Source organism: Triturus cristatus, chromosome 1_2, assembly GCF_964204655.1.
Source record: "Triturus cristatus chromosome 1_2, aTriCri1.1, whole genome shotgun sequence".
Lineage (NCBI taxonomy): Eukaryota > Metazoa > Chordata > Amphibia > Caudata > Salamandridae > Triturus > Triturus cristatus.
In genome coordinates, this window is record NC_140580.1 from 1,125,625,143 (window position 1) to 1,125,697,231 (window position 72,089).

Here is a 72,089-nt window from a genome sequence, read left to right on the forward strand (position 1 = left end):
GGGGCTTGTTCACTGATAAATAGTGCACCCACTTTAAAAATGGGATTATAGCTCAGATGACATATGTTAGAACTAGTTTCACTTATTAGTAGTACAGAAATAAAACTAATGTAACTTATTCCGTAGCTGAGTATATATCTTTAAGTTTCATAAAAACTTTTAAGAAACACTTACACTCACGGGCCAGTAGGTACTCTTTTATTACTTCTACATGTTGCTTGACCCCTCCAACCTCCCCCCCGCCTGTTCTGTTTTTTACATGTTGCACAGTAGTGCGGGCTGCTCTGCAACATGGTTGAAAGACAAAATAAGCGATATGATGTGATAATTGCTGGCTGTGTCATAGTGCTTTTTTTCTTTAGGTCATGTTGTGCAGCAGCTTGTGCTGCTGTGCAACATTTAAAAAAACATTGACAAAGTCAATATTTTTTACATAGGGGAAAACTATTGGCTCTGCCAATGTTTATTCCCTGAATGCTGCCAGAATTGGCTGTTCTCTCATGTCACAGAGTGTTCCAGAGGTGACCTCCCAGCAGTCGGGTCAATGTGTCTCTAAGGATCTTGCAGGTAAACCTGGACTGTGTTGTCAGGTTAACTTGTTTGAGCTCAGAATTCTGCACAGATTGTATTATTTGGTACATGGCCCACCATTGCTATGAAGACAGTTGTAGGAAACTGGACTCTGTTGCAGAACCCCCCTCACTTTTTACCTGATATCTGGTGCAACATTGACTGGAAGAGTACTGGGCTCTTGCTAACTAGGCCCCCTGTGCCAGTGTTCTTTTCCTAAACTGTATGATTGCTCCACTATTGGCACCCCTTTAGGATCCCTGTACGTCCCTAGTAAGTGGTACCCCTGGTACCTAGGATCTCAGAACTAAAGATGGTCCCTAAGGGCTGCAACACGAATTGTGCCACCGTAAGGGACCCCTCACCAAGCTCATGCAAACTGCCATTGTAGCCTGCGTGACTTGATGCAGAGAAAACTGAACCATCGACATGGCACCCATCCCTCTGTGCCATGCCTGACAGCACTAGATGTGGTGTAGGTAAGTCACCCCTACGAGGCAGAGTGCACTATACCCATATGTGGGCATATCTGCAGGAATGGATATGTCCTGGTGATATCTAAGTTCACCTTTAGATATTACAAATTCACAGGAAGGCCATAACGAGTGCATGGGCTGGACACTTGTCATTACGAGTTCCCCAGCTATATGATGGATTCACTGTACCCCAAGGTGTTTGGTACCAAACACCTTGTCTTAATACACCCAAACTGATGCCAGTGTTGGATTTATTAATAAATGCACCCAGAGGGCACCTTAGAGGTGCCCCCTGCAAACCTACTGACAACTGGTGTGTTGACTGACTGGTCTCAACCAGTCAGTCACCATAGACAGGTTTCTGACCTCTTGAGGTCAGGAACAAAGCCTGCTCTGGCCGAAGGTGTTCACACCTCCTCCAAGCAGGATGGGAATTCCAGGGTGGGAAGCTTCAAAGACTCTGATGCCTTTGTCATTTACCCCAAAGGCCTCGCCAAATAGTGGAGGTGCCCACCTCTCTGTCCTGATCCCACTTTTTGATGGCAAGACAGGCGGGAAAATTAGTAAGATTAGAAGGTGTGTCCAGGGTGGACCAGCTGATGTGGACCCCACTTTTCGGATTCCTCCATGATGTTTTAGATGGAATTAGCATTCTAGGGTCAGGGTTATAACCACTTCCCACATGAAGTGGTCATATAGAGGGTGTAGACACCCTAAGAGTATGTAGCCCATTGGCTACTGGTTGTATTTGAAAGCAGGCTCATACGAAGTTAAGTTGAGGAACATAAATGTATTCCTTAAGAAAAGATCCTATCCACCAGCAAGCCAGATCAACTCCAACCGCTATTCACCAGAACCTTGTTATGCACCAACCTTCCAATCCACCAAGATTCTCAAGAACCCAAGTATGTCATACATAGCAACCACAGTATAAAGAACACAAGAATGTCATACCTAACAACCACAGTAGAAATAGAAGATACCACACATCTCCCTTTCCTACAAAATAAAATAAAATGAACACAAAAAAAACAAAAAAAATGAATAATAGAAAATATGTACATTATTAAACATATTCCTTTAAATAACTAGGACGTGAAGAAACTCTCGACGAACGTCGGACCTTCACAACAGGAGTAGATGGCTTCCTCCTCAAAGTATCCTCCTCTATTTTTTTTTGATCTTCATTGTCATTCATCTTGCTGTTTTTCAAAAGTACCACTCTGTTCTAATTCCATACACGGTGATCTTGAGTCTTGACAGCATTCCTAAAAACCTTAATAACAGTCATAGGTTCAAAATACTTAAGATTTGCATTTCCTACTTGACCAGGTTTTTTGATAGACACTAAATCACCAACTTTCACTTTTAATAACTTGACACATTTCCTACTGTCAAAATTAATTTTCCTTTTACTAGCTTTACAATCTTCTCTTTCCTTAAGATCATTTTCATTGCACATATTCTCTTTACCCTTGCTCACACTGTACTCATTAACCCAACTTGGCTCCAAAAGAGTGTTAGGAATTCTCCTACGGAACAAAAAAAATGGGGTTCTCCCTGTATTGGAATGAGGAGTTCTCCTATATTCCTCGATTTTTTTGAGAACTTCACATCTCCAATCCAGAGAAAGAGATTTCGCAAGAGTAATTGTCTCTTTTAAGACCCTATTAAATCTCTCTACCATCCCGTTTGCCTCGGGATGATAGAGAGAGCATTTTCTGTGCACAATCCCACAAGAACTCAAAAATTCTTTAGAAACAAATTGTACACCATTGTCAGATAGAACTAAACAACTTTTTAAGACATTTGATGATATTCATTGAATCAATATTGGACAAAAAAAATACCTCGGGCCAGTGAGAGTACATTTCAATTATAACCAAGAGATAAATCTGAGAACCTGTAATGTTAATTGGTCCTAGAATATCCAACGAAGTATCATCCCATGGAGACTTAAGTCGAGACCTCACAACCATGGGTTTCACCCTTGGTAATTTGGATTTACCACTCAAATTGTACATAACACAGTCTCGAATTTCCCTCTCAATAAATTTGTCCATACCTGGCCACCAGTAAGATGAACGCAACCTCTCTTTTGTCTTGGTAATCCCAGGGTGATTTACATGGCCCAAATTCACTAATACTTTCCTAATTCTGTCTGGAGGAATGAGTTTCGAACCCCTGAATAAAATGCCTCCATCAACCGCAAGTTCATCCCTCACATACCAAAAAGGTTTAGTCATATCAGACCCACATTTCGCACTTACCCATTTACTCTGGATCAGATTCATAACTTCTTTAAGAGTACCATCTTGTGCTACTTCATTGGACCATTTCTCTTCAGAAATATGATAAGGTTCCACAGTACAGACCCATTCACCACATTCATCAACATCATCACATTCACTACAAACCTCAGGAACTAACCTTGAAAATACATCTGCAAACATATTATCTGCACCAGAAATATACTTAATAGAAAATGAGTTCTCCTGAAGGCCAATTATCCATTTGGTAATTCTGCTTGATATCATGTCCAAACCTTTATTCTCAAATATCTCCACCAACGGCTTGTGGTCCGTCCTAACTTCCAAATCAACGCCCCACAGAAACTTCTTTACAGCCCAAAAAATCGCTAGAGACTCACGCTCAACGACCGAATACCTCGTTTCAGGTTCTCTCAAGGCACGTGAAAGAAACATAACAGTTTTTACTCCTTTAGGACCCATCTGTTGCAACACAGCACCAAGTCCCTTTACGCTAGCATCAGTAAAAATAGATTTTAATTTGGTATCAAAACACTGTAAGAATGGCGCTCTGGCTAATTTCTCCTTAATAGTTACGAATTCCTTCTGACATCCACTCGACCAAACAAAACTAGCACCTTTCTTAAGAAGCGATCTCATATTAGATGTGAGTTCTGAAAACCCTTTAAAAATGTTTGCATAATATTCAATCATGCCGAGAAAACTCATGATCTCATCTCTAGAACTAGTTGGAGACAACTTATGAATAGAACTCACCAAGTCTTCCTTTGGTCTAACACCCTTTCCGGAGATATTATGTCCAAGATAGTTCAACGAATCTGATCTGAATTTGCATTTTTCAATCTTTACTGACAGCTTACCATTACTTAACCTAGTCAGTACAGCTTTGAGACGAGAGTCATGTTGCTCTGTATCATCACCAAAAACAAGTAGATCGTCTTGATAAATACATACACCATCAATACCCTTAAGCAAACTTTCCATCACCCTTTGAAAAACTGAAGATGCAGAAACAAGTCCAAAAGGCATCCTAATGAAGCGGAAAGAACCAAACGGAGTAATGAATGCCGTAAGATCTCTGCAAGATGGTTCAAGTTCAATCTGGTGATATGCCGACGTAAGGTCGATTGTACTAAAAACCTTAGCACCACCCAATAGGACCAATAATTCATTAATATTAGGCAGAGGATATCTGTCAACAACCACATTCTTATTCAATTGGCACAAGTCTATACATAGATGCAAGTCCCCATTGGCTTTCCTCGCAGCGACCACCGGAGAAAGCCACTCGGTTCCTTCCACCTCCTCAATTATCCCATTTTTTTTAACTTATTCCACTCTTTCTCCATCTCATCCTTAATAGATAAAGGTACCCCCCTGACTTTGCAAGATGAAGGAATAGAACTATTTGTCAGTTTAATCCTATGCTGATGCCCTTTTAGACAACCAAGTCCATCATTAACCACATTGGGAAACTCCATCTTCAACTTCTTTGTGAACTCACAATCATAATCTTTCTCAACAACACACACAGGGTCTTTTAATAATATCTGTAGATCAGAATTGGGATCCAAGTAAACCCCAAGGTCACCCTGATGTAACCAACTTATTAGACTATCTCCCTTTTTCGACACGTAAATCTTTCCTGAAGTCATCCTGCCTCGATACTCAATCATACCCAAAAAATAGCCATGTAATTTTATAGGTTCTCCCCCGTAAGCAAGTGGAGTTATGCAAGGTTTAAACAATTTTACCTTGTGCCTTAACTTGCTCATGCATAATTCATTGGACACAATAGTTATTTTAACACCAGAATTGAACAAAATACAGGTTGAAATTCCATCAACTATAATCTCATCAAATGGGCATTATTTCCTATTAGTAACACAACCAATCTCAGAGACAATCTGTCCACACTCATATTCGTCAGAGCTTGTATTGACACCATCGCCCTCACATACATCTACTCTCTTAACCCTCGGAGGAGGTTTAGTTCTACAGACTGAGGGATAATGCCTCTTTTTTTACATTTACTGCAAATGTTACCCAGAGCGGGGCATTTTTTATCATTTGCGAGATGACCAGTCTTATCGCACCTATAACATCTGAAAGAGGTGCTATTCATCTTCCCTTTCTAAGTAACAAACTTCTCCCTGTCTTGTGTTCTGGGAACAATTTTCTTTTCATTCACACTTTGCACCACATACCCTCGCATACCTTTCAAAAACTCTTTTCCACTTCTTTCATTTAATTGGGGGCTCACCCGGAGAAGCTAAAAAAAATGGAGCAGCAGTAACGTTTTGCATTGCTCCAAACATCTAATGACCCACCTAACGTGAGACTTATTATTTTTTGTTATATACTATAACTAAATTTACAATCTCCCTTTTACCACTAATATAGCTCAATTAACTAACATTTAAAAATAATGTGAATGACGACTCACAACATCATTTTCATGCAAGAATGTATAACTATGCAACAAATTTCAGCTCCAAGAACAACAAAATGCTTTCTCCTCTCTTTTAAAAAAAAAAAAAACACAAACAGAAGGAATAATAAAGATGATCACAAGTACGAGCATTAAATGCATGCGCATAGCAGTGAAATAAGCGTCTCAAATCATTGCACTATCTATGAGCGTGCGTATCGCTGAAGCAACACGCTGATGACAATATATATCATTATGAAATTAAATGCATGCGCATCGCAGTAAAGAGCATGCGTATCGCGTATCTGAAGCGTGCGTGTCGCTGTGAAATACAATGAGGCAACACGCCAATAATAGAAGGCTTAAGTTTGTAGCTTGCGTGTCGCTGTAAATAAAATCCACCAATAACAGAAAGTTTAAGATTGTAGTATGCGTCTCTATGTGACACAGAGCGATGAATAGAAAATTATAACTCGTTTTGATTGATACTTCTGGTATTCAAGGATTTAAACTGGGTGAAAACATCAACCAAGTGCGTAGCTAGGCAACCATGCAAAAGCTAGAAAACATTAGCACTGCTCATCACGCATTGTTACGTTGGAAAAGATTACATGCTACACGTTTCCATGAATCCTCTCCGTGACGATGGCAACTCTGGACAATGATGATGGAACGCCGCGTGAAGCGTAAGTAGAACTTTTGCCGTTGTTTGTTTGCCTTTAAAAAAAATTACAACTCACTGCGCATTAACTTAGGTCAAAGCGTTGAAAAGATCAGCCATTAGAGAAATGGGTACGAATCACAATACCTCAACTTAAAAATGAACAACGGTAAACAGCACACGCCGATCGCTCCCAGCCCAAATGTAATAACAAATTAATGAAGCGAGCACTGTGTGTCGATGAGCTGTCACACTAAAAAAAAACGCGGACTATCATTCTGTATTCTGTCACTCCTCAAGAAAAACGCTGACCATCATTCTGTGTTCCGTCAATCAACTACGCAAGAGCACAAGCAGCACACACCGATCGCTCCCAACTCAAAGTCAAAACTTCCCAAGAGTTTACGAGTGAGCGTTGTGTGTCGATAACTGCGTATTTGCAATTATTTAAAAACTGGTATTTAAGGCGCAAATGAGATTTAGCCATAAACGTAAATCCAAGCAACGTACAAGGTAAAGTCTCACCATCAACTTGAAAATTGAAGCGTGTTAGGATCTTCTTGTTGAGAGAACTGCCGACTACGCCAGTGTTGTATTTGAAAGCAGGCTCATACAAAGTTAAGTTGAGGAACATAAATGTATTCCTTAAGAAAAGATCCTATCCACCAGCAAGCCAGATCAACTCCAACCGCTATTCCCCAGAACCTTGTAATGCACCAACCTTCCAATCCACCAAGATTCTCAAGAACCCAAGTATGTCATACATAGCAACCACAGTATAAAGAACACAAGAATGTCATACCTAACAACCACAGTAGAAATAGAAGATACCACACTACTACCAGTCACTCCCCATAAATGCCCCTAAATTAAGTATTGTGGTGGTACTCTTGAACCCAAGAACTCAGATTCGATGGATCAACAGAAGAAGGGTGAAAAGTCACTGTCTGGTGAGAAGTGCAGCAGAACTTTGGACTTTTGGCGCAAAACCCTGCCATCCTCAGCTGAAGCTCGACAATCGCGACAGAGTGACTCATCCTGAGAGCTGGAGAACTACCAAAGCCTTGGGTGGCATGCCAGCACTTTGAAAATCAGTGAGAAAAGGAAGTACTCCCTTGCAGCACCCTAGCCCGACTAACTCCGCAGATGACAAGGAGAAGGTACTTGTGCTCTGGAAGCTCAGATCTGTCTTTCCACTCAGCGTGAAGACATCAGGATGAACCGTAGCAGTGCAGCACCAACCCCCGGGGTACCGGATGCCCCGCACCCACAACATTGAGAGTCCAGTCCAGATTCTCACTGCGCCAGGACCAAGCAGCCACTGAGGGACATCAGCATCACTGAAACTCACTTAGAGAGTGGCCCAGCTACTTTGAATTTGCCCCTGCCAGCTGTTTGTTCCTGACCGCAAGGTGCATATTTGCACACCAGGCCTAGCCAACCTAACCACTCTGCACTCAAGCCACCCGGCCTAGGTCCCAACAAACCGTCTGTGCCCCCTTGCTCCTAGAACCCTTGTGACCTAATTCCCCATTTGGGAGGCCTCGGACTTGTCTGCAAGTCCCACTATGCAGCCTGTTTTTGGGTGGCCCCCCTTCACCGTTGCGCCAGATACCAGCCTCACCAGCACCCTCCTCCGAGTAGAACCCGGGTGGTTCGCGAAGAATTGCTGGGAGTACTTTGGACCTTGACCCACTACAACTCCGAACTCTGAAGGTGAACCCCTGAAAACCGACTGTACCTACCTTTATACATCTTTGACTTTTCTCTGATGAGATTGCATTGTGCGTAAAAGCGCACTGGTTTGAACATTTTACTTACCTGTGAATGTTACTATTGAAAACCGTGTTTACCATTAAACGAAGTTTTGGGTTTTAAAACATATATAAAAAGAACTGTTAATTTTCTAATTTGGTCTCGGATTTTGTCTCATTTATTCGCTCTGCTAGTACAACAAATGCTTAGTACCCTCTGATAAGCCTATCTGCTCGCCCACACTACCACAAAAGAGTACATTAGTATTATCTACTTTTGCCTCAGTAAAACAATTGGGGACCCACTGGACTCTCTGTACAGTATACTTTGTTTTAGTACACTAAATAGAGAGCGAGCTTCCGGCAACGGTGCAAAGAAGTTTGTACTTTAAAATTTGTGCAGGTATTAGTGTCATCATTTCTGCATTAGATACAGAAGAATGGTGGGATGGGGATGGGTAGATATCCAGTGACACGTTTTGAGCACATTTTCCACAAATTATTGCAAATTGAAATACACAGAATAGTGAATTGTGCCAGACAAGTAATGCCTTCAGGAGAATAGTGTTGCCAATGCAAACACTGTCCTGTGGTGCTGCTTTGCAATAGAATAATGCCCCTTACTTCTGCCCCATGCAGCATGCTTATCTGAATGTCAGACGAGACCAAACATAAACAAGTATTGGCAAAACCAATAGGTCTCACCCATGGGTGCGCTATTGACTTTGGCAATCGGGTCTTGGTGGCTTACTGGGGGGACTGGTGGGGGTGGATAACGTGATAATTTTAATACGTGCTATAAAGCAGCCAGCGCCTGCTTCTTTATAGTGCTTTTTAGGTTAAGATTGCAGAGACTGGGCCTGGTAGGTGGGAAAGGAAGGGGGAAGAAAGTGAAATGGATGCAGCAAAGGAAGAAAACTCAAAACATAACACATGATTATGCAGGATGATTTACCTCACAAATGGAGTATGTGTGACCATAAACAAGAAATTCCTCCGATCAGTAACTCTACAGCCACGATTGTATGATCCACATCGGGAATTAGATGAGAAGCAATTGTGTGAAACTGAACTCCTCAAAGACTGAGGTTATGCTATTTGGTAATAATCCGTCTTTCTGGTCCAACAACTGGTGGCACCAGGAAATTAGCTCCCTGCCTACCACCTGTAACAGAGCAAAAAACTTTGAGATAATCTTTGAAACCAACTTATTCTTTGAAGGGCAGATGAACCAAATCACCTCACCATGCTTTTTCATCTTAAAAACCTTATGGAAAGTCTTGCCATATATTCCCAAACATCTTCAAAAGAGAGTTGTTACAACTCTTATTTCCTCTAAAGTCGACTACGGCAACGCTCTCTTTGTCAACATTCAAAAGCGTTTCCTTCAAAAGCTCCAGACACTGCAGAATGCCGCGGCACGACTTTTAATGGGCATTCCAAAACATAAATCAAATTCTCAAGCACTGATTCACTTGCACCGGCTCCCCATTGACAAGCGTCTTCAATTTAAGGCACTTTGTATTGCCTTTAGAGCTCAAAAGGCTGTTGGCCCAGACTACCTGATTCAGCGCTTCCAACGTTGCATTCCCTGCCGTCCACTACGTTCTTCCACAAGCGGCAATCTCATCATCCCCAGATTTTAAAAGGCCAACTGGGGTGGGAGAGGCTTCATCGTCTGTACTTCCAGGCTATGGAACTTTCTTCAGACAGAACTTAAAACCAAGACAAATCTACTGGACTTTAGGAAACATCTCAAAACTCGTGGCCTGGGAATACTCCACAAATATGCTTTCACCTCCCTGACCTGAGGGGAAAAATGTTACAGTGTTACTAAGTTTGTAGAGTGTCTCGGGTTAATACACCAGCTACAAAGATATCTGAGCGCCTCTGAATGGAATAATATTTTAATGGAAGAAAAGCATTGGAGTGTGGTATCCAAACAAAGCAATTCCCCCAAAACAACCTAGTATGACAGCAGGCGCATGCAAACACACAGAGACACGGGTGGGTGGGGGGGAAGAAACAGTGATAGGAGGAAAGGTGGGAGGGGTGAAGAAACAGGGAAGGGGTGGGAATAGGTTAAGAAAAAGAGACAGGTGGGTGGGAAACATGGGAGTAGAAACAGGAACGGGAGGGAGGGTGGGAGGGGAGAAGAAACTGGGTGTGGATAAGTTAAATATGTTTTTTTAAAAGAGCTATGTGGAAGCCAGCATTGACTACGACATAGCGCAGAAATAGTACCTGTATTCCAGTGCAAGCAGCAGATGGCCAGTGGAGGGGCACTAATCAAAGCTAATAGATTTTACTTGGTCCATGCGCCACTGCAAGAAAAGTAAGTGATGCATGCCAATCGCCCAATGAGAAGGCAGCAAAGAAGAGCGGCAATGATGCCGGCTCGACATGGTGTCAGAGTCCAGAAAAGCAGAGTTTTCTGCTATGTACTATTTTCTGCTCCCTAACTAGGGTTCCAATCTCTCCAGGGTCTTAGGATCGCGGTTCTTTTCTTTTACAAATTAATGTAGCAATTGAGTTAAATGAAAAAAAAGAAAGAACACAAGTCAGAGAGGTAAAGTACACACCATCACCAGGTTATTAAAATTAGAATTAGTCGACTGAAGACCTTTCCTGAAGTTTGACCGTTTGTCTTTGAATACAGAAAATGCTAACAAAAACTATCAAATAGTTTTACTATTTATACTCATTCCCCACCTAACTCCTTCAAGGCTTTCCTGTAAGGGTTACAGAGCCTTCCGCGCCACTACTTACAGCGACACTACTACACAGTAAGACCTGGAAGATATGAGGAAGAGTGGTGTAGGAGAGAGCTCCAGTTTAATCAGTGTACATAGAAATGATAGCATCACTGTTTTCTTGAACATGCCCATGCATAGTGCTATATTAAAGTCTCTACAAGCGGTTCTTTCATAGTGTCACAACAGATGCTCACAGGGGGGGTTGAATTTCAACAACTGGCTTCAAAGAAAGGATCTGTTGCTGGGCTCCAAAAACCTTTACACCAGAGCTGAGTGGGACCATGACAAGTAGAGTATGAATGTCAGGGGAGAGTGTTCCAGTCAGACGCAGCTCATGTCAAAGGTTGAGTGGGGACATGACAAGTAGAGCCTGAAGGTCAGGGGAGAGTCTTCCAGCTAGAAACAGTTCATACCACAGGTTGAATGGGGACATGACAAGTAGAGCGTGAAGGTCCAAGGAGAGTCTTCCAAACCGACACAGCTCGTACCACAGGTTGAATGGGGACATGACAACAAAGGCGTAAAGCTCAGGGGAGAGTCTTCCAGTCAGACGCAGCTCATACCACAGGTTGAATGCGGACATGACAAGTAGAGCGTGAAGGTCAGGGTAGAGTCTTTCCACCAGGCACAGCTCATACCACAGGTTGTAAAGGGACATGACAAGTAGAGCGTGAAGGTCCAAGGAGAGTCTTCCAAACCAATGCAGCTCATACCACAGGTTGAATGGGGACATGACAAGTAGAGCGTGAAGGTCCGGGAAGAGTCTTTCCGCCAGGCGCAGATCATACCACAGGTTGAATGGTGACGAAACTAGAGCGTGAAGGACAGGGGAGAGTCTTCCAACTGGAAACAGCTCGTACCACAGGTCGAATGGGGACATGATAAGTAGAGCGTGAAGGTCCAAGGAGAGTCTTCCAAACCGATCCAGCTCATACCACAGGTTGAATGGGGACGTGACAACTAGAGCATGAAAGTCAGGTGGGAGTCTTCTAGCTAGACACAGCTCATACCATCGGTTGAATGGAACCATGACAACTAGAGCATGAAGCTGAGGAGAGTCTATCAGCCAGGCGCGGCTCACACCGCAGGTTGAATGGAACCCTACAGAGTGAAGGTCAGGTAGAATCTTCCAGGTAGACCCAGCTCATATCCCAAAAAGAATAGGACCATAACAACATTAGTGTGAAGGTCGGGCAGGAGCCTTACATTGGGATTCGTGGACAAGCCTTTTAATGGATCTGGTGCTTCCTTACTCATCAGACACAGACTATTAATCTTGCTCTTTCCAATCGTGAACTATGGAACTTATCAAACGAGTGCCTCAGGGATCTTCCCTCAGCCCCACTTTGTTCAATTTTTATGTGGCTCCACTGGCAAAGGTACTCAGAAAGCTTGGCTTTACTCCGATTTCATATGCTGATGACACCCAGCTCTTACTGTCATTTGATAAAAAACGCTGGTAATACTCAGACCTCTTTCTCAGAAGGTATGACTGCAATTGCTGCATGGATAATGAATAACCTCCTACACTTAAATGCTGGGAAAAGTGAGATCATGCTTTTTGGGGAGGCGCCTCTGATCTGGTCTCCAGAGTGGTGGCCACCCGAATTAGGCGCTGCCCCTGTCCCCAAGACTGTGGTCAAGAACCTAGGCATGCGGCTCTACCAGAAACTTACGATGAAAGATCAAGTTACAACTGCCGTTGGTTCCTGCTGCCATATGCTAAGCCTCTTATGTGAGAAGTTGGCCTGGCATATGCTGACCACTAATTAAAGTGGGCACCTTGTACCAGTCTAAACAACCCTTATTGATGATTAGGTTAAAGACAACCTTTATTGAAAGCTATCCTAGTGGTAGCTATGGAGAGCAGCCTTCAGCCTAAGTCTCAAAGGAATGTAAAGCAGCTTGGTTTACCAGATTAGAACCTCTTGAATGACCAAATGAAAGGAGAACCACACAAGGAATATATAAAATATATGTATTTATTACCAACACTCTCTACTAACCTCTTTATGAGATTAGAGAACAAAGCACACAATATCAAATCACTAGAAGGACAGTAAATAGCACAATACACAGTGGGCTCCATGGGGAGACCAAACCATATACTAAGAAAGTGGTATAACAAGCACGACTTGACTAGACACAGTGCCAAGAGCACGAAGAATCGCTGGGACCCCAAGGAACCACCCAAGCTAGTGACACAGGGGACCCACGGGAGACACGTGCAGTGTGAGAACACAGACGCGAGCTCCGTACAACTCTATGGAAAGTCGCGGTTGGAATTTTAAATATTCAGGACACTTCGGAGAGGACTTCAAGCAAACCCAGTTAAACATAGAAGGTTCTAAGGCCAGCACCCTTGAGAGTACCGAGATACCTGTGTTACCTATCGCAAAGGAGCAGGGTGCATAGGGGTCAAGTGATGTCGGAAACCTTCGTAGTTTTCAGTGGTGTGATGCGGAAAAGTGCTGCTGCCGTGAAGATGAAGAGTGTCCGGTGTGATCCAAGCCTGGATGGGAGATGAGAAGAACCTGAAAGCAGAAGGGACAGAGTCTGGGTCACTTCACAGTGACCAGGGGCACGATAGACGCATGCCCACCAATGTTGGGTGTTTCAGGTGAGAAGACATGAAGCTTGACTCTGCAGCCACGGGGACAAGGAGACGTTGACGATGACCAAAGTCCTGAGCTGAGCTGTCCCATAAAGGATGTCGAGTGCTGGAGGACCAGTGTCCGGATTGAACACCAACAAGCCTTGGCAACTGCAACCCACGTGGGCAGAGGAAAGATGCTTCGGTGAGGACCAGCAAGGTCCTGGGGACTCTCCAAGCTATGGTGAGTCAGGGCACATCTGGAGCAACCAGGAAAGCCCACGGAAAGTCAAAGTTACCTTCACAGGTCAACGGACCAGGGGGTCACAAAAGGACCTCGAGTTGAATCACAAAATACCAACCCAGGGAACACTCGTGGAGTGTAGGCAGGAAATCTTCGGTGGAATTACTGCTCGGGGTCAGGACTACAAGTAGCCCGAAGCACAGCCTCAGGCATCGCCCAAAAACATATACTGCTGCAAAAGTACATGGTGCACAGGGGTTCAGGTTGGACGGTCCCCACGAGGGATACGGGCCTCAGAATTGCTGAGAGCACAGATCAACCTCAGAGACCTCGGAAACCCATCTCCTGTGTTGAAGAAATCTTCAGAGTTCTCAGGGGCTTGGGAGATGCAAACTGGTCAGATGCGTTTAGGTGCCTCCTTTACTCCAAGGGAGATTCTTCAGTCATCCAGCATCGTGTAGATCGTTGAAGTACTTGGTTTCTGTAGCAGAGTTTAGTCCAGGTAAAATCTAAAGTCCTGTAGTCAGGGGTTCCTACTTTATACCCAAGGGAGGGGTGGGACAAACTCTGGGGACCCACCTATGGGAGGGCCAGGACAGAGGGGTGGCCACACCCATGTCCTTTGTCCAGTTTCACTCCAGAGCAGGAGCAAATGGCCCCTGCAACCAGTTTGAGCTAGACTATGCACAGGGACACCAAATGTGCCCCCAGTGCAGACATCAAAGAACTCTCAGAGTGCACCCACCAAGCCCCAATACACTAAAGCCTGTCTGGGAGGTGGTCACACCTCCCTGTGACAGGAAGCCTATTGTCAAGCCTTCCCCTGCTTGATCTTGGCTCAGCAGCAGGAGGGCAGACTCGTGTCTGTGGCTGGCAGCATCCATTTTGTGATGCCCAGGTCGAGAAAGCTGGTTCCGGGTAGCCCGGTATGTCACATTTACCCCTCTAGGAGGGTGGAATCATACCGCCTCTGCCAGTTACTGGTGGGGAGGTATGATTCCAAGGTGTTTGACACCAAACACAACATGTTTCCATGCAGCCGTTTTAAAGTTAGCATTTACCACGAGGTTATAATGCACTTAAGTATATATGGTTGGCTGCATCACAAACAACCCCGGAAAATAGGTTCCAAAGGCTGCAGAGGGGCTCTGCTCATGCAGGTGCACCCTCTCACATAAAACCCAGCACCCTGCCTTCAGGATTGATAAGGCCTGTCATAGGGGTGACTGATAGGTTTATATGTGCAGTGATATAGAATAGATATAGTGAGCCTATATCTAAGTAAGGGGTGCATGCACCACCTTGCACAGACTGCTGTAGCAGACCAGTGGTGTCATTTTGAATGGTCTCCCAGGGGTGGCATAATACATGCTGCAGCCCCCGGGAGGCCTTTGGGGTACCTATGCCATGGGTACATAGTATACCATATACTAGGGACTGATAAGGGTACCCCAGAATCTAATCTGGAGTTTACCTAAAGTACATGCACAACCGATTTAGGGAGAAAGCAGATAAACCGGGGTCCTGATTAGCAGGATCCCAGCCAGACTAGTCAAAAACCAGCAAAACACCAGGAAAAAAGTGGGGGTAACCATGCAGTCAGATTCCACCTTCCTCCTATGCAAGGTATTTCCTTTTCTCCCCCGCACTGGGCGTAAAACATTCAAAACAGGCACTGGTGATAAGCCGTCTGGACTACTGCATTGCCCTCCTGATTGAAGCATGTGAGTCTTCACTAAACAGACGACAGGGAGTTCAAAACACTGCGGCTCATCTTGCCATGAATTTACCAGCCAGAGTAGCCTCTTTACCCCTCTTACATCACCCGCATTGGTTACCGAAACGTAAGAAGTTAATATATAAGATATGTTGCATTTTGCACAAAGCATTAAATGGTGAAGGACCTGGCTATCTAGCATGAAAAGTCAGCCAATATCAGCCAAACAGACCCTTCCGATCAGGAGCTAAATCCCTGCTCCTCATTCCTCGTTTCAAGAAAGCCCGCATGGGTGGGAAAACTTTCTCCCACTTAGCCCCCCCCATTATTGGAATCAGCTCCTGATTCATCTCCGGAAAAGCCCAGAATATCTTTCATATAGAAAACTTCTAAAGACTGAGCTCTTCTAAACTGCACCCACCAGGTCTGCTCTGACTGCTGCACTTCCCACAGCGCAGAGATACCCCTTTGGGCGGGATTTGGGCGCTTTACAAGTAAAATAAATAAATAAATCCAGACGTAGCATGTTGAAGGTGGAATGTGGTACCAGAATATCATTGCCAGAACATTGGGTCCTAAATGTTGTGAACAAAAAGATGACCCTATTTTAGTTACTAATAGAATATCTTCAGTCAATAACCCGGTACTTGGAAAGCACAAACTAATCACCCCAAGGGTCGCGGGCTGATTGCCTAAGACCTGAGCGCTTCAGTTTTAAGCCCTGAAGAGTCCAGAGTTGAGGGTCAATCAGTGACATCTCGTCACAGAGAGGATAGGGTGAACAGTCTCACTGACCCCATCCCCCTTTGTGATGAGTAAGGGACTGCTGCCTTCCCTCATTGGCTAAGGCAACAGTCCCAATCCTCCTGGGACCTCCGAGGCTTCCCTCCCTACAGTGCAGGTGAGTTTTATGTGTTTTTTATGTTTGGTGCATGCGTGTATCTATGTATGTGTACTAGAAATATTGATCATGAGTGATTGGTGCCTGAGACCAATACAACAGGACACTTCTGAAAGTCAGGTAACGGGTATCATCACCTGATTAATTTAAAATATTGATTAATTAGGTGGGCCAAGGAGGCCCGAAGATGGAGCTGCTTTCCTTTGAGTTTTCGTTCCACCTTATGAATCACAGGGATGTATGATTTAGCACGGCAGAGGTGCTGAGGAGCGCAGGCACAGAGAGAGGATGGGACCAAAGAGTGAATTAGTAGCTATTGGGTAAACTCCCCAATCACCTAATTCCTTCCTCTAAGCCACGGGTGGGTATGTGTAGCCAGCCAGAGGGCTTTAGCCTCACCAGATATTGGCTACTGCTCCGGTTAAAGGAATAGTCTCCAACGCCCCCACCATACATCTGTTATAGGCAGGGCTTTAAGTGGGATGAAAAAACTGGGGGGGGGGTCTCTCAAAGGGGCGTGGTCAATGTAATTAAGGGCGTGGCTTAAAACACAAACTAAAAATCCGTGTTGAGCACAGTGTGCCGCCTGATTTGTATTTTGCTGTTCCTGTCATTGCGTCCAGATATATGATACCAGTCACATCATACCTACAAGTCAGGACTATTGGCTTTGACAATGGTTGCTAGTTGCATACGATAAATAAGCAGCAACTATGGCTTGTATATAATATTGAAAAAGCTTCCACTTAAAGCTCTGGTGACACCACAACAATGTTGCTGCTCCTGAGTTTCAAAAAGAGAAGGGAAATCCAGAGAGAAAATGACTCTCTCTAAAGGATTTCCATTCGCCTACAACGCTCACCACACGCACATCGATGTGCCACCTGTCACTGCAGTCCGGAAGAAAAAAAACAGACCGCCTGTGCCAGGGCACGAAACAGAGCCCGATAGAGACCCGTTTCGAGGCCCCCTTAAAAAAAACGCAGGTGCTCAGACCCGGTGAGACCCGATCCGTTTAAAGCCCTGGTTATAGAGTTTGTCAAGAGCGAAGAAGCTGTACCTCTGTACTCTATCACCACCCACACTGCAACATTCAAGGCATGGCGAACAGGCCAAGCTGTCTTCGGGCTGTGGAAACCTCCCAACTTCTGCCTGCTCGGGCCCAGCGCTGCACTCTCACTGGTTCCTGGTGTGTTGGTTGACCACACTCTTTCACCAATGCCTCCCCTTGCTCGGAGCACCCCACTCAAAAAAACTCAATATAATGGATTCCGTAGCCTCGGCACAGTTCTGCTATTGTAAGCGCCACTTGTCACCTTCCATGATGTGTTTCTGTTTCCTAATTGGATGCTCGGGTAATCAGGTGAGCCAATGAAGGCTCGGTCTCCTACCACGTGTGACAGTCATAGAGGCCTGCTTCCCCAGACCATGCCTTCTGGCCCTCTGTAGGCCGATAGTGATTACTTAAGTCCTCTTCTCAATTAAAGAAAATTGCATAAGTTAATATGTCATGTCTTGACCGCGGTAGTGTTCATAGATTTAAGGAACTGGACAACGCCACGAAGAAGACGATGGTTTTCAGCAGGGACGGAATTACACGTGTGCCTGGATTACATATTTCCGAACAATCTCTCAAAGTAACATTTTATTGCGCTTTTACTTCAGTTATGTTTTCTGTTATTCAATTTTAATCTGACTTTTTTGCTGTTAAAACGACAGCCATTTGTTGAGGTGGGAATCAGCGTGAAAATTGCAGAACCCGACAAAGATGTTCCCACATAGAGAAGCGGCTGAACAAATCCGTGTCACAATGAATGATGCCGCGAGGGAGGGATTCTGGGAGAATCCGTCTGGGTGAGTGGATGGAGTTAAGGACAAGAGCGTCTACCCAAGTGTGGGATGAGGTGTCAGCGCGCCTGCCACTCGCGCGCGGCTCGCAGCCAGCCGAGCTCCATTTATCTGTACTCAGGCCAGCATCCTGTGAAATTGGGGTGCAGTCAGTGTCAGGGGCCGTGTATGTCTCTACTCCTTTTTTGACAAATCACATCTAATACCTCTGACAAACAATGGACCTGCTTTCATTATGGAGCCGACTATTTACTTCGCCTCTGCGCGCGAGGACGCTTCCGGCCAGTCGAGCGGGCACGGGCTTTTCTCAGTGTGATGCAGCGCGTGGCCCCTTGGCGTTTTATTTTAATAGATCTCTCCATTTTCAATGGTACGCTAAGTTAACCCGTAGTCGTGCCTGTTACGATGAGCAACGCTTGATTTATTGCATATATGGGGCTACACATCAGTGGCTACAAGTTACTGACAGCCTTCGAACAACTGTTGAGACGTCATGAAGGGCTCCCAGAAAGATGCTGTCGTTTCTGCGGGTTCAGGAGTTTTTACTTGCTGAGGACATGGGGAAATTAGATTTCACTGTGTTACTTTGATTGCAGATGTATGTTCAAAATCCTTTATTTTAATTATTAGCACTCCATGCAATACATTGACATACCGGTACAAAAGGGGGTGGTGATGGACGGAGCATCAGAACCAATCAAACACTCACACCCAGTCAACAGATCTGGGTTTGATCCATCACCGTTCTTTAACCCACTCTGCCACCCCAGTTCAGACATGGCCATATGCAAATCAGTCTGACCCTGTGCCTCATGGGAGCAGTCCAGCCCGAACTGCCAAGCCATGCCTTCCCTGGACAGGAATCAAGCTTCCTAGGACCGGTTTCTGGCATTTCAGCCGTCTTCAGCCAGGCTTGCTTGAATCCAGTGGCAAAGTGAGCAAGGGACTCACGTCTGAGCATACCCTGCCAACTTATGGCGAACAAAGCGGTACAAAAGGGGGTGGTGATGGACGGAGCATCAGAACCAATCAAACACTCACACCCAGTCAACAGATCTGGGTTTGATCCATCACCGTTCTTTAGCCCACTCTGCCACCCCAGTTCAGACATGGCCATATGCAAATCAGTCTGACCCTGTGCCTCATGGGAGCAGTCCAGCCCGAACTGCCAAGCCATGCCTTCCCTGGACAGGAATCAAGCTTCCTAGGACCGGTTTCTGGCATTTCAGCCGTCTTCAGCCAGGCTTGCTTGAATCCAGTGGCAAAGTGAGCAAGGGACTCACGTCTGAGCATACCCTGCCAACTTATGGCGAACAAAGCGGTACAAAAGGGGGTGGTGATGGACGGAGCATCAGAACCAATCAAACACTCACACCCAGTCAACAGATCTGGGTTTGATCCATCACCGTTCTTTAGCCCACTCTGCCACCCCAGTTCAGACATGGCCATATGCAAATCAGTCTGACCCTGTGCCTCATGGGAGCAGTCCAGCCCGAACTGCCAAGCCATGCCTTCCCTGGACAGGAATCAAGCTTCCTAGGACCGGTTTCTGGCATTTCAGCCGTCTTCAGCCAGGCTTGCTTGAATCCAGTGGCAAAGTGAGCAAGGGACTCACGTCTGAGCATACCCTGCCAACTTATGGCGAACAAAGCGGTACAAAAGGGGGTGGTGATGGACGGAGCATCAGAACCAATCAAACACTCACACCCAGTCAACAGATCTGGGTTTGATCCATCAGCGTTCTTTAGCCCACTCTGCCACCCCAGTTCAGACATGGCCATATGCAAATCAGTCTGACCCTGTGCCTCATGGGAGCAGTCCAGCCCGAACTGCCAAGCCATGCCTTCCCTGGACAGGGATCAAGCTTCCTAGGACCGGTTTCTGGCATTTCAGCCGTCTTCAGCCAGGCTTGCTTGAATCCAGTGGCAAAGTGAGCAAGGGACTCACGTCTAAGCATACCCTGCCAACTTATGGCGAACAAAGCGGTACAAAAGGGGGTGGTGATGGACGGAGCATCAGAACCAATCAAACACTCACACCCAGTCAACAGATCTGGGTTTGATCCATCACCGTTCTTTAGCCCACTCTGCCACCCCAGTTCAGACATGGCCATATGCAAATCAGTCTGACCCTGTGCCTCATGGGAGCAGTCCAGCCCGAACTGCCAAGCCATGCCTTCCCTGGACAGGAATCAAGCTTCCTAGGACCGGTTTCTGGCATTTCAGCCGTCTTCAGCCAGGCTTGCTTGAATCCAGTGGCAAAGTGAGCAAGGGACTCACGTCTGAGCATACCCTGCCAACTTATGGCGAACAAAGCGGTACAAAAGGGGGTGGTGATGGACGGAGCATCAGAACCAATCAAACACTCACACCCAGTCAACAGATCTGGGTTTGATCCATCACCGTTCTTTAGCCCACTCTGCCACCCCAGTTCAGACATGGCCATATGCAAATCAGTCTGACCCTGTGCCTCATGGGAGCAGTCCAGCCCGAACTGCCAAGCCATGCCTTCCCTGGACAGGAATCAAGCTTCCTAGGACCGGTTTATGGCATTTCAGCCGTCTTCAGCCAGGCTTGCTTGAATCCAGTGGCAAAGTGAGCAAGGGACTCACGTCTGAGCATACCCTGCCAACTTATGGCGAACAAAGCGGTACAAAAGGGGGTGGTGATGGACGGAGCATCAGAACCAATCAAACACTCACACCCAGTCCACAGATCTGGGTTTGATCCATCACCGTTCTTTAGCCCACTCTGCCACCCCAGTTCAGACATGGCCATATGCAAATCAGTCTGACCCTGTGCCTCATGGGAGCAGTCCAGCCCGAACTGCCAAGCCATGCCTTCCCTGGACAGGAATCAAGCTTCCTAGGACCGGTTTCTGGCATTTCAGCCGTCTTCAGCCAGGCTTGCTTGAATCCAGTGGCAAAGTGAGCAAGGGACTCACGTCTGAGCATACCCTGCCAACTTATGGCGAACAAAGCAGTACAAAAGGGGGTGGTGATGGATGGAGGCACAGGGTCAAGACTGATTTGCATATGGCCATGTCTGAACTGGAGTGGCGTAGTGGGCAAAAGAACGATGGATTTAACCCAGATCTCTTGACTGGGGGAGAATGTCTGCATTGTCAGCATTCCGTCCATCATTTGTTTGTTGTAACGCTTTTCGCCCTAAGTGGGATGGGTATGCCCAGACGTGGGTCCCGTGCTTACTACGCCACTGGAGTCAAGCTATCCTGGCTGATGACAGCTGATAGCCAGAAACCGGTCCTAGGATGCTTGATTCCGGTCCAGGGAAGACATGGCTTGGCAGTTCGGGCTGGACTGTTCCCATGAGGCACAGGGTCAAGACTGATTTGCATATGGCCATGTCTGAACTGGAGTGGCGTAGTGGGCAAAAGAACGATGGATTTAACCCAGATCTCTTGACTGGGGGAGAATGTCTGCATTGTCAGCATTCCGTCCATCATTTGTTTGTTGTAACGCTTTTCGCCCTAAGTGGGATGGGTATGCCCAGACGTGGGTCCCGTGCTCACTACGCCACTGGAGTCAAGCTATCCTGGCTGATGACGGCTGATAGCCAGAAACCGGTCCTAGGATGCTTGATTCCGGTCCAGGGAAGACATGGCTTGGCAGTTCGGGCTGGACTGTTCCCATGAGGCACAGGGTCAAGACTGATTTGCATATGGCCATGTCTGAACTGGAGTGGCGTAGTGGGCAAAAGAACGATGGATTTAACCCAGATCTCTTGACTGGGGGAGAATGTCTGCATTGTCAGCATTCCGTCCATCATTTGTTTGTTGTAACGCTTTTCGCCCTAAGTGGGATGGGTATGCCCAGACGTGGGTCCCGTGCTCACTACGCCACTGGAGTCAAGCTATCCTGGCTGATGACGGCTGATAGCCAGAAACCGGTCCTAGGATGCTTGATTCCGGTCCAGGGAAGACATGGCTTGGCAGTTCGGGCTGGACTGTTCCCATGAGGCACAGGGTCAAGACTGATTTGCATATGGCCATGTCTGAACTGGAGTGGCGTAGTGGGCAAAAGAACGATGGATTTAACCCAGATCTCTTGACTGGGGGAGAATGTCTGCATTGTCAGCATTCCGTCCATCATTTGTTTGTTGTAATACATTGACATACAACATGGGGTTACTCTACTTTCACCTCTTTGGATATCATACCCCCAGGTGCCACCCGCCTGCCACTCTCATGGTGCTTTCACAAGAGGTGGGTGAGTCCATAAATTGACAGGTAGAGCCGAGCCGAGCTTCTGACTGGCTCTACGAGTCCGTGCAGTAGCTGAGAACTGAAAATATTTGACATGTAAATTATATAACAAACCAGGGGCGGCTCCTCCACTAAGGCGGAGGAACGTCGCCCCACTGGTTTTCAGCACTGCAAAACGGAAAAATAAAATCATAACACGCTGTTATTATCATTTTATTTTCCCGTGCTGAAGCAGTTTGGCGGGGCGGGTCTGGGTTGCTTAACGAGCAGGGAGGAGGAGTGGTTGGGGAATTTAAGTGCGCATGCCGGTTTGGCCGGCCGTCTTGGGCCGGCCAAACAGTCATGCGCACTTAGTATGTTCTCCACCCGGTTGTAATACTCAGCCTGGGAGGAGAACATGCAAAGGCTCCCACTGCTTGTCTGAGTGCTGAACCACGGTGCTCAGACCAATCACAACGCTGCTGACAGCAGTGTTGTGATTGGCTTTGGGGAGTCTGAGAGCCTGTTGGATTCCAGTCCACACAGAAGCAGAGGACGGAGGAGAGGCGGCGGCCGGACACACCTGGCCGGCCAGCAGGAACATGCTCTTTTTTTTTACCCCCCGCCGCACTACTCTTGGGTGGGAGGAGCCACCACTGTAACCAACATCATGCAAACATACAATAACGTTTCTTGAAGCTTTAAAAGGTAAATGTTTTGCCGTGCTGAAGCATTTCACCTTAGTGCATCTAATTATATCACTTAATTGAGAGGTATTTATTAAAAGTGACAACTTTTAAACTTTCCTTCCATGCCCTGCCCTGACAACCATGCCGTAGGTGAACTAAGGGGCAAGTCACTTGTCATGTGTACACCATACTATAATCGATTGAATCAAACGCAAGAAGTTTACATACAGCTCACACTTTACACTTGCATATTCTAAAGTGTTCTCATATGGGATATGTAAAAAAAGGAGGCTCTCTAAAATAAAATATTTGTCAAGGTTCACACAGTTTTATGAAGCAGGAAAGCCACGATTTATTCCAGACCATCTAGTTCTATGTTGCAACCTGTGTTGTATAATACATCCTCCCTGGAGTCTCTATGTTCCCTGCTGCTCAGCCAGTGTATGAGGTCATTGGATTGTTCAGAGAGGTTGTGTTATTATGGGGCCAGTTGGAATGAATGGGCTGAGCAGCAGGGATGCTGCTCCTGGTGGCGTGTTACCTGTGGCCTGTAACTAAGCTAAATACATCTATATCCTATAATTTACAAGGATCCATCTTCATGGTAACATTCTACATTGTACAGTTCAAGTGCTAAATGAGTATCTCTTTCTCCTGCATGTTTTACATCAAAGGTTACTGCTTTGCCTGTAATCATTCACGCATGAGTGTAGAGCATAGGTGGCAGACAGAAGCCACATGAAAGCTCAGCTCGCTTGTTCTCGAGGTTCTGAAAGGACCTCGAGCTGATCCAGAGCCTGGGATCAGGCTCGACCCTGGCTCGAGCTTTCAGTGGCCCGTCCACCTCTAGCTTCGACTTGGATTGAGTCTTTCCTAATAAAAGACAGAGGCGACTTTCATGGAAGCCTCTGCAGGGAGGATATCAGGTATTCAGGGAGCCTCTAAAATCTGTCTGGAACAGTTGCTTCTTTATAAAATTCCCTATTTTATCTAACCGTCTTTCAGGACAAGAGACAACTGCAGCTTTGTATGGCTGGCTCTTAACATAAACCCTACTAAATACTGCAGGCACTGCAACATACCATCCGCAGACTGATACTGGGGCTCGAAAAGAGATCACAGACAAACGCAGCTCTTAAAACATGCACTGGCCACCAACAAATGAGCTAGCAGAGGTAGAATCGGATTAAAGTTATACTCAACTTCATCTGCCTCCTGAAATATTTGGCATGTTATTCGCGACAACAAATGCTAATGACTTCAGTCTAATAGTCTGAATAATGTGAATTTGCAAATCAGAGACACTCAGGATATTACTTTTGAAGTTTGTAAGTTTAGCTAACATTTTATTTAATATATTTATAATGTACAGTTTCATGTACAGGTTCAAAGTAAGTTGAGAGTAGTCAGTGCAAAGGAAAACAGGCAATGTACAGGTGGGTAAGAGGCAGAATATCAAAAGATGAAACATTCGCCTTGTGATCTAAGAACCTTAAAACTATCTGGGGCAATGCGCTGTGGTGTCGCCACAATTGCACAGAATATGATTCATTAGCATTAGACAAACTAATGAAACATTAGGTTGCATTAAATAGATAATACATATTAATAATGACCTTATACAATTTGGTATTCAGTTCTTATTTTCAATTTTTACCTACCAAATGTCCAGAGGCAAGTTAACACCACAAATAGAGTTTGTACCAGTATTGTGGGAAATACCATTATTTCTGTAATGCATGCTGGTGACTCATTTTCAATAAGATGCTATAAAAGTATTTAACTTTTGGTAGTTAGGAAAAGTGCTTTTAGAAGAGGATTTATCTAGCACTTTTCTGCCGGTGTCATTTGCTGTCCATTTGCCATTTTATTGAGTTTGATGATTTCTAAAATATTTTTTTCCAGTCTTGCTACAGACAGTTCCAGTTTTCTGTCAGGAGACAGCACTGAATGCCGTACTCCACAGAGCCAATCCCTGCCCAAGGCTGGATGCCTTTCGTGTCAATCTCAATTGCCTTGCTCTTTGTTGCTTTCCTACCTTTATGGTTTGACTTGTCCATACGAGCCTTTTGGTTTCGCTGTCATTAGATTTGTCATTCATATTGTTCCGAACACAGCATTACAAACAGAACCATGTTTAAACAGCGACCAATTGCTACCTTTCAGTGCCACCTAATAATCACTAGAAAAACTACTGCAGAAATGTGGAATATACAACATTGATCTTGACAGACTACAACGCACACGCATGAGCAATGTATGTAAAGGAAAGCAAGACTGATTGGCATTGCTAATTCTGTAGAATTCTTCTTCTGTGCTGCAATTCATTTTACCTCCTTTTCCTTTTCTTATACCCACAGTTTGTAAAAAGGCGCTTATAGCCAGTTGGAATGAGGTCTTGTAAATGGTTCAGTTAGCTTACATCAGCCAGGTTTTAGTTAAAAATAATATGTCAATGCGGGTTCCCGGCAAATACCTTGGCTGGGCACTACAGTAATTTGTAGTTTTTCTATCCATTTACTTATTTTGCATTTCTCATGATTTGTATTATTATTATTATCATTATCGTTATTATTATTATCATTTGTTCATTTCTTGAAACTCAATAAAAATGATTTGAAATAAAAAAAAATGTCAATGTTAGATTCTTTGATAAGATTGAAAACCTTAAATCTGAGTAGTGCTGAGGCAAATTAGAGGGCTTAGTAACAATGTGTGTGGGTGCCCGGTTTACAGGGGTGAACATTTCTTTCTTCTTCTTACACGGGTGTTTAGGAATTAGTCATGTACTTGAAGCTATTAACTGCTAATAGAGATTTTAAGAGAGTGGCACCTATCTTTGTATCTAAATTAATATTAGAAATTATTAATGAACTTCATAATTCAGAAGACGAAACATTTCTATATCAGCTTTGCACAATATCTGTGATGTATTAGCTGATTATTAAGCACTTAAAACAAGTAAATACATTCTTATCTTAATTTGAAGGATAATACATTTGGAGATATTGATTCTTTTACTGCTGCTGCTATAGATGTTTCAACCATTTTTTGCGGTTCACATGCCTCCTCAACTCCCATGATAAAGATCGAAGATTGTAAGATCTCACATTCTTTTTTAGATTGTTCATCTATAAAAATCTTTACGAGATGTTCTTCCTCCTGACTGTTAAATATTCTTTGTGCCCAGGAACTGTCACTTCAGACCTAAAACAGGCCAGGATTATTCCTCTCTTAAAGAAACATCAGGTAGTCCCAATAGAGCTCTCAAATTAAAGGCCAGTTTCCAATCTTTCATATTTGTATAACCCTATCGGACAGATACTGAGAGCTCCGTTTCACACCTGTATCTAATCTAATAAAATCCGGAACAAAATCAAGCAGTTTCCAGCCCTCTCAAAGAAATTAATCTATTAATACAGCAATTTTGGACGATCTTATCCATTATCAAAGCAATTTTAGATTAGGCCTGGGCTAAAATTCCGTTCCGGTCGCGGAAATTGCGATAATTTGACATTTTCGCGTTCCGCGGAGAGCGCGAAAATGTAAAAACATCCGCAATCCGCATTTTACCGGAAATTTTTTGCTTGCTCGTGCTGTAAAATAATACATTCTCGCGTGTGCGCGCTCGCCTTACCTGAATCCCCGCGTTCGCCGACAAGTTTTCCCGATCCGGTCGCGTTCTCCATGAGATGTTGGATTGTTGGTAGCCATTTGCGCTGTTTCGCGACAGTTCGCGCCCGCAGTGACGTCATTCGTCGCGCGATCACATCTTTCTTCTCGCGATCATGCACCGTGAGACAAGTGAAAACAAGATGGCCACACCCGCGAGCAACCACATGGGTAAGTTGGCGAGCCGCGACCATGCAGAAAATACCGCGAACGGGCGGGAAAAAAACTTCCGCATCTTCGCGATATTTCCGCGTGTTTGCGGAGATTTTTACCATTTTCGCGATAATTTGCGAAAGTGAATTTCGCAAATTCCGCCAACCCCTACTTTAGATGATGTTATACACTAACGCAGCAAATCTCAATGACCTTCACCTGATGGTAAGTGGAGGCAGTGTCAGAACCCTGGTTTTACTGATTATATAAGCACCTTCAACACCATCACACATTGCATACTGTATCATGGATTAGCTGACTGTGTTCTAAGGATTTTCCTCTTGTTTTATTTGCTTCTTTATTTGGACAGAAGAACACGGACAGTAAGATTTCCAATTTATAGGCCTATTATGCTTCTGGCTCCCTGCTCAGCTTCAAAGTTACTCAATCAATGCAAGAGGAAAAACAAGAGTCACCTATGAAAATCAATTGATGTGCAAGGATTATCTGAAATGAAACCCAAGAAAATCTGAATTGTACTCACAAGCGTACTCGCTATAACTTGGTCAGCAGAAGTTTGTCACTATGGGGCCGATTCCGATACAGGTCGAAAAGCACTCCGACCGAATCGGATCCGGAGTGTTTTCCGACCGAGCCGGAGGCCTGCAGTCTGACTGAGCAAATACGATGCGGCCGTATGCTGCCGGACTCGGTTCGGTCGGACTCCCATAGGAGTCAATGGGAGCCGGTCGTATGACGCGTACATGGGCTCCCATTGACTAAATGGGTACGTTGCGGACATGTGCACCCCCTACAGTGGGTACGCGTCGGTGACATCCGCACCGTACATGCCTGTGCTGGGGAGACCCATGGGTCTCCCCCTGTGTCCGAGTTGTAGGGCTGCAGGTGTCAGGGGGTCCGATGCGGACCCCCAAAGGCAACCACCCGGACGGTTTGCGAGCCGGACTGTCCGACACGTGCATCGTACTGGCTCGGTCGTAAATCGCATCCATTGCACGCCACGGTTAGCTTCCGACCGAGACGTACAGAGCGGTTCGGACCCGGAAACGACTCGGTCGGTGAATTTTGCGTAGCTCACATCGTACTTGCTCGCTCGTACAGCTGTACGAGTCGGCCGGAAAACACGCGTACGGCTAGTAGTTTTTCCGGCCGGATCGCGTTCGGTGCTCTTCCGAACCAGATCGGAATCAGCCCCTATGTGTTAGAGCCTAATCCAACAGCTGTTTGCAAGATTGAAATCTTTACCATTTTGAAGGACTATATACTGTCGATGAGAAACCAAATATCAGAATTTGTTAAACCAGAAGATTGTCATATACCTAAGCTTTCCCCAAAAGGTACAAGTATTACTGCTAGTTTTAAAATTTCTGCTAGACTCTGCAAACATTTCATACCTTGAGTGACACATCTCTTAATTTTAAAGGCCTCTGGAATCATGCAATGCTGCAACAGCTTAGATTTTTGCATAATTATGGGTTTAACACATTTGCTACAGAAGCCATCATCTTAATAATTTGCAGACTTTATTAAAACATTTGTTTATAGCACAAATGGATCAAAAGTTACTTTAAACAAATGACACATATGTCATGCCGAGGACGACCCTTTGTAGATGAGAACTGATCTCCTGTCAGTTGCTGATTGCTGTATTCATGGGGAAAACTAGTACTAATGAGGAAACTGTTTCTTAAAAGAGTAAAATAGTAAAATAATACTGCCACAATGTGTGCTGTATTATGTCACATAATTTGATCTTTTACTGCTGCATAATTTACTCATCTGTTCCACATAGCTTGGTCCTCCATTATAGCATAATTCTACTGGCTCTGCTTGTTGCCAAACTGCAGCGTCTTCTGATATTGTCTGTACAACTGTTGTGTGCAGATTTAGATTCCGTATATAGGTTTCCCGATTTATGCCCTTATATAGGTACAATTCACATTGCCCTTATTTGGACAGAGAAATACGGACCTTATTTAGGCATTGTCCGTACAAACCAAATACAGGCATGACCACCTACATCCGTCCATCCAGGTCACAACGCATTCTTGGAAAACCAGACCCTTAAGCCTTTAGGAATTTCCCCCACCTTGAATATTGATTTCTCCAAGAACTCATTAAGTATGCATGAACATCTATTCCTTAGAGGTTCATTCATGACGTTCCTCTGCCCGACTTTTACGTCAATACTGGCATTCCTAGACACCTTCAAGGTATAAATATAACAGCACTTGCCCTGGCAAAGTGCGGTTCCCAGAGGATTCGATCCAACCCAGACTACGCGGTTCGCCACGGCAAGTTCGGAAGGAGATCGAGTTCCAGCCTGATGCACTGACCTGACGTTGCCATCCTCCTTGCAGAGAATCCAGCTCCAGTGCTCTCTGACTTCCCTTGCGGGGGGTTAGACTATCGAGTCCAGAAAAGAGATTCCAACCTCTCTCATTCTAAGGTATGGAGCTGACTAGAACTTAGAGAAACGTTTGGCAACTCTTGGCTAAACTAAAATATAGCTAGCTATACTTTAGAAATGACACCTACTTCAAACCTCGTACTGCACTTAGGTTAGGTACACTGGGGTAGCACAATTTAGAAGCATCAGATGAGTATCACATTTTAGCTTATGTTATTTATGTATGTATTTTGATTAATATATGTCATAGCTACAAGCCATGCTATTGCAGTATTATTTTATCTTACTGCTAACCTCGTACATATTATACTTCGCAGTCTGTCTTACGATTGTAGCCATTGCAGTATTATTTTATCTTACTGCTAACCTCATACATATTATACTTCTCAGTCTGTCTTATGATTGTAGCAATTCATATCTCTTGCATGAGAAATAAGACTGTTCAATGAACCCTTTTATTGAAACGCCCGTCTCTCTATTTCTGTGCAACTCTGTAGAAACGAAGCATGCACGATTGACTGAGTGAAACTGTTATCTATTGTTTCCACGATTCTGAGACTGTTCCGATTCTAAATGGAAACAAAGTTGCCATGTTTATGCGGTTGACAGAGACTAATCCCTTCTTGTATATTCGAGAAGTTTCTAGTGACCTCTGAGTTAGCTGGCACACACAAGTAATTAAGTTTAATATACTCGATAGAGAGATACTCACCTTAGTCCTATGTCAGATCTATAGTGTATGTTATTCCAATGCGCCGAGCCTATCAGGGATATAGGAACTACACTACACAACTGTCAGAAGCACTAAACGTTTAGTCTGGATTTAACGGAAGTGATGCACTTCTCCACCCCTTACAGCACCCACTATGTAGTCCACACAATAACAATTTTAGGCTAATAGTGATACCAGGGAAATTGAAATGGATTAAGAGAGAAAACGGAGACACTGAACACTGCACTAATGCCTGCAGGTCTAGGTGAATATCTAAAGACACATCAAATAGGTTGGATACTCTCTCTATACAGAAGACAATCTTAAACATAACTCTATATAATCTTCTCTCTGTATTTTTAAACTGAAGTTGATATTACTGACACCAAAGCACAACAGTATTTAATACTTCATTACTTCATTAATGTTGAACAGCCCACCACCTCTGTTGATAACTTAGCAACTTCCTGTTTAATAAATGTACTTTTTTCTTGAGATGATAAGATCTGTGTTTGTTATTTCAAAATCTAGCAATACACATAAATATCACGTGAATACACTTTTTATATTCTCTTGGTTATTATATTACACTGACTCTGCCCTTGAGATCCCATCTGGTCAAGATCCTTGAGGTTGTGTGCCTACTTTCCCCTCTCCCGATTTTATATATCTCACTTGATCTATGCCTCTCATCTTTTTCCTCTCTTCACCCATCTCTTCCTACTCTCTCTCCGTTCCCTTCTTTCTCCCTTCTTTCCCCTGGGTGTGTGGATGTGAAGTGAATTTCAACTTTACTTTATCTCTATCTGTTTCTTTTTGTCATGTTACATTTCTCTTGCCCTCTCTTAACCCGCTGATCATTCTATGTTCAGATGCGGTGCCCTCCTTGATATTGCCCTTCCTTGTCCTCTAGGGGTTCCTGTCTTGTGGAAACACCACATGCTATGTACCTAGCGATTTGTTTCAGCTCTTACTGTGTTTTTCAGCACAGTATTACTGTTTCACATATGGTACCTTATGTTTCCTGTCCCTCCTACCCATACACATCGTTTTGTTTTAATCGTCCAATAAAGAATTATAAAACAAAAAAGAAAGACACTCTTTGTACCTTGCATGCAACCATCTATGCATATCAAGAATATCCAGAAGTTGAGGGACATAGTTGGCAATAGAAGATGGTGTGGACCAATACTTAGCACTTCCTCGCCAGCACCTACCATCCTTCAGAATTCTGGTGCCAGAAGCACACAGCAAAGTCCAAGGACACATAGACAGTGATGAAAGGACAACAGGAAGTGCAGTGATTGTCAGTGAGGGAGAAAATAGAGTGCATCTGATCGAACTGGAGATCGGTCCAGCCACGCTATGATTATTCCCACAGAAAACATGGCAACTGGGAGGGTCCCAGGCCTCCATACCTGTCCGACACTGTGAAGAATTGAAGGAGTGCTAAAGGAAAAGTATGATGTCCAGACTGCTCTGGGTGGGCTTTTCCTGTGGACATGGGCAGGGCGAATGCCATCAAGCTAAGACAGAAGGGTCCAGTGGCTCAGAGGGTCCTGCTTGTGGCAATGATGACAGAGGTGCCAGAGCCAGGAACTAGAACCTGAAGAAAAAGCTGCAAGCCACCCACTACAAAGGCCACAGGACCTAGGAGAAACAGAGTGAACCGATATTATAGCCGCACGAGCAGAAGCCCCAAAGCAAGACACCATTATCTGCAGTACTGAAAGACAGGGACAGCACTCTGACCACTTTGTGGACTGGTCTTGTGGCCTGGGGTGGGTCACATGCCACCAATATAGGGCAAAATGGCACTCACCCGCAGCTGAGGTAGCAGTGGCTTTCAGAAGATTAGAGACCGCTGATCCCCAAGAAGGGAGTCTGGAATGTGACCACAGGGGCAGTGGTGCCAAATTCAGGCTCCTGGCCCCAAAGAAAAGACTGCAAGCCACTCGCTGCATTGGCCAAAGGCCCTAAGAGAATTATGGCAGGTTGAAATCATAGCTGCAAGGGTGGGAGCTCCCAAGCAAGAAGCCACTGCCCACAGTCCAAGCGCCCAACACTGGAAAGAGACAATGGGCCAACAGGATTAGGAGGAAAGAACTGGTGGCCCTGCTGAGCAGATATACAGCTACACACCCCACAAAGAATCCAGCATCACAATAGAAGGCACTAACCAGTAGTTGAGAAATACGCAACAAAGTCCCTAAATTTTACACTTTTTAGGAGACACTGGGGCCAGGGCCCAGCGAGTGCCTGAACCGCCAGTAGGAGGGCCTGAGACAAGGATATAGTGAAGTAGGAAAGCAGCCCGACATTGCGTGGGCAAGGTCAAACCTGAATGCCCTGCAAAGCCCCTCAAGCCTGGGCATCCATTGATATCAGGAGGCAGCCCCCAAAACTACTGAATTCGGAAACCAAGACATGGAGCAGCACGGCCCAAACCGGGCTGAAATCATACCAACAACACAAGCACAAGCCTGAAGGAGCCAACAGGCTGCCCCAAGAGGCAGGGACAACAACGCAATTAAGAAGCAGAGTGGTGGTGCAGTATCAATGCTCATCAATCACTGTCCATCCTGAAACCCACAGGACAGACATTTGCCTGGAAATCTAGTGATCTGAGATCCTAAGCACATACTGCCCTTCTCTGAGGGCACACTCTCAGCAAGGGAATGTCTGGAAAGTTTCAGCGCTCCGTCCATCATCTCCTTGTGTTTGCTTTGTTCGCCCTAAGTTGGCAGGGTATGCCCAGACGCGGGTCCCTTACTCACTTTGCCACTGGATTCAAGCTAGCCTTTCTGATGAGGGCTGTTATCCCGAAACCGGTGCCAGGATGCTTGTTTCTGGTCCAGGGAAGACCTAGCTTGGCAGTTCCGGCAGGACTGTTCCCATGAGGCACAGGGTTAAGACTGATTTGCATATGGCTGTGTCTGAACTGGGGCGGCAAAGTGAGCTAAAGAACGATGATGGGTTCAACACAGATCTGTGACTGGGGGTGAGTGTCTGAAAAGTTTCAGCGTTCCACCCATCATCTCTTTGTGATTGCTTAGATGTAGAGAACCACCTGTCACTCAGCATGGAAGTGGCATAGGTGCTTCTGCCTTGAGAAACCTGGACCACCCCTGGACAAACCTGACTGCATATGCCCCCTATGAGTTGGGGACAGGAGCTTCAGGTGAGCCACATGCCCCTCAGGTGCGACAGACGTGCATACCCTGGAGAGATAGTACTCTTTACTTGACCCCCTCCTGGGCAAACATAATATTGGTCAAGGACAAGGCCCTTCCAACTTCCACTATAATGTGTCTTTAACGTTGTTTTTTCAGTAATTTTCTATGTTTTTTTATTGTAAGCTAAGATGTTGCTATCAAACTTAAAATGTAACATCACTTTAACCTTTGTGTTTTTTTCAGTGGCGGTCGCCACTGTATTGTTATAGTTAGGTCAGAGTTTCCATAGTAAGAGTACTTTTTTATTTTGCTAATAACTTTGGTGCTGTTTGAGGATTTTTCACAAACTTTTCAGAAAAAAAGTCCATCCATTTCAGCTCCTTCCTGGAAAGTTTTGGGGTGATCCATCTAACGGGGGGTGTGAAAAAGGGAAGGTTCCAAAACATAATTTTCCCACAGGAAATTTTTGGAAGCATTATAGGACAAAGTTTGAAGAGAATTACATCAAATTTGGCAGAAAGTTAGGACTTTACTAAACTAACTTTGCTGTGAGTCCATTCAGCCGTTTGCAAGAAAGTTGGTCCAGTGGGACTCCTGCAAGATTCACGTGGCACCGCAAATCAAAGAAATTGAGAAATCTAATTGGCAGAGAGGGATTTCTTTTCTGTCAGTAGGGTCAGTTTCATGGGACCAATACCGTCACGTGGAACTGAGCGATCTGATAGGCTGGCTGCAATATGAAGAAAATGTTGCTGCAAGGGCAGGCTTTAGTGCTGGGGAACCCGGTGCCATAATCTTTTTAGGCTCCATACCCATGACCTCCATCTCCATGGATTCCCTCACTACCACCCTCAACAGTGTCCATCAACTCTCAATAACCCTTCCCTCCCATGCATTTCATTTGTTTTATAACACTACTCATGCCAGTGTAGGGTGTCATCGCACTTTACATAACACACACGTTATACGGAAACTGTGAATCATACATGTGTAATTCAATCTACAGGAAATGTTACATAACCCAATGAACATTACAAGGTGTAGGAATCACATGTTATCCATAGCAGTAGGCAGAGAAGCACAAACCCTGCATCAAAACGCACCACAGAGGTTGGGGTTATATTTACTAATAAAAAATGTATTTCTAACTAAACTAGCCCTTTTTAACAACAATAGGATAATGAAAGTCTGGGGCAAACCATATGGTTCCAACCCTATTTCTGGCAATTTGCGTCCGGCTCTTTAATGACAGTTCATAGGTCACTGTGCTATATTAGGATTGAAACTTATGAACTGCAAGTAACAAAAGCTGGTATGTGACAGGAGCAGTAATGCACTGAGCTTTCCACACAATATACAGTAATGTGATCTGCATGGTGCAGTTCGTTGCAGCAAGCATATTAACCCTCTGCTGTACTTTTTGATGAGTTAGAACTACCACTAGACAAAACTCAATCTCTCCACAGCAGGAACATTAATAACTAGAGTTATCTTGACATTGATATTGTTGCTTGAAAATGGAAACCTGTGTGCTCAAACCCATTAGTTACTTTTATACACAAAGCCCCTGAAAGGTCAGCACCTGGTGCTGCAGCACCCGTTGCACCTCCCTGGAGCCAGCTCTGGTTACGATCGCCACTACAGGACAGAGAGACTCAGCCCCACGCAGGGGGTTGCGCACAGGGCCTGGCCGAAGGGTATATGCAGCTGGGGGGGAGGGCCCTGCGGGTGGTTGAATGCTGTGGCCAACTCCACACCTCACATGGTGTAAAGCTATGCTCACTGAAGGACTGAAGGAGTTGGGTGAATATGAGCGAGAATCCAAAAATTTAGTGAAAAAATAAACAAAGATTAAAGTGTTGTTATGATAATAAAATCTTACTTTAAAGAAAAACTCAGAAGTTCACTTAAATAAAACAAAGGTTAAAGTGACATGGTAAGGTAATATGATTTCAGTTTACATTAAAAAAAACCTAGAAATGTATAATAAAACAAAGGTTAAAGGGACTTTATAGGTTTTGTAATACTATAAAAACTAACTTTTAAAAATAAAAAACACTGAAATTCCCTGGTTATAGTTTACTGAGCTAACTATAACTCGCACCCCCATGCACTGCTTATTACCTCACATATTACTGCCTTCAAGACAAACAAATCTATCTATCCATCTATCTATCTATCTATCTATCTATCTATCTATCTATCTATCTATCTATCTATCTATCTATCTATCTATCTATCTATCTATCTATCTATCTATCTATCTATCTATCTATCTATCTATCTATCTATCTATATGATATATAGATATATAAGATTTAAATATTTGCACATTTATATACATATCTGTAAATGTATATAGATAAATATAGAAGCAACACACACACACATATATATATCACAGTTATGAGTCACAGGACTCATAACAGACCCCTAAGCCAGAGACTCTGCGTGGAAACTGAAACCGGCACTGAAGAAAGCAGGAATGCTGAAACGCGCCTGCCTTGCGTTTCCAGAACTTTTTGGACATTTGCATGCCTTGTGCCTCCGTGAATATTGGAATATATCCTGGTGTTGCCCTAGCATATGTCGGGCACATTCTTTTTCCTGAGTGGGCATTGGTTTTGTATATATATATATATATTATCTACTGGCGGTCACCAGTAGATAGTTATAGTTAGGACCGAGTTTCCATAGGAAATCTCAAAATTCTATTTTGAATAACTTTGGCGCCGGTTGACGAATCCTCGCGAAATTTTCAAAACTAATGGGGCACCCCGCTTGACGAATCACCCCGAGACTTTCAGGGTAGGAGCTGATTAGAGCGCCCCATTAGTTTTGAAAATTTCACGAGGATTCATCAACCAGCGCCAAAGTTATTCAAAATAGAATTTTCAGATTTCCTATGGAAACACAGTCCTAACTATAACTATCTACTGGCGACCGCCAGTAGATAATATATATATATATATATATATATATATATATATATATATATATATATATATTCACTTAAAAAACCATAGGTTTCACACATGTTATAGTTAGCTGGACATTTCACTCGTGAAAAACCATTGAAATTCCCTCGTTATAGTTAGTGCAGGCAACTATAACTCACGCGACCACAATCCTCTGCTGATGATGTCAGATATTACATCACTGATGACATATGTGTCTTTCTGAAAAAAAAATATTTGTAATATATGTGTAGCTAAAAATTTATGGAAGAAGACATGGGTAAATAATGGGCTTGATAATATGCCCTTGAGAATTCCAATAGAATTAATAGAATTACAAAATGTAGCAAAATAGGTGCATCGCTCTACATTGTGCTCATCTTGCCATATTTGCATGAAGAATTGCCAGTGGTGGTGTACCACCGCAACAGTGTCCTTGTGTCGCACTCAAGGCTTACACAAAACAAACCACTACAAGTATTAATTTTAATGAGAGCTCACATGGAGGCCAGCATTTCAATATTACCACTTATAAAGTTGTTCATGCCTTTATAGGTAAACATAGTTGCTGTTCTTATTTGCCAGTTATTTTTTAATCTTCGTTACCAACACCATCAAACCCGGGGTCTCTTCAATACTGTAAATCTAAAGACAGTACATCAGCACTAGGGCGGCCCAATGTGCCAGCTAGGAATGGGGTAAAACGATATATCAGAAAACAAATGGCTCACCATTGGCCCATTTTTTATGTATGCAATAACTTAGAGTTTTTTGAATTACCAACTAAAGAACAGCTAGCAGAACAGAAGCCAATTCCACACGTTTCATTAGTTTGCCCTGTGTATGCAAGACTTAAACAGTAGTGATAGAAAATAGAGACAGGTGCTCTGTGACCAAAAGATGAACATATGGACATGAAGTTGGTAGTATGGATGTATATGCAAAAATGCAAAAAACAGGCATAATTAATACAGTCATAGATCATTCATTATGTCTTAAAACATAGGCCTATGAATCATATCAGAAAGCCCTAATCTGTTTGCAAAAGAGCTGATGGTGTTTCGACCTACATCGCTACTTCTGAGGTCATCATCAGGACATAATTATTTATTCAACACAAAAAAGGAATTATGAAGGGATATGCTACATACATTTGATTTAGTAGAAGAGTAATCCTCGAAGTTGCAAATTGCAGGTAGCTCGTTGGCACATTAGAAAATTCTTGGTGGTCTCATAATTCAGGAGCGCAGACCATCACTGTGCAGACCAGGTAATGAAAGTGCCTCTTCATCTAGGAGATTAGAAAACTGTTTTCAGCCCTAATAAATGGTTCATGACTGCATTGATTTTTCCTGTCATTTACATTTTTGCTTACCTACACAGAGATTTTATGTCTGTGTTTTTCACTTTGTACACACACTTTCAACACCTGGCGCCATTTTATATCACAAATGTGTAAATCTTGCATACTTTTAGCAAACGAATGAAAAATTAAACTGACATCTGTTTAAGCAAATTATTGCTGTTGGAAATGCAAAGAACACTAGGTTATGGTACATATAGAAATGAGTCCATGGAAAACCATTGTTTCTTGACCTATAACTCTAAAAGATAATATTAATAATGCCCAGGTTATGTTGCACCTTATATTAACTGTTGTAGATTGCACCACAAAGGCTTCTTGACACTAGCAGCACTGACTACAAACAGTAAGTCACAAAAGATGAGACTAGTGCAACTGTAGGGATGGGGAGACAGCGTGAAAGGCAAAGCCGTCGCCTCCTTCTTGAGCATGAAGACAATTAGCAATGGATCTCCCTGAAAAGGGGTGACCTGCAGCGAGAGGGGGCAGAGCTGGAAAAGGTCTGCCTCCCAGTCTTTGTCTCCAAGATCACAGGACTGAAAAAGGCACTGAATAGAGGACCAGAGCTGGAGCCTGGTCTTGCAAAGCACCAGTATAAGAACAAGCATTGACATAGCCAATAGGTCTCGCCTTTGGGATATTATACGTTTTTAGGCATGGCCTTGCTTTCGTGGCATTCCTGGTACACACCTGCTTTTACAGCCGGCCTGATGTGACCCTGCTTTCATAGCAGGAGTAGTGCGGCCCTGCTTTCATGGCATGCCTGGTATGGTCCTGCTTTCACAGCATGCCTGGAGCAGCCCTGATTTCATGGAATGCCTGATGTGGCCCTGCTTTCACGGCACACCTGACATGGTCCTTCTTTCATGGCACACCTGTCTCGGTCCTGCTTTCATGATACGCCTGTTTTTCTCTTTTCATAGCATGCCTGGTGCTCTCCTCCTTTCATAGCATGCCTGGTGCTTTCCTCCTTTCATAGCATGCCTGGTGCTCTCCTCCTTTCATAGCATGCCTGGTGCTCTCCTCCTTTCATAGCATGCCTGGTGCTCTCTTCCTTTCATAGCATGCCTGGTGCTCTCTTCCTTTCATAGCATGCCTGGTGCTCTCCTCCTTTCATAGCATGCCTGGTGCTCTCCTCCTTTCATAGCATGCCTGGTGCTCTCCTCCTTTCAAGCATGCCTGATGCGCTCTTCCTTTCATAGCATGCCTGGTGCTCTCTTCCTTTCATAGCATGCCTGGTGCTCTCTTCCTTTCATAGCATGCCTGGTGCTCTCCTCCTTTCATAGGATGCCTGGTGCTCTCTTCCTTTCATAGCATGCCTGGTGCTCTCTTCCTTTCATAGCATGCCTGGTGCTCTCCTCCTTTCATAGGATGCCTGGTGCTCTCCTCCTTTCATAGCATGCCTGGTGCTCTCTTCCTTTCATAGCATGCCTGGTGCTCTCCTCCTTTCATAGGATGCCTGGTGCTCTCTTCCTTTCATAGCATGCCTGGTGCTCTCTTCCTTTCATAGCATGCCTGGTGCTCTCCTCCTTTCATAGGATGCCTGATGCGCTCTTCCTTTCATGGCACGCCTGGTGCTCTCCTCCTTTCATAGCATGCCTGGTGCTCTCCTCCTTTCATAGCATGCCTGGTGCTCTCTTCCTTTCATAGCATGCCTGGTGCTCTCCTCCTTTCATAGCATGCCTGGTGCTCTCCTCCTTTCATAGCATGCCTGGTGCTCTCTTCCTTTCATGGCACGCCTGGTGCTCTCCTCCTTTCATAGCATGCCTGGTGCTCTCCTCCTTTCATGGCACGCCTGGTGTACCCTTGCTTGTGCAGCTAAAGGCATATTATGCTGCCTGGGTTTGTCGTCCCTACAGCCTGGTGGTATGTGTTGGATGGCCAAGAATAGACAGATTCAATAATGAGGTGAGCTCTAGAAGACCACTGATACATTCAGAGAGGAGACAGCTTCGGTCTCAGGATCGCGTGAGGGCGAAACAAATGATCTGGCGTCCGATCTGTGCAAAGTGGTGCAAAACTCCACAGTGCTAGAAGTGGGAATTACAAGTCCCAAAATGTAACTGGTTGATGAGTAAGAGCCAGGACTGGGTGAGGATCACACATGGCATGGGGCCACCTGGCAACCAATGCTGGATTCAGGGCATCCATTTGATATATGTGACAATAACTGCGTTTCTCTTTCGTATTTGTAGATTGGTACCACTATAAATAGTAAATGATCCATCCGACAATGTCGTCACATCACTGACCTTGGAGGGTTAAAAGGCAAAGTAGGCCCTGTCAGCTTTAGAACTTGAGGCAGGATAGCTGCACACAGATCTCAGCAGTACGTGCGTTCACCCACTAAGACATTTTACCAGCTTAATTATGGTAAAGTTTGATCACAAGCAGGAAACATGAATGTTACAAAAAAAATTATTTGGAACAGCTCCTTCAACTGTAAAAATGTGGTAGCCCGAAAGTGTGAAAACATCATCAAGTTAGAGAGGCGCACCGTTGTCTAAATAACATAAAAACACATGTATTTTTAAAAGAGCACGTTCACCCAAGGGTATCCTGGCGCCAAATAACAGATGTTTATTGTTACCCAACTCAATGGTTTTCATTTTAATTGACCTCAGAAGGATGACAGGCAGGTATTTGAACCTGTGACCATGAGCTCAAATACAGGGCATTGCCGTGGACTCATTAGTCCACTAAGCCACTAGATCAGGCCAGTGAGCTATGTATAATAACGGCACTCTCAATTCTACAGAAAGGGGCAGAAACTTGAAATGAAATCCTAACTAAAAAATAAAGTTACTCAATGAATACATAAAATCTGCAGAGTACCCAACTTCAGCAGGTCACCACGTTTTGTTTTATGGCCGAAGGCCAATGAGGGGTGGGTGCAGGAGGGTGTTGATGGATAAAATTAAAATAGACTGTCTGTGTTTTAATAATCCAGAATTTGCATTTACATTAGTTATTTGCATTGCACTTAAACCCTCAGAAATTAACAACTCGCTTTTTGAGATCAATGCTGGATGCTAGTTAAAATGCTAGTCCTGAACCAGCATCTTCTCCAAGGAGGAGGATGGGCTGCAGTAGTCCTGGGTTAATGTTACAGGTGCACTGTGATGCGCTTCTATCAACAGATGGGAGCAGCCTCATCACCTAACGCAGTACCAGACTGAGAACCCACTCACCCACATCTGGCGCAAGGACCACAATGCACCGCGCCAGGGGTAAAATAAAGGAACAAGTTCTTCTATGTCTGCTTCCAGTGGTTTCGGTCATTGACCAGGTTGCTCGGAAGTGTGAAGCCCGTGGTGCTGTGATGAAAGATTGTAACAGCCAAGAAATGTGGAGCCTGTCCCTTGGCACTGCTGATCACGTGTCATCGACGGTCAAGCACATATAGGATTATTTACTTTACAATTTATAACCCCGTAAGCAAATGTCCAATGTTTAGAAACTCCGTTACCTGCTTTGCTGATTTGGCATGGGTTGGGCAAGCACATACAACGTCCCGCAAGCCGGTCTGCCCTCCCTCCATCCTCACCCAAAAAGGGGAAACTGCTAATGAATTAAACATATGTGCTTATCCACTCAAAAAGCTGAAGGACGGGTCTTGACTAATCACTTATATAGACAGATGGGAGCTGCAGCAAGATGGAGTGTACATAAGGGGTGACTCGGGATTGAATGGGTCCCGGCAACACACAGAATGGGGGGCGACGGGCAGGGAAGGCGGGCGGTCACTTAATGAGGAAGTGCCCCAAGTCACTCAACGTGTCCGCGGCACGACGAGCTGCAACCCCTCACACATGACACGCCAAACAGGCACACAGCAGGCGAACTGAAATAGGTTCCATGGCATCCTTTTACCAACAGTGAACTCTCTTTAAGAGCTTTCAATTCGATGTTCTTCTCAGAATTCTAATATGATTGTAAATAATATTTTAATACCGTGCCTGGTAAACCAGTTTTGTAGCGCTATAAAGATGGGTGGAGGCAGCAGAGGAAACAAGCGCGACGAACACGCCAATTAAAAACAGATGGTGACATGACCTCGGACAGATGGCACCCCTACTCGTAACCGCAAGCCGTAGGCCATTGGTGGATACATTCCCTGGGAAAGATGGGACATACATCCGCCTTTGCCTAATTGCATGCTGTCTTTTTGTGAAGACATACGCAAAGCCCAAAAGAAAAAAATGCCGAAAAAAAACCATGTGAAAAGTCCAGAGTGATTCCAAGAGGTCGTTTTCCTAGTGCAGCGCATGCGTGCTGCGCTAGGCCCGACCTAATAAAAAGGGAGGACAGGTTAGCTCCAAAAAATCAAAACCTCACATCTGAATCTCTCTGGGAACCAAGGCAATTCGATCTGAAGTGAGGTGAATAAGTCAGAATTTCGGGCCTCACAAAGCAGCAAGGCTGCCGAAGTCTGAATAATCTGTACTGTTTGTTTGTCATAGTGTAGTCAGAAAGATCCTGCCATAAAGTATTCCCAAAGTAGGGTGGTACCAGTGATAACTGAAGCAGATTTTTTTTCTGCTGGTGTCATGTCAGAACGGGAGAAGAGGGCAGAGTCCTTAGATGGAATAAGCCAGACAAGGTTGTGGGCACCGGCAGGTGGGTTGCGAGGAAGAGCCTGATGCTGGACTACGTGGTGGTAAAGGTTGATGCTGGTTTAGGTGGTGATTACAAAGAGGAAGAGGCCAATGCTACAGTAGGTGGTGGTCACCGGCAGGAAATCACAAGGAAGAGGATGATGCTGGACTAGATGGTGGTCAGTTAAGGTAGGTTGAGAGGAAGAGGCCAATGCGGGACTAGGTGGCTGTCGCTGAGTCACAAGCAAAAGGTTGATTCTCAACTAGGTGGTGGTCACCGGCAGAGTTGAGGAGAAAAGGTTGATGCAAAATAAAGTGATGATAATGGGCAGGTGAGTCGAAAGGAGGAGGTAGCTACAGGACGAGGTGATGGCCACTGGGAGGTGAGTTGTGAGGACGAGGTTGATGTAGAGTTAGGTAGTGATGGGTGGCTGGTTCCACAGGAGAGATTTTTGTTATGTTATGTTATGTTAAATGCAGCGTGGTGGGGCAGGGCAGTGAGAGAGGGGAAACAGCTTTTACAACAAGGTAAATACATCACATGCGTTGCCTTGCATTTTTTAGCTCGAATATGTTTTACAGTGAATATGCATTTACAACCCATGCCAATACTATGCATTTAAGGTAAGTTGGAGGGGGTGGGGGGACTCCCCACACAAATACATTGTTTTTAAATCTAAAAACAATGCATGGTATTGGCATGCGATGCAAATTCGCAGTAAAAACATGCGCCCTAAAAAATGCGAGGCAAAGGCATGCAATCTATTTATCAGCAGGGTGGGAGGGAGGGAAGCCGACAGATGACGAAATAGGTATTATTTATTTATTTAATTTTACCTATTCCATCGTCTGTTGACTTAACCCCTCCCACCCTGCCCCGTCCCACAGCCTCACCACGCTTACCTGTGCCAGCCGCTGCTGGTTAAATAGTTTTTATGTTATGTTAAATAGTTTTCTAGAGTGCTCAAATACACAGCGGTGTCTTAGCTCTGGCTTAAATGACAGTGAAAAGAGTGGACCCAAGGCTACAGTGTGTTAAATAGCCAGGTTTTCAAAGTCTTCCTGAAAACTAATAGATTGGGGTCTCCTTAATGAGCAGCGGGAGTGAGTTCTAAGGTTTTGTGGCCCCAAGTATAATGCACTTGCCACCCCTGGTTGCATGCTTAAACCTGGGAAGCGCTACAAAATTAGGCTGTGGCTGAGCATAGGGTCCTGCCAGGAGTATACCATCTAAAGCTGTGTTGTGAAAAGAGTGGGCTAAGGCCATGCAGAGCTTCGTAAGCGAAGAAGGCAGAGGAGATCACTGTATTGACATGATCTAAGTAGGTAAGTTTATCATCCATTTATACCCCGAGGTTGAAAGTCTTCCTCACGGGAGATGGTAGGGGGGCCAAATCCTGTGGCTCGCAGTAACGGGTCCAGAAGGAGGTTTGACCTCTGAACAGCAAGACCTCAGTCTTTGTTGATCTAAGCTTGGTGTCATTTTTCTCCATCCAAGATTCGACATCCTGCATGCAGCTGCTGAATATGGAGCCAATGACATTGTCATCATTAGATAAAGAGATGACAATCTGGGTGTCGTCTGCATATGAGGTCAGGGAAAAAATAACGTTTTTTATAAGGTCGGCCATTGGGGTGACATAGACGTTAAAAAGAGTAGGACTGAGCAAGAAACCCTGTAGGACCCCGCACGGAAGCGAGAATAGATATGAGGTAAATTTGTCTATTCTGACCTACTGCTCACAGTCCTGGAGGAAGGATATCAGTAATGTCCCGGCTGAATCTGTAATCCTTATATATTTGAGTCGGTCCAGCAGCAGCCCGTAATTAATGATATCAAAAGCTGCTGAGAGATCGAGCAGAAGAAGGGCTGCCCCTTTCCCTGGGTCGACCACCATCCTATTCTCTTTGGTAGCCTTGATCAATGCCGACTCCATGCTAAGCCACTATGGAAGCCAAATTGAGTAAGGTCACGAAGATTATTACATTGAATGTACACAACAAAACTGTGCATTCATGATTTTTTGGGGAATTTTGGCTGGGTGAGGTAGACACGAGTGCTTGCACCACCCCAGACAGGATTTTGTGTAGTGGGTTAGGGAGGGCTGAATAGATTGAGACATGCCTGGGGCACACAAGGTGTCCCTGTGCATATGCCAGTTCAAACCGGAGCTGGGGCTCTCCAGGCCCCAGTCCTGGCGCGAAACTGGACAAAGGAAATGGGGTGTAACCACCCCCCTTCCTGGTCCCACCCAGAGGAGGGACCTAGCAGGTAATCCGGCTCCTAGATTTGGAATAAGAGTAGGAGCTGTGTTTCAAGACTTCAGATCATCCTGAAACTCGACTTTAACAAGAAGAACTACTGGACTTCGACGTTCTGCTGCACAGAAGACTGAAAATAATCTCCCTTGTGGCCAAGGAGTGACCACCCTGTGAATACAGGCACCATCCAGCAACTCAATGACTGCTTTGCCGCCGCCTCCCGCCGGAGACCGAGCCCAGAGCCTGACAAGACCCAGACTCCCAGACATCTCTGAGCCAGATCCAAAGTCCCTGCAAAGAAGAGACCCATGGAGGCACCGAGAGACGTGGGACCGGCCATCTTGAAACGTCCACGACAAGCTGATTGCGCAGCACCTGAGGCATCCTCAATGCTGTGCTTTGGGCCCTGAGAAGCCCCAACACCGAGCAGCATTTGCACCAAAGACCAGCCCTCCAGCATCCACGAGATCTGCGTGGGGCCCTTTTGCTTTTTGCCACTCGACGCGTCACCCCGGTTACTGGCCCGTTGGCTAGTGGCCATCTTGGCGACGAAATCTACAAACAACACTGCTGGTCTGGTTGCTCCAGACTGGCCCTTGCTCCTGTTAAAAAGAGCAGCTCCTCTGACCTTGCTGGTTAGAGCACCAAGCTTTCATTGACTCCTGCATGGCTTGCATTAGGCAAGGCCTGTTTGCTCCAATCGAGAAGCCGACACCGCCATCAGCTAGAGCCTTTGTGGGACAGCTCGTGAGTGACTCCTGGACGTCGTCGACATCTTCACTTCCACGTGGCTGCAGAGACAAGCTTCCTTTCTTCACCTGTTGGCACCCGACATCGCCTGGTTCCTTCCTGGTTCCACGCCGGTCACTGGCTAGTGACTTTGAACATTGTCCCCTCTGCTTACAGGTCGTCTACTCTTCAGATCCATCCTTGGATCCACCCGAACTCTTCCTGCCTGGCTGCCTGCAGCATCTTCATCCTCAGGCTCCATAGACCTGCACGACGAAACCCGACGCACTTTGACCCCTATGCACCCGCTTCCTGTGGGTGAGGGTACGCTGGCACTCCGGTGCTCCTGGGTAGAGAAACATCTCTAGTGTCTAGGTTTCAAGTTGTTAGGTTCTGGTCCATCCGGAAGACTCCTTTTTCTTTAACTTTGTGACTTTTACACACCCATTGAAATCAATAGGTGCACGCGTGTAACTTTTCACACTGCACACTCATCCTGTGGGCCTCCTGGTCACTAACTTCAGTTAGCTCCTTGTCATCCCAGTGATTCCCTAGGCCCTAGGCCTTCCTTCCTTTCTATTCGTGGTTCTTATACCACTATTTTAGTATATGGTTTAGCTGGCCACCTGGCCCATCCATAATTGTGCAACTTTTGTATATTTAAACACTGCCTTGTTTTAAACGAATGTGCTTCTGTGCTCATAAAGAGTATAGGGAATACTTTTAAGTAAATAAATACATATATATTTTGAATATATATCTGTGTGGTGTCCTTTCATTTGGTATTCAAGGAGGTTACATATGGTATAACAGCTAGCTTCACATGCCCTCAAGAGTTTAGCCTGCAGACTGCACTGTCCACGCTACCACTAGGATAGCTGGTCTATCAAGGTTGACTTCAACCACCACCATAAGGGTTGTTTGGCATGGTACAAGGTGATCACTAGAATTAGTGAGCAGCATATGCCAGGCCAACTTCTCACAGCCGCATGCTCTCATTTCGCTATGGGAGCTTGTGCTATGGTCGGTTTACGGCCGCAGCACAAGCTCCCGTAGAGAAATGGGAGAAAATAACAACTAGAAATCAAAAATATACTTTAGAAATTAGTGTAAAAAATAGAAATAAACAATACAATAACTATTTTTAACAGAAGTATATGTAAACAAATGTTATGCTTTTTAAAATAAATTATTGTGAAATAAATATCATTTTTTTCTAAATCTACATAAAATGCTGATATCTTTATTAAAATAACAATTAATACCTAATGAAAATAATATAATAAAGAAATACAAATACTTAATATAAATATTTGTATCATTATACTATAACATATAAATGATCAACCAATAAAATGATGTATTTATTTGTTGACAAAAATATCGATACATTTCAAAATATTTCAAACAAATATATTTAAAAAATATGTATAAACAGTAAGAACAAAAACCGAAATTAAAAATGTTAAAAAAGCAATCTTTAAAAACTATCCACTCAATTCCCTTACATTTCACTCAACTCAATTCAAATCAATCTTTATTTAGATATAAAAATCAAAAAAATACATTAATTTCATACACATCAAATCAATTCTAATTATTTGGCAGCAGTTTACCAATATAAAACAATTCTTTTCAAAATAATATCCAGACATCCTATCATAATTATACCATAATCGCAGTTTACTGATTAGATATATACAGTTACACTCTCTCATACAACAAGTTTTCTAGGTGAGTAAGAGTTTCTTTAATTTTATTGCACATATAATAAATTTATCTGCTGCAAGAAAAATTACACAGTATTTAGATTAAATACAAAGTTAAAAGCATTTTTAAAAATTAATCTATTGGCAATAAATAATGGCTTTAAAAATTGTTTTCTATGATCCTGATAAAACCTACAAAAAAGAATAAAATGTTGGGTAGACTGTGCAAATTTGCCATTGCATGGGCAATTTGGTAGGTTCTTTGCCCATGACCCCATTTGTGGAAATGCAACTATAAAGTGCATGGTGCATAGCCGGAGCCTAGTAAGATAAAAACGATCCTGTGTACATGTTGCAGTTGTTCAATCAATCAGTCAGGGATTTGTGAAGCGCACTACTCACCCATGAGGGTCTCAAGGTGCTGGGGGGGAGGCGGTTGAGCATCTCTGTCTCATCCGAAGAGCCTGGTCTTGAGGCTCTTCCTGAATGCTTGCAGTTTAGGGGTTCTTCTGATGCTGAGGGGGAGTTTGTGCCAGGTCTTGGCCACAATGTAGAAGAAGGCTCTTTCTCCTGTTCTGGCTCTGCGGATGTGTGGGTTCTTGGCCAGGGCAAGGTCAGCGGAGTGTAGGTTTCTCTTGGGTGCGTAGAAGGAGATTATTTTGTTGAGGTATTGGGGTCTGGTGTTGTGGAGGGATTTGTAGGCGTGAGTGAGCAGCTTGAAGGTCACTCTCTTTTCGACGGGGAGCCAGTGGAGGTCTTGCAGGTGCTGGGTGAGGTGGTCCTGTCGTGGGATGCAGAGGACGAGTCTGGCTACGGTGTTCTGGATGGTCTGGAGTTTGAGGAGTAGAGATTTGATGATCCCAGCGTAAAGGGTGTTTCCGTAGTCCATGAGTGTGTTATGAGTGTGTGGGTGACAGACTTTCTGGATTCGGGGGGATCCATTTGAAGGTCTTGCAGAGAATTTGGAGGGTATTGAAGCACGTGGAAGAAACAGCGTTGATCTGTGGTTCATGGTGAGGGAGGAGTCGAGTATGATGCCAATGTTGCAGGTGTGGTCTGTGGGTCTGGGAAGGTTGCCTCGGCCAGTGGGCCACCAGGTGTTGCCCCATGCGGAGGGGGTGGATCCGAGGATGAGGACTTCAGATTTCTTCAAGTTGAGCTTCAGGCAGCTGCTGCTAATCCACGATGTGACATCTTTAATCCCTTCCTGGAAGCTGTGTCTGGTGATGTCAGGTTCCTTGCTGAGGGAGAGGGTGAGTTGGGTGTCATCGGCATAGGATACTATGCTGAGTCCGTGCTCATGTAGATGTTGAAGAGCGTGGAGCTGACCGAGGATCCTTGGGGTACTCCACAGCTGATCTCTGTGGGATGGGAGAGGAAGGGCGGGAGTCTGATTCTTTGGGGTTGGCCGGTGAGGAAGGAGCGGATCCAGTCTAGGGCAGTTCTCTGTATGCCAGCGTTGTGGAGTCTGGTAGTTAGTGTGCGGTGGGAGATGGTGTCAAAGGCTGCTGAGAGGTCTAGTAGGATGAGGGCCACCATGCCATCCTGGTCGAGGAGAGTGCAGATGTTGTCTGTGGCGGTTAGGAGGGCGGTCTCAGTGCTGTGGTTGCTGCGGAATCCAGATTTGGAGGTGTCGAGGATCGCGTTGGATTCTATGAAGTTCGTGAGCTGGTCGTTGACGATCGTCTCTTTGACTGCGAAGGGGAGGTGAGAGATGGGTCTGTAGTTCTTGAGGTCCGTTGAGTCTACGGAGGGCTTCTTGAGGAGGGGCTTGACTTCTGCTTGTTTCCAGTTATCGGGAAACGGGCCTGTTTCGAAAGTGAAGTTGATAGTACATCGAAGTTCGGGTGCTATGGTGGCGGTGGCTCTGTGGAAGATGTGTGGCGTGGAGGGGTCGGTGGGGGCTCCTGAGTGTATGCTTCTCATGGTCTTAGCGGAGTCGTCTGTGGTGACAGGGGTCCAGGCGGTGATGGTAGGCTGGGTGGCATTGCCGGTGGTAGTTGTTAAATAACTCTGAATAACAATAGGCACGTAACGGTTAAGGTAGCACTTGAAAGATGGTTTAATATGCTCTCTGATTTCTCTCAAAATATCTCTCAGGTTTATAACAATCATTTGAGTGCTTTTTGTAGCATAATTTAATATACTGTATGGGTCATCAAGAATAAAGTTTCCCCCTACCATCTAAGGCCAAACATTCCTTAATAATATCTTTAGTAAATTTAATTCCCGCTTTAGCCCAAATTCCATAACAGGTCAAAAGCGCACTAGTATAAATGCTATCTTCTATACATAAGGTTGGAAGTTATTTATGAACAATATATGCTGAGGTAGAACAGGATACAGCAAGGAGCCTGCAAAGAAAGGTATTCTCTGGAAATTGGTTGATGAAATGATCTGCAGAATAAGGAGCTGTCCCGTAACGTTGCTGTCCCTTCCAAGTCTTCCCATGCTTTCTACATTTCACTAATAAAATATTTTAATAATTTAAAAGAATATACCCAAAAACATGTTTCCACAAACAATATTCAATTAAATAAAAAAATACAAAAGATAATTAACAACATACATCAAAAACAAATGCATACATTTTAAAAACATTATAAAATAAAAATTACTTTTCATTCTGTATGCCTAAAAGACCCCACATACTGCTCCTAAAAAGGCAAACTCATCTAAATAAAAACATACCAAAAAATAACATAAAACAATGCTATTAGATACAATACTTTAAGAAATATTAACCATGACATTGAAAAAACACTTTAAAAAATGATATTCTTACCTGTGATATTTTTGACATCACAATATTATTGCTATGATATTCTTGTGTCACAATATTATTTTCTTCAATAGTTTGTCAAAAAAATTTATAATCCACATTTCCCTAAAACAGCATAGTATCCTGAATTTTGTTTGGAATCCACAGAAATTCCCCTCCACAAACTGCACAAATTCATACAACCCTATATGCGTGTGACAGGGCAGTGTTCAAATAATGTGCTTTTGCAAATAAAAGTCATTGTGATGCAGCACATAAAGATCTATACAAGTACTGAGACGGGGAATAAACAGAGAAGAAGGGTTAATTCTTTCTTTCATGACCTTGATATGAACTCAGTAGCTCACTTGTTTTATTTCGTAGTTTCAATACTTTGGGCCCGATTCTGATGCGGTAAGGAAATCTTCCCGATCAAATCGGTTTGGAAATAGTTTCCGACCAACTCGGATCAGGAGAGTCCGACCGACCGAGTATGATGCATCCGGATGCTTCCAGATGCGATTTGGTTGGACTCCTATTGACTTCTATGGGAGCCTATGTTCCTAACCGCATCGTACTCTGGCCCTCGGTCGGGAAGACATGTTCCCGATCCGATTCGGTAGGAGCAAATGCCGTTAGGAGGCCTTCCTAACCGCATCGTAATCGGGCCCTAGATGGGAATGCTTTCCTAACCGCATCGGAATCGGGCCCTTTAGTTTGAAATCGTGGATCAGCATCAGAACTAGTAAAATTTGGAGCTTAACTGGAATTGGAAAAAGAAAGGAAATTTCAATTAAGTTTTCAAATCTTTTTTGTGAGTAATGTTAGTGTTTTAAAATGCTTGCTTGGATAAGAAGGGCAAATATAATCTTGAAATTAATTCTGAATAAATATTTTTATTAGTTCACCCAAGCGAAGATTTATGTAATCATGGCATAGCTCTAAATAAAAAACAATTCTGACAAGAAAAAATGGCTTATGGGGTGAGATGTGCTGAACGTTTTAGCAGGTTTACACCCTAGGATTTGGAAAATGTGTGAGTTTGTGACCACTAAAACATTTTTTATTATGTACTAAGCACATTTTAGGTGTTGAAAAAGTTTTACTAACTTCTAAAATGGGTTTGCGTTATGAATTGCAGTTTGAAGGGGAGTGTTGTGAGCATCCCTTCCAAATGATGATTACTATCAATATCTATCAATGGTTTACAATCATAGCACCATTTTCAAACCATTAAAAAGTTATAAACACTCATGTTGGGGAGGTAACTGATTCACAAAAATTCCTCTACCGAAATCAGGCTGTTTTTAGAAATGTTTTCCTTGTTTAAAAGCAATCACAGCCTTGGTGGTCTGCTGACCCTTGCCGGTCATCTTCCTAATTAAAGGAAATTCATTAGGAGTGTAGGCCTTCGACCCACTCTAATATCTCACTTTATGACTGGACATAGAAGTAAACAGGTTGGTTGGCAAAGTATGTTTCTGCTCACAAAATGCCCAGTCACAAATTGTGACTGCTTTTAGCAATTAGAAAGATAATACATCGCACCCGGGGTCACAAACTCATTCACTACTGCAAGAACAGAGTAATATTGAGCAGGCAAGAGACATCCAAGTCTTAAGCAGTGTCTGGACAAGTGTTTGAATAAATCCATGGAATGCCAGTAACGGAGAGCAAACAGAGAGCTGTGGGTATCTTGTTTTAAGAGTGCCACTTGCAGGATCAAATTCAAGAGTGAAGGGAGGTAAACCTTGCTAAGAGTTTCAACAGCATCTCTAGGAGCAATATGGCTGCCACATCTGACACCATTGACTAGTGGCTAAGAGAGTTTGTAGGTATAGGAAATTGAGTGTGACATCGTAGTTGAAAATGGTGGCACCCTTGACAACACATATAATTGTGTAAGTCAACAAAGGCTCATGGGGTGAAGGTGGCACACATATTATACATTTATTATTGTGGGTGGAAACACTGCCACATGGAGCGGATAAGTAAAAATATTATCTGAAGAATTAAAGAATAGGTACAGCCCTGGTTGAGTGATCAATTTTGCTAAGTAAATTAATTTTAAAAATGATTCTTGAGAGAAGATTAGAAAATATTCGCTGTTGTATTTTTAAAAAATACTTTACGGAGCCGAGCTGTGGGGTATGGAAAGAGCTAGTGACCTGACAACCCAGGAGAACAAGTTCCTCAGAAACCTGACCTCTTTCCCGCAAAGCACCGCTCTTTGCACCGCCCTTTACCCACTTTTGCTCGACTTGGCCATTAGCGAACTAGTGACGCTTCGCCCTTTGTTGTTTTGGCAGCGGATGGTTTCCACCCTGGAACTGTCATCTTATGCTGCGGCCTTTGAGGAAGTCTGTGCCTTAGATACTGCGAACGAAAAAAGGCTGGATCAAATATGTTAAAAGCCTCATGTCCAGCTAAGGCCTCCCTGGCCATAGTATTGTTTGTCCTCCACTCAGAATAGACGACAGATTAAGTTACTGTATTGGGATTGTGTTGAGTCAAAAGCATATACAGTGCAGATTAACCGAACAATTCAGAGACTTCAAAATCAGCCGCACTCTTGAAAGCTACCTTGACATAATTAAAGTGCCGGCTGATAGGAAGCTACACATCCAGTTCAGGCATGGTAGCCTGCCAGTTAATGCATTTACAAACTCATGGGTGGCCAATAGAGCACAGCAAAAGGGCTGCCCCTGTTGCCCTTGCCCATACAAACACATCAGCCAGTTCCTCTTTGCCTGCACAGCATATGCAAAACCTAGGAGTAAATTGGCTGACTCCTGTCTGCAGGTAGCTTGGCTCCAGAGATTATAGAGAGGCCATGCGCAGACTGAAATCTGATGCAACACCATTTTTTGTGTGCGCGACTGTGAAATTGTTAGGCCACTCATGGGCGATCAGAAGGAGAGCACAGACAGCACCCTCGGCCTACTATTGAGAATTGTAGTAGTGATGCCCTGCCTACTTAACTATCTTTCTGGCCATCTAACTCCAAGATGCGTCTGCTCAATGTACGCTCTTGATTGTAGTCTATTTGTAAGATTGGCGATGATTGGTCTAGCAATTGATTTTCATATAATTGTGCGCTGCTTATGATTATATGTTTTTTATAATGCACATGCACTTTAGACAAGGGACCCTGCCAAATTTGCACATCAACCTTTCCGTGGCTGAAAGAATTTCTGATGTAAGCCTTAACTGTAAGATATTTCTTTTAAACTTTTATTGTCTGCTATTTTAACTTTTTATCGATTGCCATTTTTAATTGTATTGTCAAGTCCTACCACATGTCTTGACTTGTCCCTTTATCGACTTGGGCCATGCTTTACTTGTATCTTTGTTTCTTTTATGGTATTTTACCTAAATAAAGAGAGTTTGACTCTGAGGATACAGTCAAAACTGTTAATATTACTGGAATATAGTGTTAATAATACTGCAGTAGTTGACAATACAAGAGAGGACATTTAGGCAAAGCAGTACTCTTCAAGATGGGTGTGTGACAACTGCAATTAAAGACACATTTCATAAGAATGCTGACAACAGCATTGACAGTGTAAATAATATGCAAGATGTATGTAATACATAATTCTACTGTGACTCTGTAACTATATTAATTTGTCTTGAATTAACACAATAAGTATTAGCAAGCATAGTAAACAATGCAATCCTTAACATGTGTAATAAAATTGTCAGAGTAAATAACCCCGTAATACATGTAATACAATCTTCTACTGTGACACAGTAGGTAATAAGTAAATACATCGTACCCAGATTTATCAATCTTTCATGCAACGCAACAAAACACCTTGCCGCGTTGCACTGCGTGAAAGGGCAGGATTGCACCATATTTACCATTATATGGCGCATTCCTGTCCTTTCTAGTGCTGGTGCACTTTTGGCTGCCTAGCGCCAACGCAGGCTCCTCTCTGTCATGATGCAAGGGTGCCTGCATTGTAGGCAGGATTGTTTTTCTGCAGCAAGGGACACTCCTTTGAAGCTCTTTCCTCTTTCCATGTGTGCTGCAGAATGCAGCACGGATAGACAGAAGAAAAAATTAGGAGAAATAAAGATATTTCTCCTTGCTACGTCTCCCCTGGGAAGGCATACCAATTTGATGCATTCCCAGGTATACCACCAATGGTAAATCTGGGAATGCACCAAAATCCATGCATGGATGAGTGGGAACACTTACGCTCCACCCATTGAGTAATGTGAGGCAACAATTTGCGCTGCCTTCCGTACTCTAAATTTATCAAGCCATAAATATCACTTAGGTTTCGCATCACCCATGTGCCCCCTTGCATGGCGCAAGGGCGACAAAAAAACTTGATAAATAGAAGCCTTATTTTTTCTCTTTTGGTGCATTATGGGTAATGAAGGACTTTTGGACTATAAACGCTCAGAGATATGCACCTTTAATTTTTGACCACTTGGCAACATAACCCATCCCCCAATGATTAAGGCTAATCAGCCGAAACGCGTCTAGAAATGATCGAAATCTGCCGCCCTGTGTTTAATAAAGAGCCCTGTCATCTCCGATGTCGAGTCTTGGCATTTTCATTGTGCTGTGTGTCAGAAGCAGGATGCTCCGTTCCAGCATCGCTGAGACCGCCCTGTCAGGGTCGGTGGCCCCTCAGTATGGAGAAACTTTGTGTGATATATATATATATATATATATATATATATATCACAAACAAAGAACCCAACTTGGAGAGCCACATACGGTGAGTACTTCTTTATTTTGTTAGGCAGCCTGAAAATAACGTCCGTTAGCACAGGATTCTGCATGCCATCTTTCATATTCCTTACGCGTTTCGAGAGTTCATGCTCCCTTGCTCACAGGTGATGACAAATGGGGGCAGGCAACATGCCGTAACTCTAAATAACCAGTAACATGAGTCCCGCCCATGGGCGTGTCAGCACAGTGCATCCTGGTATTGAGAGTTCATATTCATGTGCAAATCTTGAGTAGAAACAGCCGCCCTGCTGCCCATTACGAGTTCCTTACCACAGTGGGTTCCTGTAACAACAAAGGCCATAATCAGACTGGTAATGTCCTGAACAAAAGACTCAGCGTTCCTTTTTGCACTGTCACAATAGCTGTGCCGGACCCGCACATCCGCGGGTGGGCTCGTCCGCGACCATGGGTGGGCCGCAATTAATATCACAAACAAAGAACCCAACTTGGAGAGCCACATACGGTGAGTACTTCTTTATTTTGTTAGGCAGCCTGAAAATAACGTCCGTTAGCACAGGATTCTGCATGCCATCTTTCATATTCCTTACGCGTTTCGAGAGTTCATGCTCCCTTGATCACAGGTGATGACAAATGGGGGCAGGCAACATGCCGTAACTCTAAATAACCAGTAACATGAGTCCCGCCCATGGGCGTGTCAGCACAGTGCATCCTGGTATTGAGAGTTCATATTCATGTGCAAATCTTGAGTAGAAACAGCCGCCCTGCTGCCCATTACGAGTTCCTTACCACAGTGGGTTCCTGTAACAACAAAGGCCATAATCAGACTGGTAATGTCCTGAACAAAAGACTCAGCGTTCCTTTTTGCACTGTCACAATAGCTGTGCCGGACCCGCACATCCGCGGGTGGGCTCGTCCGCGACCATGGGTGGGCCGCAATTAATATCACAAACAAAGAACCCAACTTGGAGAGCCACATACGGTGAGTACTTCTTTATTTTGTTAGGCAGCCTGAAAATAACGTCCGTTAGCACAGGATTCTGCATGCCATCTTTCATATTCCTTACGCGTTTCGAGAGTTCATGCTCCCTTGCTCACAGGTGATGACAAATGGGGGCAGGCAACATGCCGTAACTCTAAATAACCAGTAACATGAGTCCCGCCCATGGGCGTGTCAGCACAGTGCATCCTGGTATTGAGAGTTCATATTCATGTGCAAATCTTGAGTAGAAACAGCCGCCCTGCTGCCCATTACGAGTTCCTTACCACAGTGGGTTCCTGTAACAACAAAGGCCATAATCAGACTGGTAATGTCCTGAACAAAAGACTCAGCGTTCCTTTTTGCACTGTCACAATAGCTGTGCCGGACCCGCACATCCGCGGGTGGGCTCGTCCGCGACCATGGGTGGGCCGCAATTAATATCACAAACAAAGAACCCAACTTGGAGAGCCACATACGGTGAGTACTTCTTTATTTTGTTAGGCAGCCTGAAAATAACGTCCGTTAGCACAGGATTCTGCATGCCATCTTTCATATTCCTTACGCGTTTCGAGAGTTCATGCTCCCTTGCTCACAGGTGATGACAAATGGGGGCAGGCAACATGCCGTAACTCTAAATAACCAGTAACATGAGTCCCGCCCATGGGCGTGTCAGCACAGTGCATCCTGGTATTGAGAGTTCATATTCATGTGCAAATCTTGAGTAGAAACAGCCGCCCTGCTGCCCATTACGAGTTCCTTACCACAGTGGGTTCCTGTAACAACAAAGGCCATAATCAGACTGGTAATGTCCTGAACAAAAGACTCAGCGTTCCTTTTTGCACTGTCACAATAGCTGTGCCGGACCCGCACATCCGCGGGTGGGCTCGTCCGCGACCATGGGTGGGCCGCAATTAATATCACAAACAAAGAACCCAACTTGGAGAGCCACATACGGTGAGTACTTCTTTATTTTGTTAGGCAGCCTGAAAATAACGTCCGTTAGCACAGGATTCTGCATGCCATCTTTCATATTCCTTACGCGTTTCGAGAGTTCATGCTCCCTTGCTCACAGGTGATGACAAATGGGGGCAGGCAACATGCCGTAACTCTAAATAACCAGTAACATGAGTCCCGCCCATGGGCGTGTCAGCACAGTGCATCCTGGTATTGAGAGTTCATATTCATGTGCAAATCTTGAGTAGAAACAGCCGCCCTGCTGCCCATTACGAGTTCCTTACCACAGTGGGTTCCTGTAACAACAAAGGCCATAATCAGACTGGTAATGTCCTGAACAAAAGACTCAGCGTTCCTTTTTGCACTGTCACAATAGCTGTGCCGGACCCGCACATCCGCGGGTGCGCTCGTCCGCGACCATGGGTGGGCCGCAATTAATATCACAAACAAAGAACCCAACTTGGAGAGCCACATACGGTGAGTACTTCTTTATTTTGTTAGGCAGCCTGAAAATAACGTCCGTTAGCACAGGATTCTGCATGCCATCTTTCATATTCCTTACGCGTTTCGAGAGTTCATGCTCCCTTGCTCACAGGTGATGACAAATGGGGGCAGGCAACATGCCGTAACTCTAAATAACCATGATGGCATGCAGAATCCTGTGCTAACGGACGTTATTTTCAGGCTGCCTAACAAAATAAAGAAGTACTCACCGTATGTGGCTCTCCAAGTTGGGTTCTTTGTTCGTGATATATATATATATATTATCTACTGGCGGTCGCCAGTAGATAGTTATAGTTAGGACCCTGTTTCCATAGGAAATCCGCAACATTCTATTTGGAATAACTTTGGCGCCGGTCGATGAATCCTCGCGAAATTTTCAAAATAGGTGGGGCGCTACGCTCCGCTCCTACCCTGAAAGTCTCGGGGGGATTCGTCAAGCGGGGGCTGAGAAAAAAGGGGGGTCCCAAAACGCGTTTTTCCCATGCATTTTTCCATAGGACCTTTAGACACAGCTACAGCCCGAACGGCTGAACAGAGTTACTTGAAATTTGGCAGAGAGGTAGTCCTCAGGTCAAGGAAGTGCCTTTTGTAGGTCTGGTGTAAATCTGTTCAGTAGTTCCTGAGAAAATAGCATTTAAATCAATATATATATGTGGGCGGAGCCTAACCACACATCTCATCCTGAGATCTGATTGGCTGTCAGCACTTCATCCAAGAAGTGTTGGCAGCCATCTTGGGACCAATATACATGATAGCACCTCATTAAAAAGCATTGCAGTTAATAGAAGGTTTTAAGACTTTAGTTACATTATAAATCATTTGTTGATGGTACCATACTCATTTTAGGAATTGTGGTATGTTCTAAGGTGATTTCACCATGTGAAAAAGCCTTCTGCTGGGATATCATGATTGAGAGAAAAATATTTTCTCATGCTTTTACCACAGAGGTTTGGAAGGTGATCTATAAGCTAAACTGAGAGCTTATTTTCTGTAAATTCACATTATCTTTCTCAGTCATGTGAGAATGAAGTCTGACATTCTCAGTAAAACATGTACATCCAACAAGGGCAGAGACTGTCAGTTGATTCCTTTGTGTTCTACTGCAGCTTTCCAGAGTGTTCCAAAGAACTACTAGAGCGCTAACCGTCCTACTTATGATAAATGTATGGCACACCTGAAGCCATCTTGCTTGGATTAAAGTGGTAACTCTTAAAACATTTAATTTAAAAAGGAACAAAATGAGGGGGTTCATTTTTCCATAAAAAGTATGATTAGTGCTGCAGAAAGAAAAATTAGGGCACATTTTGAGTGACTTCTCAAATCCTCTTCTATTTCATTAAAAAATTCTGACATGCAGACTGAAACATGCACTTTCAATACCAGCAGCAGTTTTCCCTGGTGAGCAGTAGCTTTACTACAGTGATCTAATGAGCAAAAAGAGTGCTAACATTCTGATTTTATGGCAAATGTGTGACACATTTGAATGCCTTCTTGATGGAATCAAAGTAAAAAACTGAAAGTATTTCCTACTGAGGAGACTGCAGTAAATGAGGAAATTAGGAAACTTCATAACAAATAAGTCTCCCAAGATGGCCACCAGAGACAAAAGAGCCCAAATGTAGCCCAAATATCACCCAGATGTAGCCCAAGTATAGCCCAATGACAGAATGTCCAAGAATGTTCTTAAAAACAACTAGAGCACTTACTGTCTTCATTATGACAAAAGTATGGCACACCTGAAGCCATCTTGATTGGAATAAACTGGTAACACTTAAAACATTTAATTTAAAAAGGAACACAATGAGGGGGTTCATTTTGCCATAGAAATTATGATTAATGCTTAAGAAAGAAAATGAGGGCACATTTTGAGTGACTTCTCAAATCCTCTTCTATTTCATTAAAAAATTCTGACATGCAGACTGAAACATGCACTTTTAATACCAGGAGCAGACTTCCATGGTGAACAGTAGTTTTACTACAGTGATCTAATGAGCAACTAGAGTGCTAACATTCAGAATTTATGGCAAATGTGTGACATATCTGAATACCTTCATGATGGAATCAAAGTAAAAAACTGAAAGCATTTCCGACTGAGGAGACTGCAGTACATGAGGAAATTAGGAAACTTCATAACAAATAAATCTCCCAAGATGGCCACCGGAGACAAAAGAGCCCAAATGTAGCCCAAAATCACCCAGATATAGCCCAAATATAGCCCAATGACAGAAGTGTGCAAAACACTTATTATTTTGTGTTTTTGCAGTGTTATATAGTGCAGACTTGTCAGGTATTGGAGTGCTTTACATGAGCATTGGTTACATCACACAAGAACAAATTCATTTTGGTTGTAGACATGGGGAGACTAAGTGATTTGACCAGAATCACAGAATGTCGAGCTGAAGCAGAAACTTCAACCTGGTTCCCCAGTTGCAAAGTCTGCAGTTCTGGAAGTAACACCACATCCTCTCCCCTAAGTGCAACATTTAATCAAGTTGTCAACTAGATAAAAAAACATAAAGATAACAAATAATTTAAAAGTGCTTTGTCGCTATTTGAAAACTCAGAAAATATGTCCTTATTTTAGTCTTTTAGAGCACTAACCATAATTTTGAAGCCAATAAGACCCTCTCATATATGTAATTTCTAAAGGAATGCTCTAGGTATTACAGTTTTGATTACATTAAGATGATGTCAGGCGTTCCACACTTTTGTAATAAATATAGAATGTTAGCAATCTAGTTGTTCATTAGGATACTGTTGAGAGGCAGAGGCCAGGGGCACGGACTCTGAAAATTGAAGGCAGGTAGGAGGGTGCAAAGGCAACAATTTAACCACACTGAGCAGGCAGGAAGGGCCGTGGAAGCACAACAGACTATGGAGGGCAGTGGAAAGGGGGGCAGGGGCAACAAACCAACAATACAGGACTTGCAAGAGAGGCTGTTGGAGGGAAGATCTATTACGGGTCAAGGAAGCTAGGGGCGGTCCCCAGAGCCCCGGGAGCCACCACAGAACTGAGCAGGAGAGTGAGTCAGGGACAAAAGGGGCACCTTAATTTGAGCCGGGGTGCCTAGGAACGCTTGCTCCAAAAATGAAGAAAACAGACATATGAGACATGGAATTGGAGGCAGAATACAATGGCAGTTTAATGAGAAGATGCAACTTCAAAGAAACCGCAGAATAGAGACATAAAGTACAAAATACAGAATCCAGATAATCATACAGCTGTCATGATATTCTCTGTATCTCAATTAATGGACTGACAGAGAGAGAGAGAAAACACATCTATAAATGCATCATGAGAAACAAGTTACACCAAGGAAAATGTTACCTAGGGACACTCACATTTACTCTTAGAGCAAGCATTCCTGCAATTACAATACAACATCTTTTAAATGCAAAAGTAAAGAGAACAATGGTTAAAAAATAACATGACATTTCATATAGGTAAAATAGAATAAGATACTTCAAGCAAAGCAGAGCAAGACATTTTAAGCAAAGGAAGACAAGAGCTCCCAGTTCTGTTAACCTACATACAGACGGCGAGGTTGTCCGTCGATATCTGTGGGTGCTCCCTTTTTATATCATTTTGTGGGCTCCTTTGCACGATACATCTACCTACGTATGCTACCCAAAAGCTTCGTCTGCAGATTTTACCAGACATTTCGTCATTTACCCACTTAATGCTGACAATGGACTGGGTGAAAAGGTCAGTCTCTCAGGCCAATCGCTTATCGTAAGTTCCATAGAGCAAGCAGAAAATAATGGGTATTCTACAGGAATTCAATATATTCATGTATAAAATCTCCTCAGTTCTCCTAACTTGACGCTCTGCGGTTGCCACTTCCTTAAAAGCGGGAAACCTGCCCAGGAAGCAAGTACCAGTCCAGGATGCAGCCTACTGTATGTCGACAGCTTCAGGGGGATGTTGAACTTTGATACCGAGCACGGAGCACTCGGGTAGGGTGGGGGCTACTAGTTTGGAGCAGAAGGCCTCGCAGACCTGCCTTCAGACTGCTATACACTAAAATTGCAGAGCTATGGTCAATTTAACAAAGAGGCCTACATAATGAACAGAAGGGCCTACACAGGGGTTTTATGCTGGCTGAGTGGTAAGGATGTCTCAGGATAATTATATAGCAACACAGGACCCGCTGGTCAATTTAATACGGCCTACAAATGCGGCTGGCAGGGCAAGGACAAGGGTCTCATACTTCAGGTGTGGACAGAACGGGCCAGGGGCCCCCTGTGATACAAAATCTACCCTCCTTCAAGGCTGTGGCAATGTAATAGACCATTGTGGGCAGAAGGAAGAGGCAATGGTAGTACAACCATACATGCCAACAGACCCGATACAGCTAGGAAACGTCCAATGTTTTTAAGCTCAAATGGGCTTTATTTGATCTGTCTCCTGTCTACAATATCCTCTTTTTCAATGTAACTCAAAGGGGAAAATCAATACCCCAGTTTTTTTTCAAAATCTCCCTCTTACCAAGTTCAAAATGTTCGCAAGTATGGTACATTGGATCATGAAAGGAAATTGGATAGGGACATGGACTTGGATAACAGAGGACAGGAGAGACATGGAGAGGTGCACCAAACTGACCCTGCAGGGCAGGCATCAGGGTTTGCAGCAGCACAATACACCACACAGGGCATGCAGGACGGGAGTGCAGCACAACAATCCATAGAAAGCAAGAGGGAGGGGACAGGACCATGCACATGGACAACAGAGAACAGAGGGGCAAGAGGCAATGGTAGCTAGCTGACCATAATGGACAGACAGGAGAGAAGGCTGCAGCATAACAGACCATAAAGGGCAGGAGGGACGGATCAGGGGCATTACAATGGAACAGACAAGCCAGGAGGGAGGGAGTAGGGGTCTGCACATGTAAACAGAGGGCTGGGGGCAAGGGGGCAGGGCAGGAGCAGCAAGATAGCCATGGAGGTCAGGCAGGATGGGCACTAGAAGCAAGACACAACATGAAGAGCAACAGTGAGACTGTGATGGCATACACACAGACCATGGAGGGAAGGTGGGAGGGGGTCAGGGGCAGCTAACTGACCACACAGGGAAGGTGGGAGGGGCCATGGCAGCACAGAAGACCATGCATGGCAAGTGGGAGGGTTAGTGGCAGCACAATGGCTATGATGGGCAAGAAGGAGGGTGCAGGGGCATGCACAAAGGACGATGGAGGATAGAAGGGAGGGTCAGGACCTGTGCACAGACAAGAAAGTTCAGGGGAAGGGGCCTCACAACAGACCACACGGGGCAGGCAGGAGGAGCAGTTGCAGCACAACAGACCAGGGAGGGCAGAAGGGTGTGGCAGTACAATGGACCATGTAGGACAGGAGGAAGAGGATAGAGGCATGGCATGTGGACAGGCAGGGTGGAGGTGGCAGGGACAGGTTACAGTCATCTGACAATGCTAGGCAGGTGGGAGGGGAGTGGCAGCTCAACAGAACACTCAGAGTAGATAGGAGTGGCAGGTCCATGGGACATGGTGGGCAAAAAGGATGGAGCAGGGGCATGCACAAAGACATTGGAGGGCAGGGGAAAGGAGAATAGGGGCAGCAAGCTAAGCACAGAGTTTAAGCAGGAGGTCAATGATGGGGCATAGAATTGGGCAATGGAGGGCAGGAGGAGTGGACTGGTACATCATACTAAATTGAGGGCAGTGGCAGCACATCAGACCATGCATGGCAGGAGGGAGGAGGCTAGTCCATGGATTCACACAACAGAGGATAGGGAGGAGGGGGATGGGGCAGCAAGCTAACTGTTCAGAGAAGGCGGGTATTAGAAACTTTATTGTTTTTAAAACATTTTGTCTGTGCAAACTACTTAAAATATGAACAAGTATGCAGCATAATCTCACTTTTATTCAGGAAGAAGAAGACGTTAGTGACTGTGACTCCGGGCTCACTTGGCAAAAACACCCCCTGACCCTCCACCCCCTATCGCAAAATGTAATGCTCGTGAAAAGGGTAGGTGAACACAGTGTTATATAGAACATAGTCCTGAGAGCACGATTGAAAATGAAAACTAGATATAGTGTATGGTATAAACTATGCACCAAAAAGTGTGATATAAGATGAACCAGGCGTGAAATATAATATGCAATACATTGTGCGCAATGACAGATTCATTGGAGAGCGCGAGATAGCACAGGCACTAGCGCGTGCTATGCGATATGCGCCTTGGAGTGTAATATGCACAGGGCAGTGTTGTGTAACCTAACTAGTCTCTAAAGTTGTAATATAAAATATGTGCTGGGGAGTGTAACGTTGCATATGCACTGTGACAAAGATATGGATCCCAAATTGTAATATGTATGGCATAGCACTGTGCGTTATAACATAGGCATCGAGGAAGGCACGTTAGATGGGGCAATATAACCCGTGCGAAGACAAGTGTGGCATGACATTTTCACGGGGTGGTGTTACAGTGCACATGGGCTAGAGAGTGTCATAGCATATGCACTAGCTAGTGGAATACAATACAGAGGTGTGTGGCACTCGGCAGGCAATGGTGGGTGTAACACAGCATTGGGCTCTGTCAGGAGCGCGCTGTGACTCGCAAGTGATGTTCGTCCCCTTTCCAGAGAGTAAAATAAAAAGTATTACACATCCGGCAGTGGATGTGTGTTTTATTAACTGTGAGGGGGGTTTCTTGCATAGTTTTGGTCGAATTTTTGTCGAATCCCCTTTGAATGGCTTGGTGTGCATGTGTATTAAATGTGCCCGTCAATAGCTACCCATGTTTGTATAAATAAATGACAAGGGTGTCTACCGGGATTAGGCACGGTAGAGCATCAGACATGTCAGAGCTTCACTAGTGGTGTAAATACATTCCACGTGGATTAATTGCATGCATAGTCGCCTTTTAATGAATATCACGCAAATCGTCATGGTGATAGGTACGTACGGTTTGTCCAGCATGTCCTAGGTGTGTCTATAAATATATATTTTTTAAAAATAATAAAAAACAGTGGCCGGCCCTGGGGATTGGGGTCAAAAAAATATAATTAGGAGACAGGCCCTGGGGGATGGGGTCATCAGGGCCAATAAATTAGAATAAGAAGGGGAACCACACAGCCCCCCTTCTTAAAAAAATAAAATAAATAAAAGACTGGCATCGTCCCGGAGGCCATGCCCCCTCCATGCAGCACTCTGCAAACGCGCCCCCAACAGGCATCTCCAGTATGCGCCAGGGAGCTGCGCTGCAGACAGGTGTTCTGAGGCCAAGCCCCTTTTTACACCTCTCTGCAACGCAGCTCTGTGGCGCTTACTGGAGGTACCTAGTGGTCTAGTGTGACCCTAGGGACCCTTAGGATTCAAGGGGACTTAATCTCTCAACTTAGAACAGCCACAGGGCGCGTTTACACAGTGGTGAAGGGAGGGGACGGGGCCTGAGGTGACGTGTGCAAACACGCACCATGGCACGTTTTAAATTGGGGATATAATTTCCCTTCAATACTGAGGGCCCCTGGGGGCTAACTAGCCCACCAAGTGCTTCCAGTAAGCGCCACTGAGCTGCATTGCAGAGAGGTGGTCCAGGCCGTGCCACTTTTTACACCTCTCTGCAACGCAGCTCTGTGGCACTTACTGGAGGTACCTAGTGGGCTAGTTGGACCCTAGGGACCCTCAGGACTCAAATGAACTTAATCTCCCAACTAAAAACGGACACAGGGCGTGTTTACACAATGGTGAAAGGAGGGGACGGGGCCTGAGTTAACGTGTGCAAAAACGCCCTGTGGCCTGTTTTAAGAGGTAGTTTTAATCCCCATGCCCTATTATATACTAGGGGCTTATAGAGGAGGTAAGGCTAATCACAGGGGGACCCCAACGCATAATGTTCCCTAGTGTATGTAGGTGTTTTCACTGTATTCTAAGTGTCTTTTAACATAGCACTGGCTCTAGGACTGGTTAGTCAGACTCAGTTACCACCAGTATCCGTCTGAAAAAGTTGAGGGTACAGGATGATTTTGCAACAAGGCTTCTTTCTGCTCTTCTTTTTGTTCTTTCTGCACGTTATCCTTCTTCCTGCACTTATCTTCGTATTTGAGGACTTCTGTTGCTTCTTTCTGCACTTCTTTTGTTTCTTTCTGTGCATTTTTTCTTCTTTCTTCACATGTCCTATCTCTGTAGGCATAGTTAGAAATTAGCATTTAAAAAACCTTTGAAATTAACAGAAAAAACCATAGGTTTCAGGCACGTTATAGTTAGGAATTAGCATTTAAAAAACCTCAGAAATTCACTGAAAAAACCATAGGTTTCAGGGGTGTTATAGTTAGCTGGACTTTTCACTTGTACAAAACCATTGAAATTCCCCCGTTATAGTTAGTTCAGCTAACTATAACTCGCGCGCCCGCAATGCACTGCTGATGACGTCACATATTACATCACTCATGACATGGTCAGTGACATCACTCATGACATCACTGATGACATCTCAAATGACATCACTGATGACATCACTGATGACATCATCCTTGTGATAGAGTGGCAGACCTCCACTCACCCTAATATAACCTTTGATACACACATTCAAAAATAGAGACTAAAATTTTCAAAACAATGGACATACCAATACCAGTTACAACAACCTCTTCAGTAATTCTAAGATCCACATACACATCCACTCATTCACCAACAGTCCAATACAGTCACTCATACATGTACTCACTCATCATATGTACTCATACACCTATACATCCTGTTACACAATGCCACTCATCCATAGAGTTACTCACACACATAGTCACTCATGCTAATAAAGAATCAAACATACATTTACTTGCATATACAGTTATACACACACCACCACACTTACTTCTACGGAAACTTACACATACTTAGTCTTTTAAACAATCACTTATAGAAACACATACTTATTCATACAGGAACTCTTTCAATCTCTCACTCTCACATATACTCACATATATACACCAATAGTCACATATACTAGTTTAAAACATATGTAGTTACTCATAAAGACACTATTGAGACAGTCATTCACTCACTAACACACCCATACACACACTCATCCACCCATACATTCCTGCACACATACTGTGTTCAACACATACAAACAGTGAGTCACTCATTCATGCACCTATGCACTACGTAATACCCCCCACCGAACCATGCAGACACTCAGACTGATACTCAAAAAACCAACTAATAACCTATATAGACACCCATGTAGCTACTCACCAACCCATGCAGCCACTTATACACAAAGTGAGAGACTGATACAGATATTTACATATTTAAACATTACTCACTAAGCCATGTATTCACTATGATACACTTAATCAGTCAGTTACACAATCAATTTTTCAAAAACAAATCATCTATTTAGACACTTATATACCCATTTATTCTTCCATCGACCTTGAGATATACATATATAAAACATATTTAATTTTCAGAATAACACACAATCACTGGATGATGTCATCAGTGATGTCATCAGTGATGTCATTTGAGATGTCATCAGTGATGTCATGAGTGATGTCACTGACCATGTCATGAGTGATGTAATATGTGACGTCATCAGCAGTGCATTGCGGGCGCGCGAGTTATAGTTAGCTGAACTAACTATAACGGGGGAATTTCAATGGTTTTGTACAAGTGAAAAGTCCAGCTAACTATAACACCCCTGAAACCTATGGTTTTTTCAGTGAATTTCTGAGGTTTTTTAAATGCTAATTCCTAACTATAACGTGCCTGAAACCTATGGTTTTTTCTGTTAATATATATATATATATATATATATATATATATATATATATATATATATATATATATATATATATATATATATATATATCAACGCTACCAAAAAAGTCCACACTTTCGGACAAAGTACAGCAATCAGGGAGTATTCCGTAGGTTTGTTTATTCAGCAACAAACAAAAGACAGACGCGTTTCAGGTTATCCTTCTTCAGTGTCTAGTTGCGCTAGCCGCGCGAGAGCATTTTGAAATCAAAAAGCCATTGACGTCACTTCCCCCACCAGTACAGCTAATGCAATATTCATCTATCACATAGCGGCCATCTTAACAGGGTGAAGTTAACGTACCAACTTATATGGATAAACACATTTTCTTGTTTATAGCTCGACATTCAAGAGTGAAATCAACAACGTCAAGACTACACAATTGTTACACATCGTAAATGCAATCAAGATATGATTAACTAAACATATTGTAAATGTCGCTTGACAATTGTGTGTCATGAAAAGCTACATATGTACATAAAATTAAGCCGTGGATCGGCGTACATATTGTAGCAAAAACCTCATATCATTCAGTTGATATATTTATGGATTAAATAATTCATTAGACAATCAAAGCCGTGTATCAGCGTAAGCATATTATGTATGATTGAGAATATCCAATAGAATCTATAAGACTATACATTCACTACTGTTAGAAAGAGTCATAACATGCTCAGTAAAAACACATATAGGTGACTAGAATTGTTCTTACACCTTATCGTCCCTGAGCTTCCTGAGTAACAAAGAAGGAAAACGAGAAAAGAAGAAAAAGAAGACAATTATGTTTCGGAATCTCCCTGATTACCTCCCCAAATGTACAGCTAATTCCTCTCCGCTGTTCAGCCCAAAGGGTGTTTTGGTGTGCAAATCAATAATGTAGCGGGATTCAAGTCTCCGCAAGCGTTGCACTCTATCCCCACCCCTTGGATTAGTAAATACACAGTCCAAACCAAAATACTGTAACAGTTCCCTGTTGCTGTTATGTTTGAGGGCGAAATGTCTGGCTACAGGGTAGTTGCTGTCATTATTCATAATCGCACGCTGGTGTTCCAAGATGCGCATTTTTACACTATGAATAGTGCTGCCAATGTACTTAAGTCCACAGGGACACAAGAGGCAGTAAACTACATGAGTGGTGGTGCAGGTGATAAATTTATCTATGGGTTTAGCTCTTTTAATCCCATGAATAGTGTAGCTCAGGGTTCTTTTACTGTTACAACAAGCTTTACATTTCCCACAAGGGAAAAAACCTTTCATATCTTTCAGAACACCTTTAGAGTGACTTACAGGTGGTAGGTAGCTCTGAACCAGTTTATCCCTCAAAGACCGTGATTTACGGAAAGTAATCAATGGCACTGCCGGGATATCTTTACCCATTACGGAATCAGTTTGCAATATATGCCAATTCCTTTTCATTATTCTCCTCAAAATATTGGCATCATCTGAGAAGGTTGTTATCATCCGAAGTTTGCTACCTTCTAAGTTAGTACTTTTTTTGCTGTTAGTCTGGATGTCATTTCGGATCAACAGATCCTTCCTCTTAATATTGTTGACTCTCACTAATGCTGCATTGAGAACTTCCTGACTATAGCCCCTAGTTAAAAATCTTGTCATACAATTTGAAGCAGCAGACACAAAGTCAGCCTCTCTGGGAGTCCGTTAAAAGGAAGAGTACACCTTCTCTTCCTTATATTCAAGCAAACGACAAGCAATGTTTGACGAAGCAGATCGTCGCGAGGCAGCTCATGACATTTTCAAGAAAACCACAACATCGTCATTAGAGAACCCACAGGCTGTATCGAATGAGTCAAACACTCGCAAAACCTTGCGCACACTTTTCACCAAACTCGAAAGACTCTATGAAAGAGAGGTGAGAAAATGGTGGGAAGCCACCTCCCTCCAAAGTTACATGGACGTCGACAGAGTGCCTAGGGGCCTACGGATCTACACTGTGCCCGCTTATGAAAACCCGGATCCTTGTCTCCTGGAAGAATGGTCTGAATATACAGCAGCGTCATGCAAAGGCATGCTCGCAATCCTGGTTAAATTCGCGTGGAGTGACAGAGAAAAGGCATTGGTGGAAATTGCGAATCTGGAGAAAGAAATTGCTAACGATGATGACAAAGCTAAACAGGGAGAGCTAAAGGAAGAAATGAAGAAACGTTTACAAAAATATGAATTGAAGATACGACAACGTAAGCAGGACAAATTTGAACGTGATGAACGCGATTACGCCCAAGGGAGGATCCTGACCTTCGCAAGAAAATTTGATGAACCACGAAAAGCCATCCACAAGAAGAAATCTCCGGTACCGTCAGATAGAATAGAAACTTCCGAATCTGAGGTCACGGAAAGTGAACTATCGGGAGAAGACACGACTGCCCCTCAGAGTGATAAAACGAAAAATCCTTTTCACTTGGAGTTCGATCTGATACGGCAAACGTGGCTGAGAGGCGGAAAGAGCAAGCCTCCGGAAAACGCAGACGGACAAGGAGAGGCGGCTGGTGGTGCACGAAGCAGAGGAAGAGGCAGGGGCGCATCTCGAGCAAAGCGCAGCAACAGGGGCAAACGGTGGTAGAAGAAACAAATGATCTGACCATCATTAACCTTACGCCACGTGTATTAAGCGAAGCTGAAGAGGCAGCCCTGAAACTAGGACTATCATTCTGCCCGAGCGATCGCTTAGAATACACGCAGACGCGCATCGACTTATTCAAATTTATCCGCAAAATCAAATTACAGAAATATTTCAAATTAAAACCTTCCATAACTGAAGCGAGAAGACTGAAGCACAAACCTAGGCATAAGGTAACAGATGTCTTAATGGTCCAGGATCTGAATACAATTGAATTGCTGGAAGAATTACGGGCAGAAGAAGCAACCGCAACCACACAGAGTGAGGATTTAGTCCTGAGAGTACATCGGGCGGGGATTGAACAAGAAACACCTTCAACCACCTTTAAGCCTCCCTCTATTTTCAATCCGCAAATGCCATATGATGCCATAGACTCGTTTTCCGATGCAGTACTTCATGATCTTCAGAAATTCAGAATCAAGACTTCTTCCTGCATACCGAAACAACAGAGGAACTTAACCCATGAACAAGAAGTGATCCTTAAAAATTTGGCTATGGATGAAAATATAATTTGTAAACCTTCGGACAAAGGTGGCAACGTAGTGTTACTCACAAGAGAACAATATTGTCGAGAATCTTACCGGCAGTTGAACGACATCAGGTTCTATGAAAAAACCAATAAAGAACTGTACCAAACTAGCATCACCCAGTATCATGCCTTGATTGCTAAATGGCATAATCTAGGGTTGCTTGACATTAATGAATTTCTCTTTCTACGCAACAATGAACCAGTCACACCTACGTTCTACCAATTACCGAAAATACACAAAGACAAAGTTGATCCACCTGGGAGACCGATAGTCTCTTCAAAGGGCAGTCTGGCAGAGAACATGTCCATGTATATAGACAGTTTTCTTCATCCATTTGTTGTACAACTCAAGTCATATGTCAAGGACACTAAAGATTTTATTCTTCATCTGATGGACATTCACTGGGAACCTACCTTTAAACTAATTGCTATGGATATTACTAGCCTATACACCTGTATCGATCATCACCAGGGTATAATGGCAATGCGATACTTCCTAAATAAAAGGCCCCTAAAATTTGCAGAACACAGTATCATGCTGCTTGAATTCATCGAATTCTGTCTCCATAATAACATTTTCCTATTTCAGGGGCAATTGTTTAAACAAATCTCTGGAACAGCTATGGGCACCTGCTTCACCCCCAGCTATGCGAATCTTTTTGTAGGCTGGTGGGAAGAGCAGGTGGCCCTTAGTGACGAGAGACAAAAATGGGCCGAACATATAGTTGTGTGGCACCGTTACATCGACGATCTTTTTTTAGTTTGGAGAGGTTCAATTGAACAAGCAAAGGATTTCATTTCTGAACTCAACAAGAATAATCTTAATCTTGGGTTCACATATGAAATTAGCACCACGGAAGTCAACTATCTAGACCTGAAGGTGCAGGTGAGGGATGGCAACCTTGGAACCGAATTATATCGGAAACCAACTGCCGGTAATTCAATCTTACATGGCAGTAGCAATCACCCCCCCAAGCTGATAAACAGTATACCCTATGGGGAACTTCTCCGGCTTAAACGAAATTGCTCCAGAGAGGCTGATTTTGTGTCTGCTGCTTCAAATTGTATGACAAGATTTTTAACTAGGGGCTATAGTCAGGAAGTTCTCAATGCAGCATTAGTGAGAGTCAACAATATTAAGAGGAAGGATCTGTTGATCCGAAATGACATCCAGACTAACAGCAAAAAAAGTACTAACTTAGAAGGTAGCAAACTTTGGATGATAACAACCTTCTCAGATGATGCCAATATTTTGAGGAGAATAATGAAAAGGAATTGGCATATATTGCAAACTGATTCCGTAATGGGTAAAGATATCCCGGCAGTGCCATTGATTACTTTCCGTAAATCACGGTCTTTGAGGGATAAACTGGTTCAGAGCTACCTACCACCTGTAAGTCACTCTAAAGGTGTTCTGAAAGATATGAAAGGTTTTTTCCCTTGTGGGAAATGTAAAGCTTGTTGTAACAGTAAAAGAACCCTGAGCTACACTATTGATGGGATTAAAAGACCTAAACCCATAGATAAATTTATCACCTGCACCACCACTCATGTAGTTTACTGCCTCTTGTGTCCCTGTGGACTTAAGTACATTGGCAGCACTATTCATAGTGTAAAAATGCGCATCTTGGAACACCAGCGTGCGATTATGAATAATGACAGCAACTACCCTGTAGCCAGACATTTCGCCCTCAAACATAACAGCAACAGGGAACTGTTACAGTATTTTGGTTTGGACTGTGTATTTACTAATCCAAGGGGTGGGGATAGAGTGCAACGCTTGCGGAGACTTGAATCCCGCTACATTATTGATTTGCACACCAAAACACCCTTTGGGCTGAACAGCGGAGAGGAATTAGCTGTACATTTGGGGAGGTAATCAGGGAGATTCCGAAACATAATTGTCTTCTTTTTCTTCTTTTCTCGTTTTCCTTCTTCGTTACTCAGGAAGCTCAGGGACGATAAGGTGTAAGAACAATTCTAGTCACCTATATGTGTTTTTACTGAGCATGTTATGACTCTTTCTAACAGTAGTGAATGTATAGTCTTATAGATTCTATTGGATATTCTCAATCATACATAATATGCTTACGCTGATACACGGCTTTGATTGTCTAATGAATTATTTAATCCATAAATATGAAACTGAATGATATGAGGTTTTTGCTACAAAATGTACGCCGATCCACGGCTTAATTTTATGTACATATGTAGCTTTTCATGACACACAATTGTCAAGCGACATTTACAATATGTTTAGTTAATCATATCTTGATTGCATTTACGATGTGTAACAATTGTGTAGTCTTGACGTTGTTGATTTCACTCTTGAATGTCGAGCTATAAACAAGAAAATGTGT